At 41.6% G+C, this 72,089-nt stretch overlaps 1 protein-coding gene and 2 pseudogenes across 1 annotated transcript; 1 reads left to right on the top strand and 2 right to left on the bottom strand.

Moving 5' to 3' along the window:
- Positions 1–185: 185 nt before the first annotated feature.
- Positions 186–11,472, bottom strand: LOC117702795 (uncharacterized; annotated as a pseudogene).
- Positions 11,473–18,637: 7,165 nt separating this feature from the next.
- On the bottom strand, positions 18,638–51,600 carry LOC117702796 (uncharacterized). Its single transcript, XM_076928209.1, has 8 exons — positions 51,445–51,600; positions 48,299–48,479; positions 47,297–47,459; positions 46,033–46,164; positions 45,161–45,347; positions 21,660–21,832; positions 21,214–21,253; positions 18,638–18,694 (listed from the first exon to the last, which is right to left on the bottom strand). The coding sequence occupies exons 1-8, from the start codon at positions 51,598–51,600 to the stop codon at positions 18,638–18,640; spliced, it is 1,089 nt and encodes a 362-aa protein (XP_076784324.1).
- Positions 51,601–68,762: 17,162 nt separating this feature from the next.
- The window catches only part of LOC117703881 (uncharacterized), a 5,986-nt pseudogene continuing 2,659 nt past the window's right edge, over positions 68,763–72,089 (top strand).

The following is a 72,089-nucleotide window of genomic DNA, read 5'->3' on the forward strand; positions in this document are numbered from 1 at the left end:
CCAGACTAACAGTCTCATGCTGAGCCTGATCCTCACTGCAGAGCATAGCCTGCTCCGCAGACCCCGCCCCTCAACTTCTGCGCGTGTGTGCGGGCGCCCACAGTGCCAACTGCCAGCAACTGCCGGCAGGGGTCCCCAGTAGTGATCCATCTCAAGGCAGGAGAACTCAGAATTAACTGGAGGGATCACTGGAAACCTACTGACTCCTGGGACATGTTCCATTCCGGGATCAGGTCTGGAAGAAATCTGCAGTTGTGCATTTTGCAGGTTGCCGGGTGATACTGTACTAATCCTAGATCACACTTGGAGACCAACTGCTCTGCAGCTAACATGTGCTTGGTGTCCAGACATATAGCATTTTCCCAGAGAACTGTTAGCACAGTCAAAGAATGAATCTGAGTTAGTGAGTGACTTTTACACCAGATTTACTCCTTCCCATCTCACCTTCCAATCTCTTCTATTAAGGACAGCTTCCCAGAGCACTCAAGTATTACGAACCAAAAAAAAAAAAAAAAATGTTTCTGTCAATAAGGTGAAAATTTCAGAAGGAGGAAGTAGAGAAAGTGTCAATGGGGAATCTACTCCTCTGAAATGAAGCCGTCCTCAGAAGTTACTGACTGAGATCTCAATAACAGCATCTCAGGAATTTCATGCACAGCATTCCCAGACTAGGCTGATTAGGAAATGTAAAGAAAATAAACTCCCATCAACGTTTTCCATGATTATCCTTTTTTCTCCACATAGTGCCAAATGCTGGTTTTTTTAACTATTTAATTTTGTATCATTTTATTTATTTTGAGACAGTGTCATCATTAGCTTTGATTAGCTTAGATCTCGCTATTTATTTATTTATTTATTTATTTATTTATTTATTTATTGTAGGTACGTGAAAAAATATTGATACCCAAGTGGAGGTCAGATGATAACTCGGTGTGGCAGTCACAAGAAGCAAGGGTGGAGAGGATTTCAAAATAAAGCATTAGCTCCGAATTCAGGGACCCTTCTACAGAGTTCTGCAGATTCAACTCAGACTGCAAACACTGTAACTCCCAAGGTAGGTCTGGGTCTTGTTTTTAATGTGACCCTGGGCCCAAATGTCCCCTCTTTCTTACATCAGTCTGCTTCTGCCTCCTGAGTGCTGGGATCAAACAGATTTTCTACGCGCCACTGTTCTGCATATTTTAATGCTTCTTATATAATTTTTGAATTCCCTGACTTTCATCAGAGTGTAAAAGGCCTTTGAAGAATAAGTTACCCTTTTCTGACACCTTGTGGTAAGATAGAGTCTTGCAGCTTTTATTTCTAAGGATGGAAAAAAAAAAACAAAAACAAAACAAAACATTAAAAGGAGGGTTAGAGAAACTTCTAGTTAGTGAGCTAAGGCTCACAACCACAGGGAAAAGGTTCCAGTTCCCAGCACCCAGCTTGTCCTTCAGGATCTCCTTTGCTGGCCAGAATCTTCATAATAAAGTTGATACACCAGAAGGTTAAATAAATTAGGTCCTACAAATAAGTCTGTACACCCAAACTGCACTCAAATACTTTTATCACGTTTATTCATTTATTGCAGGCATGTGGGTGAATGTTACTGTATGCATGAGGGGGTCAGATGACAACTCAGTGTGGCAGTCACAAGAAGCAAGTGTTGAGAGGGTCTCAAAATAAACCTATAGCTCCAACTCCAGAGACTTCTCTCCTCTCACCATGCAGTTCTGCAGATTCAACTCAGAGTCCAGAAACTGTAACCCCCAAGGTGGTAGGAAACATCTGTAACTCAGCATCGGAGCTGGGTCTCCAACCAGAGTATTGTATCTCATGTGGTGGTTCTAGGTCAGTGGCTTCCCAACATGATGAATCCATGTGCCTTTGAAGGATAATTTCTGGACCCCTGTAGAGTGTTGGATGCCATTTTAGAGGTGAATGGAGTAATATGGTATAAAAGGAAAAGTAGAGAAGACACTACTGAGACTGATTATGTTGGGAGGGCCCAGATAAAGAGAGACTGAACATGATCGACACATTTTGTTTCATTTGCTGATGGCACATGGAGTTCATTGAGATATATGTTAGTGTGGTTAAAGTATTAAAATTAAAAATAGCTAGTTGGGGTACTGCTTAGCTCCAACACAGGTCTCCTGACCCTGACACAATCTGATTTTGTTTTTAATCACAGAGAAGTAGTTAAATATTTGCCATAACTGAAAAACCAACCTAGCTGTAATAACACATATCTTCCTCCCCCATCTCCCCTTCTTTCATCTCTCTCTCTCCTTCCTTCCCCTCCTTTTTTCTTTCTGTTCTTTTTTCTGGGGATGTGAACCCAAGTCATCATGCTGTACCACTTATCCATAACATGCAGGCACTAAGAAGTCCCATCGGAATCTGCTTTCTGTCATTGCTGATGATGTCCTGGCAATAGTCATGTTTGGCCTTCATTCTACTTTGGGTAGCATCTGTTCATTTCCATGCATTTCTGCTTGCTCAGGGCCTTCACATTCCAAAGAGAGGATTGCTTACACACACCAACACAGACCTCTTTTCAGCAGCTTTTCTGAATTCTCATAGCACCTTAGCTTCCCATTTCATGTTTTAGTTTTAAACACAAAACCACCTAAGTATTAATAATGCATATGTTTAGGGGGGTTGGTCAGGTGCAGCTGAAATTCTAAGTTCTGCCCCAAGACCTGGTTGCTCCAAGATGAGCAGATCATCATGTATACCTGCCTTTGATGTGTAAACCATGCTCACCAATTTAAAACTATTCATTAAATAAAACTTGTCACAGTGAATAACTTCAGGGAATAGAGGGAGGTTGAGTTTGAGTGACTGGGTTGTGGGAGTAGGAAGGGTGTCAGAGGCAGGGACCACAAGGAGAAGAGAGAAGAGAGACAGGAATAGATAGATATAAAGACAGAGATAGAAAAAAGGCAGAGGAGGAAGAGGAGGAGAAGTAAGAGGAAGAAGAGGAGGAGAAAGAAGAATGGGAGGAAGAAGAGGAATAGGAGGAGGAGAAGGAGGAAGAGGAATAGGAAGAAGAGGAGGAATAGGAGGAGGAGAAGGAAGAGAAGGAAGAGGAGGAAGAAGAAGAGGAAGAAGAAGAGGAGGAGGGTGAAAAAGAGGAGGAGGAGGAATATACTAGGCAATATCTAGGGACCCTAATTATTATTGAAGTGAAGGCTCTTATTATATCTGGAGTGCAGGAACCTGCATGGTTCTACTTTTGAGCCCCACCATCTGTGAATCCCCAGAGAAACGATCTCACAGGAAATTCATGCTCACTGAAGAGATACTATAATCAGCAAGTGTGCTACATATAAATCTTCCCAAGGATAAGCCTTGAACTCTAAAATGAATATTCATGAAGGAAGAAGGATACCCATGCTCTGTGTATAGATACTGTAGTATTATCTGTGGGATGACTTAAGGGACAATCGCCTCAGGTCATACCAGAGAGTTCAAAAGTGAAGAAAGTGTACACAATTGACACAAATTCTGTGGATCACAAATGTTTCATAGACAGGAGTTCTTTAAAGATGGATCAGAACAATGTTCTGAGCTGTTCCTAGATGTCTGAGGAGAGAGTCATGTGGAAGGACTGAGACCCAAAAATGCAGTTAGACAGGTAAAGGAAATCTCCTTGGCTCCTGCTATCCTGTCCTAGTTCCTCATCTCAGAGACAGCAAAATGATGCTCCATTGTTTCAGCCAGGCCATGGACACACACACACACACACACACACACACACACACACACACACACCGCAATCACACAGAGAGGAAGAGACAGACACACACATTACTGAACACACACAAGTACATGTTCACACATACAAGTGTAATTCATTGCAGAAACATTTTGATTTCCCAATTCATGATAGCATAAGAGGCCATCCAGGATAGTATAGAGGCATAAGAAATAAACCCTTGAATTGAACAAAAGCCTGGAGAGATGGCTCAGCCTCTAGGTGCACTGACTTGTCTTCTGGAAGTCCTGAGTTCAAATCCCAAGAACCTCATGGTAGCTTATAAATCATCTTTAGTAAAATCAGATGCCCTACTCTGGTGTATCTGAAGAGAGAGCTAGTGTACTCACATACATAACTGCATAAATTTTTCAAAAAAGAAAGAAAAAATCCGTGAATGGGATAGGAAAATAGTAGGCATAGCCTATAGACATGTCAATAAAACAAATGCTTTCCCCTAATAAACAAAGGACGGAAATATGGGGCTAGGGCTTGTTATCCAAGCCTGCTTAGCAAGTTCCCAAGGCTGTGCACAGTAGGCTTGGTTGCTAGCAAAGGCAAATAGGATCATGGGATTGGAGTGGACAAGCAGGATCCTGGCTCTTGTTCACTGCTTCTCAGGGACTCCAAAGTTAGCAGCATCTTCCAATAGGCCCTCCATTTTCCACAGCCTGTGTGGCTTTGTAACCAAAGCTATGAGCCCAGGCAAGTAGTAAATCTCTATAACCAGGATACAAAGTGAGACTTTTCTCCATGTAAGGGGATTCTGTCAAGGATATTTTGTATAAAATAAGTCTGACTAGATCAAGACCAAATGGCGGCATGTATTATCACCCTAGACCATGGAAGGGCTGGACTACACTGTACTTATTCACTGCTTGACTAATGGACATCTGGATAGTTCCTACTTCAGGATAGCTCTGTGGAGTACCACTACAAACATGATTTGCCCTAACTTCTCTGTGGACACCTACTTCTTGTTCTGGAGTCACTGGATCAATGGGGACTACAGTAAATCTTTCTGAAGAGATGTATATGGCTTCTCACAGGGCTGCCCCATTTTATAGCATCAGCAATGTCTGAAATTCTTCATTTCTTCCAACCCTCCTAGAGGATGATTTTAACTTAAAGCAAATCACATTTGAATGACAGCTTTTACAGAGTGCTACTGACAGAACACAGAGTGAGTGCTTTAGACTACCAGGAGCCCAAGGGGCTGTCTGAGGTAGCCCTGTTCTAGCACCTCACCATACTTATGGGCCTTCTGCTAGATGCAGATGCAACACCAAGCAGCTCAGTCTTTCACAGAGTTATACCCAGGACAAACTCTAAGGCCAAAGATAACTGAGTCAAGCTTAGGAAAAGTTGGAAAAAATGTTGGGAGGTAATGAGGAAAACAAACTAGGATGCTGAGAAGATGCAATGAGCCACCTGACCTTCCAGCAGGCAGTCACTATCCACCAAGAGCAGAGAGGGGACACAGACTCTTAAGCAGCCTTGTTGACTCACGGGCCCATGGATTTGACACAGCAGCCTCCTACTCACCTCCATGTACCACAGTCTTGGTTTTCCTACAAATGATTTCAATATGGATAAATAGATTTCCCACTATGACCACTTTCAATAGTGATAAAGAATTTTCCCACTATGAATGGTTCACAATCTGACTTTACACCACTATTTGTCTCCTTTTGTTCTATTGAGCTAGGTGTAGCAGCATGATGACCTGCTGCTCTGTTTCATGTTTCCTTGATGCAAAGTGAACTGACACTGACACTGTGGTGAGCCCCACACTCCCATCTTAGAACAAGAGGCTGGTGTTCAGGTCCATAAGTTTCCTTTGAAAAGGACCACCTTGGGGCCACCTTTTGTCTCATGTGTGCAGCCAGCTGTTGCTGAGCACCCCTTTGTGACCCATATCCTGCTGTGGTTACAAGAGTTACATGTCTGCTTTGCGGTTGTTCCTCACATGGGTGGGCCTCCAAACCCCTGGCTAGGAAATTGTAATGAATGAAGGAAGAACTGGGAAGTAGAAACTGAAGTCACATGGTAAGATTTCAGAAGGGTGGGCTAGGCTAAATGTGAAATTATTGACTTTTAAGTGTTGGCAACATGGGTTCTGTTTGTTTGATAAAGGGTTGAATAACTCAACTGTGGGTTATGTGGAGCCTAGGTGTCTTGGGTAAGACCCATCCTGGCAAACAAACGCCCTCCTCCTTTCCCTGTTGATTTCAACCAAAATGACAAGAAAGTTCACAAGAAGGCACAGGGGGCCAAGTTGTGTATCTGACACCTGGAAAAGACAGCACTGGCTTCTTCCATGTTAAGAAATTGTTTTCTTACAACAACAACAAAAAAACCCAAAACAATGAAATATGTAAAAATGTTCTTCCTCTCTGTGGTAATTAAACCTTGTAGCAAATACTTGATACAAACAATTCCAGGAGCTCTTCCTTGGAGGTGATAGAAAACTTAAAGATGCTGGTCAGACTGCTTAACCAAAATAGTAAGTTTTAGATTCAGTGACAGTCCTGGGCTATGTTGCAGAAAGACTGATCAAAAACACATGTAATTAACTGGCCTCTAAACACACCCAACAATATATATATATATATTGGCACAGACATGCATATGACCTTCTCCCCACACACACACCATAATTGAGCAGGAAACAATAAGGAGACCACAATGCTGGAGGAACCATTGAATGTAGACTGTTAAAAGCTGATATTTCATTTGAGACCCAGGACTCTGTAATCTATCCCTTGGGGACTAAAAAAAAAAAAAATTAGTAACTTATGCAGACTACTTTGAGACAGTTGGAGAAATTTTTCTCTTGAAGCCTCACATCTCTCACCCAAATTCCCAGCCTGAGAGAAGCCTTTCAGACATCCCTGTTCATCCAGTCAACTCCAGAATACAAGCTCCAGGAAAGAACTCTAGCAACAGTGGCAGAATCCAGGACTGACTAGCTGCTTTTCAGGCTCTGTTAGTGTGACCCAAGATCTCGGTTAGGATAAGAGACCATCTTGCAATGCAAGGGTTGAGGGAGAGAGAAAAGATACAAGACCCCAACCCACCTCTTTTTTAAAAAAAAATAATTTTTTTGTAGATACTTTATTACATTTTAAATGTTATCCCTTTTCTTCATTGCTGCCAACCAGAAACCCTCTATCCCATTGCCCCTCCTCCTACTTCAATTAGGATACCCTCCACTGAGCCCCCTAATACATCTAGCTGCCCTTGAATTGTCTCACACTGGGCATGCAGCCTTTTAGAAACAAAGACCTCGTCTCCCACCTATGTCTCACAAGGCCATCCTCCCCTACATATGCAGCTGGAGCCATGGGTACAAAGCTAACAAGCTACAGGCGCTGACTTCATCACTCAATGTTCTGTACCACTACAAAGGAGGCAGCCACATAGAGCCCATCTAGAATAATTGCAAGTTGGTAGGTAATGTGTGTTCACCCTATCTATCTTAACGAATTGTAGCTTGTAGTTGAGTCAGAGGGTTTGCTTGCCAATCTTCCAGCTTCTTGAAAGAGCCTAACTCCACAGAAAGTCTTGTATCTGATCCCTGAAATGAACAACTGGATAAGACATAGGAGAGTGCCTGGACAAGTTGGAGGATGGTTTTCTGAGCTTGACTGTGTTTATGGTGAAACATGAGGGCAACCTGCCCCTGGTCATCCTTAGTGCATCCTACCTGCTGCTGCTTGGTGTATTTGTCATATGTGTTCATGCTGGCCTCCACACATAGCCTCTTTGTTTCCTTAGAACACATCCAGTGTAATCTGCTCCCTAAGCACCTGCCTGTTCTTGTTCCATAGGATTTTTTCTTGAGTCTTCATAAGAAGAGATTCTGTAAGGAGGTGACAGTCCCTGATGCTGAAGCACAGAGAAGAAATGGTGATTCCTAGGCAGCATCCATCTTCCTCCCGCTTCTCCAAGTACCATCTTTTCTCATGATGGGCCCTGATCCCCAGACAGCCCCGGACTACAGACCAGAGTAGCCATGGGACCTCACATATAGGAACGTCAAATTCAGAAGACAGCAACATTCCAGAAGACTCTAGGTACTTCTGAAAATCCTGACACCAACAGGGACTCATGTATCTCCCAGAAGAGGACATGGGCCACACAACTGCATATATGTCATTGGTATTAGAAAACCACCTGTAGGTAGAGACAGTGTAAACCTTCTCTAGGAGAGGAGAACAGACCCAACAGGTAGACATCATTCTATGTGTCTCATGCAAACCAGGTCTATAAATCTATTTTCAGTGCCCCAGAGACTCAAGGTAGATTGATGTCTCCAGCAAGGTGCACACCTTTTCTATCTAGAGGACACTCTGTTGGGAAGGACAATGATTGGAGGGGCTCACTGACTCATCACACTTGATCAAAATGAGTCCAAGAGGTAACAATCCTAGAGCCTTTCTTTGAGGGAGGCAAACTTCCCGTTGAGAGGCAAACAGTATGGAACCAGAGTATTTATTTGGGATTTGTTTCAAAGACAATGATGTCCAGACACATTCTGTGTCTACAGCTGGGGGAAACTACAGTGTTAGTCACACACCAGTTAGTCACTCACCAGTAAAGTTGATTTTCTTTAGTCGGCTATTGGCACTTTTACAAGGCCTCACTGATCTGCTGAGGAATTTTCGTGAGATAGGTCATCACCTCGTGGTGTTGCATCTCCAGCATCATGGTCTCAAAGTTGAACCTGTGGGAGGGCATGGTCCATGAAGCAAATAAGACCTGAACTAAGGATTCAAGGATTATATCAATTCAAGTTGAATTGTGGACAACCCCAGCTCACATATGCCACATCCTGGAGCCTTTGTACTGGGTCCTCTTGGTGCTTATTAAACTTGTCACATTGGTTTGGGCCCAGTAGAGCTAGGGAAATAAAAGAAGAAAGCTGACCTGCTTTACCTCCCTGATGGGGCTTGAAGAAATAGATTAGGTCTCCAAGAACTTTCCAAGAGCCTGTGCCACAGGCCTGGGTCCAACTTAAAGCCGTAATAACTCTTTTTCTGTTTATTGACAAGAATGTTTAAATCCTTGTGTCTATTGCTACATTAATTACCAGAGAACATATTCAGAATTTACAGGGAAAAGGGTTTATTACATGTATCAGGAGTTTCCAATGCCCATCAGAGGTGAGCACAGAAGTCACATGCTCTGCTGCTACAAGTGAGGCTCCAAGGCCTCCTCACTATCATTACCTGAAAAGTGAGTCAGGTAAATCCTCAGGCCCCATCACACTACACAGACTCCTTGGATCTTAAATTGAATACACACTAACAATCTCTCTCTCTCTCTCTCTCTCTCTCTCTCTCTCTCTCTCTCTCTCTCTCTCTCTCTGTCTTACACACGCACACACACACACACACACACACACACACACACACACACATTCAGAATCCCAAATAAATACAGTGATATGGCAGTATCTCACTGTATTATGAACAGATGACTTGCAGCAAATCCAGTCACTGAGGGGCAGCATGTAGAACCAGGTCCTTTAGGCTCTTGACAGGACTTAATGGACCCCAAGCAACTCCAGAATATTACAAAAATGATTGACCATAAACACACAGTAGCTAGTCTCTCCCACAAAGCAACAGCAGTCCAGGCTTCTCAAAATGACTGATGAGAGCTCACCCAGTACTACCTTTAATTGAAGACTGTGATTCATGCCAAGGGCTCTGATTTACATTGGAGGAACTAAAATAGCCTATGACCCCATCTCACTCTTATTTGAATTTCAAGTTCTGTGTCAAATATCCAATCAGCAAAATGAATTTGGATATGAGTACAGCCTGAAGTTGTAGCCTCCTATGATATGTGGAAATCTGGGGTCAACAGAGAAGGCCCAAGATAGTCAGCTGAGAACTGGGCATAATGACTACCTGTTTTTCAAATACTTGTCAGTATAATGTGCCAAGATTCCCGAGAGTTCGTCTCTATAGTTACTAATCTTCTCAAGGTCCCATTTGAGCTTCTCCAACCTCTTCACTCTCTGCTCCTGCTCACTGATGGTGTAGGCTTGGAAGGACTCTTTCCCAAGAGACCCTTCAGGTAGAGAAACAAAAGTAAACTTGTAGGGAAATTAGGAGAGGGAAAGGAGAAACCATGCTGAGTCCCACACAGAAGCCTGAAGAGGGAATTCTAGAGACACAGTGAATCCCTGAAAAAGCAGGAAAGCTATCTTCAACCTGGACTCCAAACCTATGTCCCTGCTCCCAACCACCATCACTAAATATATGGCTCAGTCCCTACTGCAGTCCCACTAACCCTGAAATGCATAAGCTTTCCCAGTCAAGAAGAAATTGAGGACATTGTCAGTTTATATCTGAAGATGTAGTCTGTACTGTTAAGCACAAAAAAGATTGACCATAAACACCAGCACCAAACATCTCCCACAAGCCAACACCTTTCCTTGCTACTTAAATGCATGATGAGAGATCATACACTAGCCACTTACCCCAGACTGTGATCATCATGTGTGTTCAAGACCAGAGTCTCTGAGACCTTGATACTTGACAAGGGGATTATCCCTCTCTGTTCTTGGCATCACATATTCATGTAACCTACAGGAATCTATTGAGGATGAAATGCTTCAGCACTCTACCCTGAGAGCAAGGCTTTGTTATTCTCACAGAACTTCCTCCTGGCATCCTTTGCCACTCAGCAGGAATTTCAGATCTGTCAGCAAAGCAACTGCAGGTTTGTCAATTCCTGGATCTCTGCCAAACTAATCATCAGAAATTCTTGACTTTGGGTCTGCCAGTGAGGAATGTCAAGGCTCCAGATGCTAAGCCCTTCTCCTGTAAGGACCTGCTCAAGGCCCCCTCCTCCAGGAAGCTCCCCCATGAACTGCCTAGGACTCATTAGGTCTTCCCCAGAGCCATCTCCTTCTTCCTGCTTTACAAACAGCCTTCTGCCTAGGTCTGGTCTTTGGTTTTACTGTATTGTCCCTCTGAAATAGCCTGAGCAGCATGGAAAACAAGACTGCTTGTGAACCCAGAGGCTCTGAAGGAATACCCCACAGGCATCTGGTGTCACCACAACACTGGTGATATCACAGACGCTTCTAGGGTTCTCCTGGATACAAGAGATTGTCCAGGGAAGTGACTGCTGATGATGTCACTGAAAACTGCCATGGCATACCTGCTGACCAGCTTGCCCCACATTGACCAGTTTCTGAGGTGCCCTTTCCTGGAGTCTCTCTTTTGACTCAGGGAATACACCTTGACAACTTTTCCTTCAAAGCTAGAGATTTCTCTCTGCTTCATTACAAGTCAAGCACTTTGGACGGGAGAGTTTGTTAGCACCTTGGCATGGGCAGCTCATCTTTGTTAGTACCTAAAGGTCTAGGATCCTTGCTTGAGGAGATTCTTCTCCATGATAAATCTCCTCCTGTGCTCTCTTCATGTACCACAGTCCAGTTCCCCAGGGTGTCCTGGTTCCCAGAGGCAACAATGGTTCTCCTGCTCCTTTAATTTTTTGCAAGTTGGATTATATCTTCTTATTGTGCACATGCCTTGAGGGGAAACATTGCTTCAATATATTCAGACATGTGTTTCCACAATCCCATTTTTGCAATGTAAACTCCCTTGTTCATGGCAATATAGGAAGGAGTTCAGGTCCAAGGGAATATCCAATTGTAAAGTTTCTCTTCTTCAAAAGATAAAACCCCACTTACTCCTTTTCTCCATTACAACCAGACATAGTAGGTATCTTGAGCAAAAGTCAACAGGGACATTGGATTGCTGCTCTGTAGTTCCATTAGACATCACTTCTCCAATATCTACCTTTCTGAGTTCCAGTGAGAGCTCAGAGTTCACTGAGATCCAGTGAAACCTCCATTTAAATGTGTCCAGTAGTTCAGGAAGGACTGTGTTTGTCACTGTCATCTGTGGCTTCTGCCTTCTGAATCTATGGTACAATGTGACCTAACCTCTCAGGTGTTGCGCGCACCTCCCGTGTCCCCCCTCGCCCGTGGGAAAGAAACACGAGAGTCAGAATTCGGGTATCACCACAGCGAGGCTTTACTCTGTATCACAGACGTGAAAAGACGCGGAAGGGCTGAAGACAGGAAGAGGCCCAGCTTAAATACACCCTAGAGTGACATATTCACTTCTGATTGGCTGTTTACTCATTACACAATATTACGCCTCGGGATTAGCCTGTGACTTTGGCGGGCTTTCTGCCTTTGCAGCTGCGCAGTTACTTGTTTACTACTGGGAAGACACGATGCCAACGCCATCTTGGAATGGCAGATTATACCACCACTAACAGTGGCTTACTACGCTCAGGTGTAAGAGTGAAAAAATCATGTGACTCCTTTCCAAATTGTTTGTGCTGTCCTGGACTACTTCCTTCAGCTAGGTAGTATCACTATGACAATGATCAAAGGTGGCAATTATGCAGAGAAACAGCAGTGAATTTATTATGTAAAATAAAAAAATTGGAATAATAGTCAATCCTAGTATAGAAATGAATTTCATTATGTGGTTGTGGTTTTACGAAAACAGCAGGAATAACAGGGTGATTTCAATAAAGGAAAGTATGAATTTCATTGTATAGTCTTGCTCTTTGATTTTATATTTCTAAATGAGATGAATTAATATTCAGAAAAACACAAATAAGATTCAAATAGTGAATAAGCTACACATTTAGATAGCCTTCAACCAGTCAATTATTTGTTCAAGGAATGGCCTGTTATTTATATGAAACATAAAGGATTAGCTGTTCCTCTTTTCTTCAGGAAGACTTTACTCCAAATTCTCAGTTATATAAAAGCCTGCTACCCTTAAAGGTAAATGGAATTAGGAATGCATTTTTCAGTATTGGGTAATGATGGTATCATCAAGGCTTGAGGCAGTTGATAAAGAACTTCAGGAAGATAATGTTTCCTAGGCTTCAAGGGTTAATGATGGAATCTGAAACAAAAGTGAACTAGGTTGTGTGTTGAAACGTTCTTAAAGGTAGAAAGAGAAGAGATACAATTATGAAGCTGAATGCCAATAGTTGCTTCAAGGGCCAAAAGGCTCCACTGCCAGAATATTCTTTGGAGAAGCCCTGTTGGTAAAAGTGGCTGCTCATCTATTTCCAATGGGGTATTGAGTTGTGTTCAGTCACTGACAAGCCCACTTTCTCAGTCAACCCTGTGGAGAGGAGCTTGTTAAAAATTGCCCCAAACAAAGAAAATTATTCCTTAAGAGCTTCATGGAGCCTGATCCAGTCTTGGCTTTGCACATCTTATGCATGACAAACAGAACATCATAGTCTCCATCATTTTTAATGAGTTTTAATTCACTTCTAGAAGGTTATACCTCCAATCTGTGCCTTCTCCGATGAAAGAAAAACTAATTAAATACACAACAGGTAGGTTGCTGGAAAATATTTCAAATACTTTGGGATTTTGGACACCTGTGATGCCTTATTAAGTGGCAAATTATTTTCAGGAGTAGATTATAATACTTTGAATATTTCCAAGTTTTAAAGGTCAGCCTTTCCCTCACAGCAATTGTGATTTTTCTTACTAAGGTGCTCTGGGAATTCCAGAGTTCCCTATCTTGGAACATTCAGGAGGAGACTATAGGTCAAGCATCCCTCATGTGAAAACACACAGTGTTGAAATTCTGGAGTCTCTTCATGGTACCACAACTGTTTGCTTGGATAATTCACACATAGTAAATATATTCTAACTGTACATTTCTGTAGTAGGAAGGAAGCCAAACCAAATAGATTCCCTCAACCCAAAGAGAGAAATGACTTAGAAGTTCAAAGAAAAAAGATAAAATGCATATACCCAAAATTAAAATCCAAAATAAGACCAAAGGATGATGACTATTTGTCTGAGTTAGACTTGGATAAGTTGAACTCAGGTACTGAGTTACCTTCAATGGTGTTCTTATTCTTCCCAACTGCTTTGACTAGCCATGTCTTTTGTGCTTCCACATGAACTTTAAAATTGTTTTTTTAATTTTGTGAAGAATAAAAATTGGCAATTCATTGATATTGCATTTTATTTATAGATTACATTTCGTAGAATGACCATTTTTACAGAATTAATCTTACCAATCTGTGGTTTGGGATATCTTTCTATGTTCCAGTGTCTTCAATTTCTTCAGTGCTTTAGTATTCATTTCAGATGGCTTTTATGTCATTGGTTAGGTTTTCTCCAAAATATTCTCTTTCTTTTGCTGCTGTGAATGTAATTGTTTCCTTAGTTTTTTCTCAGCATATAAATTATTGTTAAATATGCTGGCTAGTTTATGGTCAACTTGATATAAGCTAGAATCAGTTGGGAAGAGAGACCCTCAATTGACAAAATGCCTCCATAAAAGTGGCCAACAGGCAACTTTATTAGACTGTTTCCTAAACAATTATCAGTGTGGAAGATTCCAGCCCACTGTGTGTGTTGCCAACCCAGGCATTGTTCTGAGTTGTAAAAGAAAGTAGGCTTCATGAGGAGTAAGCCAGTAAGCAATGCCTCTCCATAGCATCTGCTTCAGTTTCTCCTACTATGTTTCTGCCTATGTTTAGTGAGTTCCAGGCAAATGAGTGTTGCTGCAGAAGCAGAACATAAACCTAACAAGTGCATCATAACAACCACGTGATACAGAAACATGGTTTGAAGGTGAGCCTCAGAGCAAAGTGGTCACAAATGGTGGTCACAATAATATGTGCTCATAATTATCTTTAGAAGAAACAAAGGTATTTTTGTCATTCTGGAACAGGTAGTAGACAGCCATTTGAGCTAAGGTTATTGATAAGCTATAGGCCAATCCTTGAGAAACTTATTTAATCATAAACAACAATGAACATAATTTTTCTTTACTATAAAATTGTTTTCAAGCCTAAGATGGAGGCAGCCTAATTTATCAATATTATCTAAAAGGTTATTTGTTTACTAGGAGAGATTTTAAAGAGTGTGAATTCAGATAGAAGGAGATGAAGAGAGGGTCTTAGAAGAGTTGATTTAGAGGAAAACAATCAGAATGTGTTTATAAAATAAACAGTTTTAATAAACAAAACCTAGAAAAGAAAGAAAAAACTGGCTGCATTCTTCTTTCAGTTTGAAATTTTGAGTGAAGCTAAATTCAAAAATAAAAGATGAATTAACATGACAGAAGAAAATCCAAGACCTCATGAAATGATCTGTAGTGACCACATTTAATGAGGTTTACAGTGAGAATTAGAAGTAAAATGTAGAGCAAATAGATGTAGAAAAGTGTTTGAGAGAATGTAAGATTAAGACAAAGTGGTAATTATTAACGAAATGAGTGCAGTTAAGAAACCTAACAGCAAAACACTGAAGTTTGGAGTGAGGAGTAACACACTGCAACCCCAACATTAAAATCAGAGGACAATTTGTAGGTGGTCTGCTCTTTCCTTCAACCATGTAGGAATAAGGGAAGGAGCCCTGGTTTGGAGAGTTGGCACAAAGGACTGTACTTGTTGAGACTGCAAACCACCTGATCACCTCAGTCATGGAACTGAAGAAGCTCTGTGTCTATACTGAAGTTCTCTGTGTAGGTCTCCCCATCATTCATAGAGAGGGGATTCTTTTTGCTCTTGGATTTGGCAACACCAGTCTGGAGATGCACAGGATTACTTCCTCCACAATCTCAGAAGTCACACAATTCAGAGGAGATTCACCAGAATCAGTTTCTCATCTGAAGAAACATTTTCTAATATACTGTGTGATCTACTATGGTAACAGCACACCATCTACCTGTAGGGGGCTGTTCTGATGTTAAGGTCCTGTTCTCAATTGTTTCTTGACCTCTCAGTAAACAAACCCATAGGCTAATTGCTGGGCAGAAGGTACAGGTCCCTGGAGCAAAACTGACCCAAAGGTGCATGCTTTGGTGAAAGAAGAACATTGCCGCAATGTGAGGTATCAAAATAAAGTGGCCACTAAGTCTGCTCGTACAGGCAGGTGGTCAGGGAAATTAGCAGGGGACGGATGTGACTGAAAGTTTAAATGGAGGGAAGGTGGGAGAGGTTGAGATAAGAAATTGATGAAGACACTGTTTTCCAATCTGGAGATAGTACAACCCCAAGAGGAGAAGTAGAAAATGAACAAGTGTGTGTGTGTGTGTGTGTGTGTGTGTGTGTGTGTGTGTGTGTGTGTGTGTGTCTGCCTGTCTGCTGTTTGGCTGTCTTTCTGTCTGTGTTTTAGCCTCAGATTTAAGGGAATCTAGGAGGGTCTTCACAGCAAAGTCACTTGCCAGAGTAAAGGTAGAAGTAGAGCAAAGATACAGACAACATCTACCATCCCTTTCTCTTGCTAGCTTTGAGCTGAAATATTCACCCCACAGTCCTGTGTCCTCTGCTGAATGTTCCATTACCCTGGCCTTGTCTGAAGCTTAATCTAAACACTGTTTTGATAGTACTTGATCATGATTTATTTCCCACTTCCACCACTCAGAGAGTTCTCAATTCTGTAATTCATCTGATAAAGCCTAATCTGCACTGTCATGAAGAATGAGACATGAGAAATGTGCTCCATTCCTGACAATAAGAGATCCTGAGGCATGACCCACTTTAATGCCCTACATGGAGGCCTCAAAGTTTAAACACTGAGCATGCTTGTCCCATGTATGTGTCCGTACAGGTCTGAAGAAACATCTCCCTTTTGTTGGGTGTGATCCAGTGCAACTAACACACCACACAAGGAAGGAGAAAAGTCCAAGCAGGGGCTGGATAGATGGCTTATCCATTTGAGAATTTGTTTCTCAGAGGACCTAAAGAACAATGATTAACAATCCCACTCCCTTCAGTTCCAGGTGAAATACACTGACCTCCTCTGGCCTCAGGGGAATTACATGCATGTAGTATACAGACACACAGCAGGAAAAACACCCGTACACATAAAAGAAATAATGGAAAAACAGAAACAACACTCTAACCAAATTTTAAAAAGGCATCAAATATGTTTTCCAGGACAAGAGGACAAAAATCATCATCAGTACAACAATAACACCACCAAAAACAAAACAAAACACACAAACAAACAAAACCCAACATCTCCCAATAGGTCTTAGAACTCATTACCTCTGCTGTCCATTTATAAGTGATGCTACCTTTCAAGGAAACAAGAGGCATACAGCTCTGTGGTTACTAATTTCTTTGATAATCCCTTAGTGAATAATTTTATTTCTTGGCATGTATTAGAGAAACACTCTTGTGTTTCTCCTCTGTATATTCATCATGAGCATCCAAGGAGTAGTACATTTTAACATAGCTGAATTTATGACCACAAAGATACAGCATGGATGTGGTTTTCAGCAGGAATTTGGGATCCAAAAAGTGTGTCACACTATCCACATCATAAGCACAATTCTTTGTGTAGCTCTGACTGGTTGGGAACTAATAACAAAGCCTAAGCCACTTTACATTTGAAGATGTCCATTCCTACCTGATACTTCTACTGTTACAAGACTGTGAACCACACATGAATACAGACGATTATTATGAGATAAAAATTAGAGATTGCCTTTTTATTCATTAAAATATATTAATTTTATTCAATACCAGCTTAAAGTGGAGGAGTCAAAGTATACATTATACAGCCTTAGCAAAACAGCAAATTACAGTAACAAAAAATAATAAATAACAAACTTCAAAGGAGAAGAAAGAAAACCATATACTCAAGGCAATCAAAACTCTAACCAAAATCAAAACACAATAATTAAGCTAAGCAGCATTCCCTTGCTGTAGAATTTGCTGCACTAACCTATAGCCTGTTGCTGGCCTTGGAAATATAGTACAAAGGCAGTCAGCAATGGTAACAATCTCTTCAAGATGAATGTAGGTGTGCCCCATTGGGGTGGGGGTTTGCTGTTGAGCAATTTCTTCCAAGGCAAAGCATGAGTCATGTTACAGACAATACCTCAAAGTCTTTAAAATTTGCTTGACTGATCTCTCTGAAATTATTGTTGATGACTCATGAGGACAAGTGAAAATTTACATTTTGAGGCTCCTCCTGGATGACCAGCAGATCTTCATGTCCCCCAGCACTTCTTTGAAGCCTTCCATACATGCACTCTTGCTGGGCCATAGTCTAGACAAAAATAAAGGCCTTGTAACATATAGGAACCCAAAGAAAGGAAGAAAATGCAGCCTAGGATTGCCATGGTTATAGGGATGAGATGCAATGGTGGTTCACTTGCTTTGCACACTCAGTGCTGCTGGTGAGGAGTTGTGTCTGAGGGAGACCTTGACCTGTTCTGGGCCCTGTTTGAGCTTCTGTTGAAGTATTTCAGACCAATGGGAGGAAGAGACAAAGGCCTGGTGAAGACCTGCCATGTCAGCTATCCAGCAAACACCAGGTATATTCATCAGGACAATCCAGTATGACTTTGAGCTGAGGTCATCCCCTGTATTCCCAAAAATGAAGGGCCAGAGAGCACCTGGGCCTGGAAGTTTTTCTCAATTTTAATAAATGGCTTGAAAGTGAACTGTGAACTACACACTGTGCTAGAGTTAAACTAAAATGACACACTTCTTCAATAGTCCATATATAATGAATTGAAAAATAACTGTGTAGCAATGTGTGAATAGAGCACTGTATAGCGGCCTTCTAGAAAACCTAGCCACCATTCAAGTGAAGGCTGCTATTATATCTGGAGTGCAGGAACCTGCCTGTGTTTCTCTTGTGAAACCCTCAATCTGTGAATTCCCAGAGAATCCATCTCCCAGGAAATCTATGCTCACTGAAGAGATACTATAATCAGCAAAGGTGTGCAGTATATAAATCTGCCCAAGGGAAAGTATTGAAATGTAAAAGAGATATTAATGAAAAAAGAAAGGATACCACTATATTTATAGCTTCTCTAGTATTATTTGTGGGGAGACTGTGGACCCCTACTTCTTGTTCTGTGGCTTGTCCTGCAGGGCAGTAAACAGGGTCCAGGAGATAACCTGAAAGAGAGAATGGGAGAAAACAGCCAAATGCAAAGGAAGATATTCCTCTAGTCTGATCAAATCCTAATTTTTACTTTTTTACACACAGTGGTTATAAACACATAAAGGCAGAATGTGGGAAAGGGGAAGACACAGGACTGTAGTTTTTCAGGGGGAGTACAGGGTATCAGCTGGGTAAAGGTTCAGGGAACAGGCAACTATGACCGTCTATATTCACTTGTCCTTATCTAAGTTGGTACTATATAACAAGTCTACCTATCTGTAGGAAGCCGCTGTTCACGGTGGTATAATCCACCATTCCAAGATGGCGCTGGCCTCATGTCTTCTCCAGAAGTAAACAATTAACTGCGCAGCTGCAAAGGCAGAAAGCACGCCAAAGTCACTGCCAATCCCAAGGCATAATATTGGGTGGTGAGCGAACAGCCAATCAGAAGTGAATACATCACTCTAGGGTGTATCTAAGTGGTGCCCCTTCCTGCTCTTTCCATCTTTCCACTTTACCGTGACAAGAAGTAAAGTCCTCGTTTTGCAGTAACTACCCGAATACTGTCTCTCCTGTTTCTCTTCCATGGGCATGGGGCGACACGGGAGGCACGCGTTATACCTATCCATAATGTATATGACTATCTAGGCTGGTAAATTTCCACCAAGACTACTTGTTTACAAGATCTTATAGCCATCTGTTCAGTGTTTGTCCACAGAAACCAGGACTTTGTGTTAGCAGGCTGACTTAGACCTATGGCTGATTTTAGGCCTTCAGTGTATAAGCAAGGCTGCCCCTGAAATCTCCTCCCTTCTCCAAGTATAGAAAGACCATGGCAATTCCAATGTTGCAAAGGCAGGGATAGAGGCCTGACCTCCACTAATTAATGAGGACCCTGTAATGGCTCTGATCCTCCTGTCAATGTCCAATGAGGCATGAGGGCCAGACCCATCCCGATGTCTTTTTCCTGGAGAAGGGATACTTTTGACATTAAACCTTATGCAATCAGGCTTGTCCCTCAGGGAACCCAAAAATATATTTTAATTTTTATTTATATTCCCTTGCAGTGCTTAGCCTCGAAAGCTATGCAAGAGTTTAGATCACCGGCCAGAGGGGGTTCTGGGTGGCCCCTCTCTGCCTTTTCTAGAGGTGGGAGTCCCCTCTTTTAGGTTGAGTAGAGAATACCCTGGATAGTGCAACAACCTTGTCCTGTGTCTCATGGTCTTCCATAGCTAACTCATGATAATGTACGGGTTTTGCTATCAAATTATCTACCTGTTGTTTCGAAAGGTTAGTCAGCCTATGTAAGGCCCAGAAACCAAAAGGAACAAGTAAAAGTATCCCAACTACTGGTCTTAAAATGAAAAGAAATACAGTTAACAGTCATGGAGGGGTTGAAAACCAATTCTTGTACCAGACCTCATCTTTGTCCCTCATGTTCTCTTTAACCATCCCTGTCTTCATCTATGTAAAAGCAACATTTTTCTTTAAGGGCTGTACACAGTCTAGACCACTTCACAGTCTTTTCTATTATAAAAGAGTAAACTCTAATTCACTAAACTCTAATTCACACAGCCAGCTTCAGAATGCAAGAGCCAGGAATGAACTCTCCAGCAGCACTCACAAAAAACATGACTGACAAGCTGCTATTCAGGCTCTGTCATTGTGTCCCTAGACCTACATAGTGTAGAAGTGACTGACCATCTTGGGATACAAGGAAAAGGAAAAAGAACCAAAGACTCCCAAAGACAATAATTAGAACTATTCATTTGGCATTTTCCCTTGTCTCTCAACCTTGAAAATTGCTTCCTGCCTGAGATTCCCATAAAGCAAGTGAGCAATGGCCCTTTATTTCCTCCTTGTAAGATCCATGCTACTGTAAAGAGAATATACCGCATGGCATTCCTGTAACTTAGTGGCATGTAGGTGCTTGAAGTGTGATCGGTCTATCTCCCTCATGAACTGCAGATTCATGCAGAGCAGTAGCATTTGCTTACCAAACCTCATGAAAGAGGCTACTTGCATAGAATGTAAATGATTAAATGAAGAATTAAATGAGACATAGGTGAGTAGCAGGATAAGTCTGTGGACAGATACATGGGTTTGTCCATGTTTATGGTTAGACATGAGGGCAATCGGACCCTGATGTCACACCCTACCTGCTGCTGCTTGGCAGAAGATCATAGATCTTCTTGTTGGCCTCCGCACAGAGCTGCACTGTTTCCTCACAGCACACTTGCTGTTCAGTCTGCTCCCCCAGTAGCTTTCTGTTCTTATTCCACTACATCTTTACTTTGTGCTTCAGCTGAGTACACTCACTCAGGAGACGGCAGTGCCTGCTGCTGAACAAACAACCGAAAACCACAATTTCCTGCCAACTTCAATTTGCCCAGCACTCCTCCAAGTACTATCCTCCTTGCAAGGACCCTGATCCACAGACAGCTGCAGACTAGGGGCCACAGTTTACTCGTGGACACCAAATAAAAGCCTGTCAAATCCAGAGACCAGCCACATTCCACAAGGCTCAAAGTACTTCAAGGAAGAGACCATCGTCCACATGGGTGCTTATATGTCTGTGGTATTAGAAAACCATCAGCAGTTAGAGGACAAATCCCCTCTGAGAGTGGATAGGAGTTTCAAATATATGCAAACTTTCCATGTGTCTCATGGATCCCAGAACTATACATTTCGTGTCTGAGATCTAGAGGCTGAGGTTTGATTCATATTCCCATCATGGTGCAAATCTTTTCTATCTACAGAATCCTGAGTTGGGAAGAATAATGACTGGATTGTTTGAGACACTGTTCAAACCTAGGACAACTGAGTTCAAAGGGTACAAATCCAAGACCCTTGCCTAGAGGCAGGCCTCCTGTTAAAGGCAGACAGTATAGAATCAGAGCCCTGACATTTGTTTAAAGTCTTAGAAGGGCAGAACATCCTCTGCATAGTGGTGTGGTCTCAACTGTGTCAGTGACTCACCTGTAGGAATTGTTCTCTTCAATCAGCTTCTTGCAATTCTCTATGGCATCACACATCCTGCTGGTCATTTTCTGCATGTTCATCGTTGTCTTCTCATGTTGTAAATGAAGCATCCTGAATTTAATATTCAGCCTGTCATAGGGTTTGGACCAAGGTGAAAATTTCTCTATGAACTAAGGATTCAAGAATTACATGAATTCAGGCTGTATCCTGGACTACCCCAGCCTGGTATATGCCATACCCTTGCTACTTTGAACTGGGTTCTCTTGCTCCATAGTAAACTTATAATGCTGGGCAAGGAACAGCAGAGAATAGATGGGGAACAGATGGAGGTAGCTGACATTCAAGTGATCTCACAGTGGACCTCACAGAACAGAATAGTTCTTTAAGAAGTTTCCATGAGTCTGTGCCACAAGTTTCTGTAACAGACATCAATGATGTCTTCTCTTCTTTTTTTTTTAATTTGATACTTTATTTACATTTCACATGCTATCCTTTTTCCTGGATTCCCCTCTGAATACCCCCTATACCATTTTCCCAACCCTTTGCTTTTAAGTGTGTGTCCACTCCACCCACCCAACCACTCGTTTCTACTTACCATCCTGTGATTCTTCTCCACTGGGGCATTGAGCTTTCACAGGACCAAGGGCCTCTGCTCCCATTGGTGTTCCACAAGGCCATCCTCTGCTACATATGAAGATGGAGTCATTGCTCCCTCCATGTGTACACAGGTTTGTGGTTTAGTGTCTGGGAGCTATGGCTTCTGGTTGGTTCATATTTTTGCCTCTCCAATGGGGCTGCAAACCCCTTCAGCTCCCAGAGTACTTTCCCTAACACCTCCATTTGTGACCCCATTCTCAGTGCAATAGTTGGCTGCAAGTATCCTCCTCTGTATTTATCAGGCTCTGGCAGATCCTCTCAGGAGACAGCTATATCAGACTCCTGTCAGAAAGTGTTCTTGGCATCAACAATAGTGTCTGGGTGGGGAACTGTATGTGGGATGAATCCTCAGGTGGGGCAGTTCCTGGATGGCCTTTTCTTCAGTCTCCGCTCTACAATATTTCTCTGTCTCTCCTTCATGACTATTTTGTTCCCTCTTCTAAGAAGGACCAAAATATCCACATTTTGGTTTTCCTTCTTCTTGAGCTTCATCTGGTATTCGAATTATATCTTGGGTGTTCTGAGCATTGGTGATAATATCCATTGATCAGTGAGTGAATACCACATGTGATATTTGTGATTGGGTTACATCTCTCAGGATGACATTTTCTAGTTCCATCCATTTGCCTAAGAATTTCATGAAGTCATTGTTTTTAATAGCTGAGTAGTACTTCATTCTATCAATGTACCACATTTTCATTATCCATTCCTCTTTGAAGGGCATCTGGGTTCTTTCCAGATTCTGGATTTTATAAATAAGGCTGCTATGAACACAGTGGATCCTGTGTCCTTCTTCTGTGTTGGAGCATCTTTTTGGTATATGCCCAGTAGTGGTAAAGATGGATCCTCAGGTATTACTATGTCCAATTTTCTGAGGAACTGCCACTCTGATTTCCAGGGTTGTTGTAGCAGCTTATAAACTCACCAAAAATGGAGGAGTGTTCCTCTTTCTCTACATCCTTGCCAGCATCTGCTATCACCTTAGTTTTTGATCTTAGCCATTTTGGGTTTGAGGTGGAATCTGAGGGTTGTTTTGATTAGCAATTACCTGAGGACTAAGGACATTTGACATTCTTTTGTGGTTCTCAGTCAGCTGGTATTCTTCAATTGAGAATTCTTTGTTTAACTCTGTACCCCATTTATTAATATGGTTATTTGTTTCTTGATTCTAGCTTCTTGAGTTCTTTGTATTTATTGGATATTAGCCATCTTTTCAAATGTAGAGTTAGCAAAGATATTTTCCCCATCAATTGGTTGCATTTTTTTTTCCTATTAACAGTGTCCTTTGGCTTACAGAAGTTTTGCAGTTTTATGAGGTCTCATTTTTCAATTCTTGATCTTAGTGCATTACCAGTGGTGTTCTGTTCAGGACTTGTGTATTATATTGAATAGGTAGGGAGAGAGGGCAGCTTTGTCAAGTCTCTGATTTTAGTGGTATTGCTTCAAGGTTCTCTTCATGTAGTTTAATGTTGGCTACTGGTTTGCTGTATAGTGCTTTTAGTCGGTTTAGGTATGGGCCTTGATTCCTGATTTTTCCAAGACTTTTATAATGAAGGAGATTTGGCTTTGTCACATGCTTTCTCAGCATCTAATGAAATGATCATGTGATTTTTATTCTTTGAGTTTGTTTAAAGAGGATTATATTGATGGATTTCCATATATTGAACCATCCCTGCATCTCTGGTATGAAGCCTATTGATCTTTATGGATCAAGTTGTTTTGATGAGTTTTTGGATTTGGCTTGCAAGAATTTTATTGAATATGTTTGCATGGATATTCATAAGTGAAATTGGTCTGAAGTTCTCTATCTTGGTTGGATCTTTGTGTGGTTTAGGTCCATCCCATCCATATTTTCCAGTGTTGTTGATTACAGGATTTTGTAGTAGAATTTGATCACTGTTTTTGGACTTCCTAGCCACCTACTGACTGACCTGGGTGCTCTTTTCATATTTTTTTACAATGCAATCCATTCAAAGTTTCTCGATAATGACTGTGGGTCACATTTCTTTCCTTCTGTTCAAATCAAACTCATCTGTGGCAGGTTTTGTGAGCAGACTATGATGGATCAACTTGAAGTTAGCTAGAGGTTTTGTTAGGAGATGTTCATGAATGATTGCTGTTGCATGGTCCAGCTTTGCTGTACAGAGATTGTAACTTCCATTTAGAATTACATATCTCAGGATCAAAAAGTTTTGAAGGGGGAAATAATTTGTAAGCCAGGGCAGGAGAGCCTGGCTGAATCTAAGAACCTTGTAGACAGCATGGAAAACCCAGTAACTCTTCCTGAAGCTGAAAGATTGCTGAAAGAAACCAGTCTTCTCTTTTGCCTCTCTGGGTAATGAAGGGATGTGTGTGTGTGCATTTGTGTGTGTGTGTGTGTTTGCCTGTGTTTCTGCCTTTCTGTGTGTGCGTGCAACTTTTTTTTGTATGTGTGTGTGTTGTTTGTGCTTCTATTTGTGGTGTGATTTTATGTATTCATGTGGGTGTATGAGTATGGATGTGAGCCTCTCAGTATGTGTGTCTGTATGTTTGTAAATGTATGTGTATATCTGCATGTGCACATATGGCCATGTGTGTAGATCTTTGTACAATATTGTCTGTGTTTATGAGCACACATACATTCATATATATGTGCTTACCCAGGTATGATTGAACATCTGTGTACTCATGCTGAGCATATGTGAAGGGTAGTTTCCTGTATGGGCTTTTGTGGGTGTGGTTGCTTGTATGTATGAATGTGTGTGTATGTGTGTCTGGCTGGCTGCCTGGTTGTCTATTTGTCTGTGTTTGTATCTGAGTTCTCATAAACATGTTTGTGTTTTCCTGCATATGTGTGTATGGTCACTTGGTCATGGAAGGAACATCTTTAGCAAAGATTGCACCCAACTTAGATGAGAAAGTGCTATGGTCGCTCAGGTTCTTACCACTCTGTATCCATCGAACATTGCATGAAGCCTCCCAACTTTTTGCATGTCCACCTTGGAACAAAGGAGCAAAAAGTCTGTAGTTGTAAATATAAAAGTTCTCAGGAGTTTATAGAGGCAAAAAACTATTCATCCACAATAAAATCATTTGGTGGAAACCAAAGGAATGGGGTACATGAAAGTTAGTAGGCTGCTGTGGCAAATCAAGGTGCCAGGGAGACAGAAAGGCTGGCTGGGCAGTTGTGTCCCTTCTCTGTCCAGGGTGAATGATAACAGCTCACTGGAAGGTCAGGGGTTTACTGTTTCTCCCCTACAGCCTGTTTTCTTCTCATCCTCAATGCTAGCTAGCATTTTCTTTCCACCTTTGCCTAACACTGGCTCAGTTATCCTTGGTTGTGGAACTTGGCCTGAATTTTGTTCTTTGAGACATTCTGAAAAGCAGTGTGCTTGCAGCTGCTTCCAACAGAAGCAGAATTCCCACAGCCATGGTGAGGTGTGAGAACAGGTCTGTCTCAGTGCAGTGCAGCCCACTTATGCTCATGATACACTACAGCTCTGTTTCTGCAGCAATCAGTAGCTCCTTTTATCCCAACCTTGTTCACACTGTGTTAAAATTGACTTCATGGAAATTTGGGGGAGATGAGGACCCTTCAGATATTGCTGTTGGCAGTGCATGATAGAGCCCTGCCAGAAGTCATGTACCATTCTTCAGAAAGTTGAACTGCAGTCTCTGGGTTACCCAGTGATTCCAGAATGAGAATTGGCTGTCCACAGAAAAACTAGGGGACATTTGTGTTTTAGCAGTATTCCTTAGAGCAGCCCCAAACTGAGTCTATCTAAATGTTCATCAGTCAAAGAATGAAAATGTACAGTGTGGTCCAGCCCTTCCATGGAATATATTGTAGTATGAAATCATACATCATTTGGCCATGAGATCATCAGCCTTCTGTTAGCCAATCAAATCCCTGATACAATCACCTCATAGGAATTAAAGATTTTGTATGAAGATTTTCTAGTTTCCTGACATCATTGCTTTGTGCATTAAGTAAAGCATTCTATGGTTAAGAGAGCTCGTTTTGGAGAAAAAAAATGTTTATCTTGAAGCAACAGGGAAGCAGTGGGTGAGAGCAAGGGGCTGGGTCTTTCTGGGGAACCAAGCCTTTTCTATACAGCCTGGAGAACTTACTAAGTGGGCTTTGCTACAAGGACAAGGACTTCCAAGCGTCACCTTGTCTGTGCACTTTGCCAGAGTTCTTTATCTCCTCTACACACTATGTTCTTTCTCCATGCAACAGAAGTTAACTTTCTTTTCTACAGTAGTACAGGTTATTGCCACTTGCATTTGCATTAATTGGGAAACTAAACAGGTGACAGTGTGCTTGCATGTGTTCACACATGTACTTGTGTATGTTCACGAGTGTGTATGTATCTGTGCACATGTATGTGTGTGCACACAAAAACACACAAATGCTTATAACCCTCCACCAAATCACAATTATCTATTGAACAAGAGCAGGAAAGACTTAAGGAATGCCTGTAGTTCTTGCTGAAGCTGAAGGAGTTAGTCACCTACTCAAAAGACTTGGCAGTAGAACTGCAGCATCCCTTCAATGTCTTCCAAATGAACTTAAGAGCTCAGGCTGGGAGGAGGGGTAAAACCAATTAGGTCCCCTGTATTTTTGAACTTTTGGGGTTTCTTATCATTTGCATGGTTCTCAGCTGTGCATATGTTGTGGATAATCCAGCATGGTATACTGTGATGCTATCATGATGCTACCCTGACAGAGTAAACACCACTAGCATCATATTATCTCTTCTGATCTGTGTTGAAGTGGTTCCCATATTATTATATTATTATTATTATATTATTCACAAGTGTTGCTGAAGATAATGTAGGTTAGAGGTGAGGACAGTTCCTCTCTCGTTGTATTAGTCATTTGCTCTTCCAAAGGCAAACAACTGGAGATTCTCCAGTTTCACAGCTTGTGTGAAGTGACTTGCCAAGAACCATGCAGGAGGAAGGACAAAAGACTTAAAATTTATGGAATGCAGCCCATGGGTTACCACAGCCACAGGGGTAGGATTGGTGTGGCATGGCCATGAAGACTCTGTATCCTGAGGAGAGTATGCTGTTATGAAGTACTGCTCTGATTCCTGCCCTTACATTCCCTCTTAATCTATGAGTTATTTGTAAACATTAGGGGTATTTCCTGTACCCCACCTGATAGTATCTCTGGCATTCACAATATTAATGCTTGATTTCTATCAGACATTGCTGGTGGAGCACATCATGATTCAGTCCCCACCCTAAAGAAAATGTAGATTGTCAACAATGATCACCACACTTAAAAAATATTTGGAACAGTAAAGTCTTTACTGAAGGTCTGTAGCCATGTTTTTTACTACTGGCTCTAATGTAAAAAACCTTAGGGAACACTATGAAGATCACAAAGCCATACTTTTATTAGTTAAAGCTCTGGACCTTTCTGTGTTCAGAGAACAAAACCATGGTAGCACTGGCTTACAGGACCCTCACTGAGGGTGGAAAGTGGTTAATTGATTACTTATACCCTTATTTTGACTTCAGCTTCCTGATATGGTTTACTAAGAATTGCTAATGAGTAGATATGCATTTTGAGGATTTAAGGTAGATATGACTGATTATTATATAAATGTTTATATTTGTGATTCTTTTAAGAATTTTACAAGATTACTTTAAAGATAAATAATAAAACAATTACGTCTTTTTTTATAAATGCCAATTCCTACCTTCCAGCAAGGGAAATGAGCTGAGAAACTTACTGTTCTTACTTACATTTTGTGAATCTATAATAAGATGCTTGGTTATGGATGTACGTGGGTTTATAAGAATAGCTTTGTTTTTTTAACCTTAATACATAATGTTATTCCCTTTAATGCTAATGATGTATTAACACATTGTTTTTTATCATAATCATTTATTGCAAGGAAACTGAAACATATTCACATTTAATTGTATACTGCTTGAAAGAGTTTGCTGGGATATATAAATGATGGATGAAAGAATAAAGCATGGTGTGGTGTGGCTGGAGAACTGTGTCTTCCATCCATAGACTATGTGTGTCCATGTAAAGGTTGTGTTAAAGGGGATTAGATCATTGTTCCTACTCTCCACCAGTTGTGGTTACTGATATATGTATATATGTGTGGAATATTTGGAACCTGCTTTTGGAGCTTTGCTCTAATGTTTCAGTGTGTGAATATAGACATGTCTATCTGTAGGTCTGTATACATGTGTGTGTGTGTGTGTGTGTGTGTGTGTGCATGTGTATCCATGCATGTATAATTGCATGTATAAACTTATTAGATTCTGCCCTTTGCTTCATTCATTCATTCACTCATTCATTCAGTGTGTGTGTGCGTGTGCATGCGTGTGTATTTGTGTGTATATGTGAATTTTCTCTATTTCCTTTTTTCACTTGCCCCAAGGAGTTAAAAAACATCATAGATTATGCACTGGTCACAGGGTGTTATTACCAGTAAATTAGATTTTCTGACCTCAGGAAAAAAGTCTGTTGAGTAACATGTTTAATCACTGGTTGCCTTTGGCAGCAGACCCCATTAGTATCTGAAGCTACCCCAGTCAACAGCTCTATCATTTACAGCTAATGGCTGCCTGTTTCTATTTACCCGTTACTAGGATGCTAAAACTAGAGTCATTGGCATTGACTGGTCCTGGAAAGTATTTAGAGAGTACATCAGACTCACATTTGACCTCTTTGGACAGAAGGTAATCCCATGGAAATTTTGGATCTTGAATTAGCACACAGGCATGAAAGTATTGGCTGAAAAATCACACAATGGTCAACATATTTACAGGAATACCCTGCTGAAGATATAATCTTTCCTCACAGAGCAGCTAGCAAATGTTTTATATATTATGCCAGAAGAAATATATTATCAATAAATTATCAATAAATTATCAAAAAGCATCCCTTAGGTCAATAAAGTGTATTCAATGATAAACCCTGTAGGAACAAACAATTATTTGGCTGGGAAATTTCAGGTAACTCCCTGACACTCATGGGCTATATTGAGTATTGTGAGATAATGTGAAATCAGCTTAAAGGCATGTGCACAGCTGGCACCATTCCAAAAGTATCCAGAACCAGCATGATGAACTACATTCAGGGCAAAGATGGTGCCTCCCAGACCCAGAAATTCTGATGAGATCCAGCTAAGAATAAAGGAATCATATATGGGATTCACTTGTGAATCTCGTGACAGTACAACTGGACAACAACAACAAACATGACCTTCAGGGAGAACGACCTGAGCTTTCAACCAGTGTTGTACCTGCAGCTGATGAGATTCATACATGAGCCTCAGATGGCCAAAATATCAATGTGAAAGACAAATTCAACTTCTCAGATTAATCAATATTGCTGAATCTTGTTGGAAAAACAGAACCTAAGGACACTACAAATTATTGACCATGCAGTCATGAATCCCACTGGAGAGAATAATGATCAGTAGTATGTGGTTAATCTGAACCACAAGGATGTGTGCAAATGGTCTAAGTTGGGGGTGATGTGGTGTGCTAATAAAGTGTATAACAGAGGAGGTTATGCTCTCTTTCAAGATGGGTGCTCCTAAACTTATGGAGCATGACATACTGTGGACTCTTCTACATACTTGCTGTCCATTGTGTGTGGCATGAAGGATGTGTCCAGGATATGAAGTGCATCATCCACAATTAAGTTAAACCCAGTGTCACAGACAGAACTTGGAATTTCTGTTCCACTCTTAAAACGCCTTTGATAAATGATGACATATTAGAGTTTCAGAGGGATCATCTGAAAAGTGTAACTGTAAAACTTTCTGTGAAATAGCATTTCAGAGAATTCTACTGCTGCAACTGTTTAACTGCCATTATTCATTTCTCAATGTTATAGGTCAGGACCAAGACATTATTAGACATACCTGTGTGGGGACAGTAAGAGCTGCTATCATACTTCAAGCCGAGAACCTAAGAAACTTCACGATTTGCAACTAATGTAAAAAGTGCCTACTTGGGAATGAACAAAGCTGTAATTCATTAGGTTCAGCAGCCATTTCACAGCCAAGGAAGAAATATCATATCCAAGTCAGTGCTGCTGTGTGCAGTATGTGTCAGAAAAACAGGAGGGGAGCTATGGGTAAGCAGGACAAAGCATGAAGAATACTTAGGATGCTAGAAATTATAGTCTATGTTATATGGTGTATATTATATTATACAATGTGTTACAAAATTATTGCTGTACATCAAGAAGATGTTCATCTTCTTAGGAGTAGAAATATTTGAGCAGAGGTTCCAGATTGGCAGGGCAAGTGTGTTTCTACACAGAGGTGTGCAGGATACCCTTCTTGCTGTGCTTGCAGCAGGCAGGGCTTTAGACAGAGCAGAAGCACATCCATAGCTGCTCAGCATTCAGGAGAAAACGTTGAAGAGTAAAAATTAATACTAGTTTTGATCTGTCTGCGATAATCTTTACAGGAGATGAGGTAACTAAGGTTAAAAGTCTTTGAGCAAAAGCCTATAATACATTCCATCCTTAGCCTTGGGAAGGCTTCACCTTAAAAGCCCCTAAAGAGACATAGCAATGAATATCTCCATAGCCTATTACCTCTGAAACTGCTTTTATACCCTGCCTTCAAGGCTGGCCACATGGTTTAGTTCACCACTGCTAAAATGCAGCAAGGGAACACTGCTCATAGTGATTTGTGTTTATTTGCTTGTTTGTTTGATTTTGGTTTGGGTTTTGTTTGGTTTGAGGTTTAGGCTTTTTGTTCCACTGGTTTGGGGTTTTGAAGTTTCTTTTTCTTTTTCTTTTTCTTTTTTTTCTTTTTTGTTCTGGTCATTATTTTGGTATTTTGCTGTGGTTATATGCATTGGCTATACTGATCTAGCTGATTAGAGAAATGGCTGCATTTTTGTGAATTAGAAAAAATCATTTTCAAAGCCTTCACACTTTGACAGCTCTTGTCACCATGTGTGTTGTCACACTGCTGTATCCCCAGAATTCAGACAGAGATGGATCTCTATGAGCTTCAGGCTACATTGTAAATTCCCAGCCAGCTAGCCAGTTCTACACAGTAGTTTATAGGGGGCATGGAAACTATGTAAATACCCACTTAATGATGAAAAATGTATCCATACCGTACCCTTTAGGTCATATGTTTAGATACCCCTAAAATATGGTGCAGGTATTCACATTGTCCTGAAATAGTCATGAAAACAAAATTAATGAGAGCCACCACTGTATTGTTCTAAAGCCTCTTAGTAAAGGAGTATTCATTCAGAGTTTTTTTTTTTTTTAAGAAAACCAGAGCTATTTGCCTCTCATTTCCTTGAAATACATCCTCGGGGATAACTATAAAGTTGAAATAATGACTTCCCAGATAAAGACTTCCCAAATTTCCATGTTGAGAATTCCCACACATGTTGAGATGTGGCTTTATTTTTAGGTAATATTAGTGTGGCGACACATTTGGAGCTTTTGTGGTGTTGCTTGGTTTTGGAGGGTTGTTGTTTGTTTTCTTTTATTTATATGTATCTTTCCCTGCTGGATGTCTGTGCACCACATGCATGCAATTCCTCCCGAGACCTGTAGGGGCTGAAGGGGCGATCAGAGCTGGGCTGCCTTGAGTACCTCTGCATGCTTGCCCACTCCTGAGACCAGCCTCACCCCTCCTAGGCCCGAAGCAGATTCCCAAGGCCTATAAAGGCAGGTTGCATGGGGCCTGCGAAAGAGACTTGGGACTCACCCACTTCTCCGTGGGATCCCAAGGCAAGGCACTTGGTGTCCTGACTAACAGTCCCATGTGGAGCCTGATTCTCACTGCAGAGCATAGCCTGCTCCGCAGACCACAGCCCTCAGCCTCTGTGTACACAATGCCAACTGCCAGCAGGGGTCCCCAGTAGTGATCCATCTCAAGGCAGGAGAACTCAGAATTAACTGAAGGGATCACTGGAAACCTACTGACTCCTGGGACATGTTCCATTCCAGGATCAGTTCTGGAAGAAATCTGCAGTTGTGCATTTCACCGGTTGCCAGGTGATACTGTACTAATCCTAGGTCACACTTGGAGACCAACTGCTCTGCAGCTAACATGTGCTTGGTGTCCAGACATGTAGCATTTTCCCAGAGAACGGTTACCACAGTCAAAGAATGAATCTGAGTTAGTGAGTGACTTTTACACCAGATTTATTCCTTCCCACCTCACCTTCCAATCTCTTCTATTAAGGACAGCTTCCCAGAGCACTCAAGTATTACGAACCAAAAAAAAAAAAAAAAAAAAAAAAAAAATGTTGCTGTCAATAAGGTGAAAATTTCAGAAGGAGGAAGTAGAGAAAATGTCAGTGGGTAATCTACTCCTCTGAAATGAAGCCGTCCTCGGAAATTACTGACTGAGATCTCAATAACAGCATCTCAGGAATTTCATGCACAGCATTCCCAGACTAGGCTGATTAGGAAATGTAAAGAAAAATAAATGCCTGTCAACATTTTCCATGATTACACTTGATTTGCCACACAGTGCCAAATGGTGTTTTTTTAACTATTTAATTTTATATCTTTTTTTTTTTTTTTTTTGAGACAGGGTCATCATGAGCTTTGATTAGCTCAGATCTCGCTATTTATTTATTTATTTATTTATTTATTTATTTATTTATTTATTGTAGGTACACGAAAGAATATTATGATACCCATGTGGGGGTCAGATGATAACTCAGTGTGGTGGTCACATGAAGCAAGGTGGAGAGGATTTCAAAATAAACCTGTAGCTCTGACTTCAAGGACCCTTTTACAGAGTTCTGAAGACTCAACTCAGATTCAACACTGTAACTCCCAAGGTAGGTCTGGGTCTTGTTTTTAATGTGACCCTTGTTCCCAAACTGCCCCTCTTTCTGATATCAGTCTGCTTCTGCCTCCTGAGTGCTGGGATCAAACAGATTTTCTGCACTCCACTGTTCTGCATGTTTTAATGCTTCTTATATAATTTTTGAATTCCCTGACTTTCATCAGAGTGTAAAAGACCTTTGAAGCTTATGTTACCCTGGGCTGACACCTTGCGGTAAAATCGACTCTTGCAGCTTCTATTTCTAAGGATGGAAGAAAAATCATTAAAAGGAGGGTTAGAGAAACTGCTAGTGAGTGGGATAAGCCCCAAAACCACAGGGAAAAGGGTCCAGTTCTGAGCACCCAGCTTGTCCTTCAGTGTCCCCGTCGCTGGCTAGAATCTTTATAATAAAGTTGATACACCAGAAGACTAAATAAATTAGCTCCTACAAATAAGTCTGTACACCTAAACTGCACTCAAATACTTTTATCACATTTTTTATTTATTTATTGTAGGCATGTGGATGAATGTCACTGTACTCATGTGGAGGTCTGATGATCACTCGGTGTGGTGGTCACAAGAAGCAAGGGTTGAGAGGACCTCAAAATAAACCTGTAGCTCCAACTTCAGAGACTTCTTTCCTCTCACCATACAGTTCTGCAGATTCAACTCAGACTCCAGAAACTGTAACTCCCACCCAAGGTGATAGGAAACATTTGCAATTCAGCATCTGAGTTGTGTCTCCAACCCGAGTATTGTTTTCTATGTGGTTCTAGGTCAAGGGCTTCCCAACTTGATGAATCTATGTGCATTTGAAGAATAATTTCTAGACTCCTATAGAGTGTGGGATGCCATTTTAGAGGTGAATGGAGAAAAGTGGTATGAAAGCAAAAGGAGAGAAGACACTACTGAGACTGATTATAATGGGAGGGCCCAGAAAAAGAGAGGCTGAACGTGATTGTTACATTTTGTATCACGGGCTGAATATCACATGGAGCCCATTGAGATATGTTAGTGTGGCTAAAGAGTTAAAATTAAAAATAGCTAGTTGGGGTACTGCTTAGCTCCAACACAGGTCTCCAAACCCTGACACAATCTGATTTTGTTTTTAATCACAGAGAAGTAGTTAAACACTTTACCATAACTGAAAAACCACCCTAGCTGTAATAACACATCTCTTCCTCCCCAATCTCCCCTTCTTTCATCTCTACCCCTCCTTCTTTCCCCTCCTTTCCTTTCTTTCTGTTCTTTTTTCTGGGGATGTGAGCCCAAGACTTCATGCAGAACTACTGATCCAGAACATGCAGGCACTAAGGAGTCTGATCAAGATCTGCTTTCTGTCATTGCTGATGATGTCCTGGCAATAGTCATGTTTGTCCTTCATTCTACTTCGGGTAGCATCTGTTCATTTCCATGCATTTCTGCTTGCTCAGGGCCTTCACATTCCTAAGAGAGGATAGATCGCTTACACACAGCAACACAGACCTCTTCTCAGCAGCTTTTCTGAGTTCTCATAGCACCTTAGCTCCCTATTTCTTGTTTTATTTTAAACACAAAACTACCTAAGTGCTAATATGCATATTTTAAGGGTTTGCTCAGGTGCAATTTAAATGCTAAGTTCTGAACCCCAAGACCTGGTTGCTCCAAGATAAAAGGATCTTCATGTACACCAGCCTTTCTTGTGTAAACCTTGCTCCCCAATTTAAAACTATTGGTTAAATGAAACTGGCAAAAGCCAATTACTGGGGGGAAAAGAGTGAGGTAAAGTGTGAGTTTCCAGGCTGTGGGGGTGGGGTGTGTGTCACAGGTAGGGACCACAAGGAGAAGAGAGGATTGAGATAGGAGGAGACAGTATAAAGATGCAGATAGAAAAATGGCAGGGGAGGAAGAGGAGGAGAAGGAGAAGATGACAAAGAAAACAGGAGGTCTCCTTTAGTCCTGATGGACCAGCAGCAGGTGTCAGATTGTGATGCCTCTCCAGGATGCGAGACTGCTGCAGCATCAAGAACCCAGAAAATTTTCAACAACAAGTATTTGGGAAATACAGTGGGGTAGTAGCCAGATCTTGGGGGTCAGTATTTATCATTTTAATACATAGCAGTACCGGATCAACCCCCTATATATTCCTTCAGTCTATTAATAAGTACTTACTAAGAACACTATGTTACAAGAAAACCTACAGAATCAACTAATGTGGGGTCATAGAAGCTCACAGAGACTGAACTGACAACCAGGGAGCCAGCATGGATCTGCCCTAGGCAATTCTGCATTTGATATGGTTGTGTTTACTTTGATCACCTCGTGGTAATCCTAAGAGCAGGAGAGGAGGATGTCTCTATCTCTTTCTTTTGCCTTTTTAAAGGATAATTTGACTCCTACTGGGTTGTGTAGTTCCAGCCTTGATGTGAGGGGAGGTGCCTAATCTTGGTGCAACTTGATGTGCCATATTTGTTTGACATGCCTGAGAGGCTTCCCTTATTCTAAAGGGCAAAGAAGGAGGAGTAGATGCGCCAGGGCAGAGATAAGGGGAGGATCAGGAAGGAGAGGACGGAGGGGCAACTGTGGTCAGGATCTAAATATCTATGAGAGAACAAATAGTTAAAGAACACTGTGTTACATGCAGTGTTGTGTTAAAACCCATAAATTCAACCCCGTTACTTAGCGTCCTGCAAAGACATTGTACTTGGAAGATAAATATCTGTAATCAAAGTGCAAGAAAACAGAAAACAGGAAATGGGGAAGCTATGTTTAATTTCACTCCAAGTTTGAACTTTCTATCAGCTTCATTTTGCTGCTTTGAAAGCGTTTGAAATGTGGGTATATATTCAGCATACTGATGCAAAGCCTTCTTCATCCCTTAGAGACAGTACCCAATGACTGTCTGTGTGTAAGTGTCTATAAACATATGGGGAAATAAATGCATGACTTGGAGCTATGGTTAAACACAGGACAGACTTTTGTTAGAGAGAAGAGGAAATGGAGACAAATCTGCTTCTCCATCTTTTCTTCCCTTACCTTGATGGAAAGCCCTGCTGAGGCTGTACACTGAGGAAGAACTGGGGAAAAGGCAGAGGGAGTCTTCACCATGTTCTTCCAGTAATCTAAAATGGTTTGGGAAAGAGAAAGGAGGTAGTTGGGGCAGCAGTGGACTAACAGACTCAAGGATGGGAACACAATGAGAGAGGCATTCAAGATGGAAGGAAGGAAAAGTGAACAAGCAAGGCAGGTAGTGAAGAAAGGTATGGTAAAGCCTTGCACAACACAAGGATATGTAAGAATGTAATTTCAGATCTCAGCTTGAAATTAAAATTAAAAGATTCTTAAGTTTGAGTCAAATATTAGCTGCCCCAGAGGCACATCCCAGGAAGAGAACATTCCAAAGACTCAAACAAACATTCCAGGAAAAAAGACCCAAGATAGGAGTCTATGAGCCATTAACAAGTAAACCTTGGTAAACAGAAGCTACTTAAGCTGACCTTCTTTGTTGTAAAAAGATAAGGTGTAAACTTGAGTTACTTAGAAACCAGGCCTGGGAACAGAAACCAGGCCTGGGAATGGCTGTTGGAGTTTGGCCTTTATGGTTATTGTTAAGAAGTAACTGTATTAGTGCTCTCATAAATTTTGTAAAACTAGTATATAAGCTGCCCTTAGCTTTAATTTGGGGTTCTTCTTGCCTGCATGCAACAGAACCCTAGTATCCTGGTTGTCATCTGGTCATCTTATCATTAATAAACCTCATATTATTGCAAGGAATCCTGTCCTTGAGTTTCTCTGGGGGAGCATATTCCCTGGTTTTGTTATCTTTAGAGTCCAACAGATGGTCTTTGAACAGAAGCCCAAAATTCTATGATTTTGTTGAATATGTTTTCTGTGCCATTAAACTGGTATTCTTCACCCTCTTTTATTTCTGTTACTCTAATATTTTTGATCTTTTCATTGTGTCCTGAATTTCCTGAATCTTTTGGGTTACAGGTATTTTACACTTTGTATTTTCTTTGACTGAATTGTCAATATCATCTGTGGTATCTCCTTTGCCTGAGATTCTCTTTTCTATCTCTTGTATTCTGTTGGTGATGCTTGCATCTTTAGCTCCTGATCTCTGCTGTAGGTTGTCCTTCTCCAGGGTTGCCTACATCTGTGATTTGTCTAAGGTTCTTTTGCTCTTGTGTTTTCTTGTTTTTTTATTTATTTATTTACATTTCAAATGTTATCTCCCTGCATATTTTCTCCTTCACAACACACTTTTATACCACCTCCCCTGCCTTTATGCAGGTGCTGCCTCACCCACCCACCAATTCCTGACTCAGCCCCTAGCATTTCCCTACCCTGCACATGGAGCTTCCACTGGACCAACCTCAGCTGCTCCTTTCCTAAAAAGGGTCTCTCAGGGCCTGGAGACCCTGTGGTTTACAACCAAGGGTATAGATCACAACACCCAAAGAATGATCCCATTATATAATTGCCATGATGGCAAACACTTAATGAAAATACACATATGGTCACAACTTATCTTTGATGACCCTTATTGTACTTCATCTTACCTTAGCTTCTGTATGTACTTTTTATTAACGCATTAAAGAGAGAAATTATCCTCTCATTAGTCGTGATACATTTGTCCTACTCTGACATTTGATACTGGGTCTGAAGAACACAGTGAATAACTTTTACCAGTTTTGAAAAAACACAAGATTTCTGGGAGCATTTTAAAAAATTATTATTTAGATTGCACCTCAAGGGAAAAGAACTCCAATGCCTGAAGCAATCATGCTAATTCCCCACACTACACAGCAATCTATTCTTCCCAGATCAATCCAGTTCTTCCTCTTCCTTCATCATCCCAGGGTCAAACCTATATAAATACCCTTAGAAAACACTATGGCCCCCTTATAGATTGATTTGATTGATTCAAAAATTGAAGCCTCGGTCTCCTAAATCTGTGACCTTGTTTAGTAATAGACTGTATGGTGGTTTGAATAAGAATGGACACCATAGGCTCATATGCTTGAATGATTAGTCACTGGAGAGTGGCAGTGTTTGAAAAGGATTAGGAGGTGTGGCCTTCTAGAAGATGGACTTTGAGGTTTCAAAAGCTCATGCTAGGCCCAGTTCTATACCTGCCTCTATGCCTACAGGTCACAATGTAGCTCTCTACCAGTGCTCCAGTGTCTGACAGCATATTGACATACTATCCACCATGATGATAATGTGCTAAACTCCTGAAACTGTAATCGAGCCCTCGATGAAATGCTTTCTTTCACAAGAGTTGCCTTGTCTATGCATAGCACTCGAATATTATCTAGGACAGACAAATTAGAGGCATAACAATGTAAGATGGGGTCTTACAAGGTTCAGATGGATCTGTGCCTTAGTTACTATTTTAGTTTTTGAAACCAAGTTCCTGACAAAAAGCAAGTTAGGAAAAGTCTTATTTTGGTTCACTATTGGGTCATCATGGTGTGGAAGATGTGATGACAGGCATGTAAAGCAGCCTGCTCATTTCTTAGCCAATTAGGAGAAGGGGTAAATGGAATTCCAGCACACAGCTAACTTTCTAGCTTTCTCCTTGTCTCCTTCTTAATTGGGTTTTTAATTAAAATATATCTATAACATTCTCTGGTCAATATTATCTAAATGGCTGGTCAATATTATCTAAATGGCTATTTGTTGTCTAGGAGAGATTCGAAGCTGTGTGAATTCCAATAGAACTAGTGGGAGAGAGGATCTTAAAAGAGTTGCAGGAGAGGAAGCCATAATCTGAATGTATCGTATTAAAAATCGTTTTCAGTAAAAAACATAGAAAAAGAAAGAAGAATATGTCTGCATTCTACTTTCAATTTTTAATTATAAATAAAGCTAAATTCAAAACTGAAAGATGGTAGATGAATTTTCCAGACCACATGAAAAATATCCTGGCAACATCTACCATCCCTCTCCCTTGCTAGTCTTGAACTGAAATACTCACCACCACAGTCCTGTGTCCTCTGCTGCAGGCTCCATCCTCTGGGTTTGTATGAAGCTTACTCTAAACACTGTTTTGATGGTACTTCAACATTATTTATTTACCACCTTTAGGAGAGTTCTCAATTCTGCAGTTCATCTGATAAACCCAATCTGCATTGTCATGCAGGAAGAGACATGAGAGATCAACTCCAACCCTAACAATAAGATATCCAGAGGCAAGATCAGGAAGCCACTCTAATGCCCTACATGGAGGCCTCAAAGTTTAAACACTGAGCATGCCTACCCCAGGAGTGTGACCCTACAGGTCTCAAGAATCTTTTCTCTTTGGTTGGGTGTGAATTGGTTTCTCAGAGAACCTAAAGAGCAATGATTAACAATCCTCTGTCACTTCAGTTCCAGGTGGAATCCACTGACCTCTTCTGGCCTGGCCTCTGGGGACTTGCAAGCATGTAGTGCAAAAACCTACAGCAGGAAAAACACCCATACATATAAAAGAAATAACTCAAAAACAGAAACAATGCCCCCAAAACTTTTTATAAAAAACAAATTTTTATAAAAGCATCCAATATATTGTCCAGACCAAGAGCAAAAAGAAAAAGAAACCATCATTATTATTAGAACAACAATTAAAAAAAGGATAAAAAATCAATACTAAAAAAATAACCAACATCTCCAAAACGGTCTTGAAATTCATTATCTCTGTTGGGAATTCATAAGTGATGCTATATTTCAAGAAAACAAGAGGCATACAGCTCCATGTTTACTGATTTCTTTTATACTCATTTATTGAATATTTTTATTTCTTGTGATGTATTAGAGAAATACACTTGTGTTTCTACTTTATCAACTTAATCATCTACATAGTGGTACATTTTTAAATAGCGAAATTTATAACAACAAAGTTACAGCATGGATACATTTTTCATCATGAAGTTGGGATCCACAGATTTTGACACACTATCCATATCAAAAGCACAATTTTCTGTGTAGCTGTGACTGGGTGGGAACTAATAATGAGGCCTAAGCCACATGCTACTTGAAGAGGTCCACTCCTGCCTGATACTTGCAGTGTTAGAAGACAGAGAACCACACATGAATACAGAAGGTCTCATGAGGGAAAAATTAGTGATTACATTTTTATCCATGAAAATACATTAAATTTATTCAATACCAACTTAAAGTGGGGGAGTCAATATATATAGTATATAAAATTAGTAAAACAACAAATTAATAACATAACAAAAAATAAACAGCAAAACTTCAAATGAAACAAAGAAACCATATCCTCAAAGCAATCAAAATTCTAACCAAATCCAAAACATTATAATTAAACTAAGAAGCATTCTTTAGCTGCAGATTTTACAGCACAGACCTACAGCCTGTTACTGGCCTTGAAAATATTGTCCAAAGGCTGCCAACGATGGTAATAATCTCTTCAACATGTGTTCTCCTTGTGAAGAGTTGTGTCTGAGGGAAATCTTGACCTGGTCTGCCTGTTTGAGCTTTAGGAGGAGTATTTCAGACCTAGGGGAAGAAGAGACAAAGGCCTGTTGGGGACCTGCCATGTCAGCTATCCAGCAAACACCAGTTTATTGAACAGGAAAATCCAGTATGACCTTTCAGCCTAAGATCATTCCCAGTATCCCCAAAGGAGAAGAGCCACAGAGCACCTGGGCCTGGGACTTTTTCTCAGATTTAAAAAATGGCTTAAAAGTGAACAGTGAACTACACACTGTGCTGGACTTAAAATAAAACACCACATTTCTCCAATGGTCCATATATATTATACTGAAAAATAACTGTGTAGCAATTCTGAATCAAACACTATACAGAGGCCTTTGAGGGAACCTAGCTACCATTGAAGTGAAGGCTCTTATTATATCTGGAGTGCAGGAACCTGCCTGGTTCAGGTTCCTGAACCCCTGCATCTGTGACTCCCCAGAGAAACCATCTCACAGGAAATCCATGCTCACTGAAGAGATACTATACTCAGCAAGAGTGTGCTGCATGCAAATCTTCCCAAGGGAAAGCCTTGAACTTTAAAACAAATATTCATGAAGGAAAAAGGATACCCCTATGTTTATAGTTACTGTAGTATTATTTGTGGGGTGACTTAAGGGACAACAGGCTCAGGTCATACCAGAGAGCTCAGAAGGGAAGAAAGAGTACACAATAGACACAAACTCTGTGGATCACAAGAATGATCATGGACAGGATTTCTTTTAAACTAGATCAGAACAATATTCTGAGCTGCTCCTAGGTGACTGAGGCAGAGAATCATGTGGAAGGCCTGAGACCCAAAAATACAGTTATACAGGAATAGGAAATCTTCTTGGCTCCTGCTATCCCATCCTAGTACCTCATATCTCAGAGAGAGCAAAATGATACTGCATTGTTTGAGCCCAGCAATGGACACACACACACACACACACTAACACATACATAGACACACACACAATCACACCCAAAGACAGACATACACATTCCAGAACACACACAAGCACATGTTCATACATACAGTTGCAGGAACATTTTGACTTTCACTGTTCATGTTAATATAAGACATCATCCAGGACACTATAAAGCCATAAGAAATAAACACTTGAATTGAAAAATCCTGGAGAGATATCTCCGCAATTAGGAGCACTGATTTGTCTTTTGGAAGTCCTCAGGTCAATTCCCCCAAACCGCAAGGTAGCCTACAAACCATCTTAGTAAAATCAGATGCCCTCTTCTGGTGTCTGATGAGAGAGACAGTGTACTCACAAACATAATCTGATTAATTAAAAAAAAAAGAAAAAAGAAAATAAAAAACCTTGAATGGGACACGAACATAGTAGGCATAGCCTATAGACAGCTCAATAAAATAAATGCTTTTCCCTAATAAACAAAGGATGGAAATATGGAGATTTGGCCTGGTATGCAAGCCTGCTTAGGAAGTTCCCAAGGCTGTGTACAGTCGGCTTGGTTCCCAGCAAAGACACATGGAATCAGGGTGGACAAGCCAGTCCCTGCATCTTGCTCACTGTTTTCCAGCGACTCTAAAGTTAGCAGCATCTTCCAATAGGCCCTCCATTTTCCACAGCCTGTGTGGCTTTGTAACCAAAGCTATGAGCCCAGACAACTAGGAAATCTCTGTAACTAGGATGCAAAGTGAGACTTTTCTTCACATAAGGAGATCCTGTCCGGGATAATTTGTGGAAAATATGTCTAACTAGTTCAAGAACAAATGATGGTTTGTATGATCACCCTAGGCAATAGTCCATAGAAGGGCTGCACTACAGTATACTTGTTCACTCCTTGACTGAAGAACTTCTGGATAGTTTCTACTTCAGGGCAACTCTGTGAAGTACCACTACAACCATGATTTGCAATAATTTCCTCTGTGGACACCTACTTCTTGTTCTAGAGTCGCTGGGTCACTGGGGACTACAGAAACTATACAGTTTCTGAAGAGTTGGACATGGCTTCTCACAGGGCTGCCCCATTTTATATCATCAGCCATGTCTGAAGTTCCTCTTTTCTTCCAGCCCTCCTTGAGGATGATTTTAACTCAAACCAAATCACTTTTGAATGACAGCCTTTACACAGTGCTACAGACAGAACACAGGGTGAGTGCTTGAGACTACCAGGAGCCTAAGGGGCTGTCTGAGGCAGCCCTGTTCTAGCACCTCATCATAGGTATGGGCCTTCTGCTTGATGCAGATGCAACACCAAGCAACTCAGTGTTTCACAGAGTGATACTCAGGACAAACTCCAAGGCCAAAGATAACTGAGTCAAGCTTAGGCAAAGTTGGAAAAAATGGTAGGAGGTAATGAGGAAAACAAACCAGGATGCTGAGAAAATGCAATGAGCCACCTGACCTTCCAGCAGGCAGTCACTATACACCAAAAGCATAGAGGTGGACACAGACCCTTAGCCAGCCTTGTTGACTGTCAGTCCCATGGATTTGACACAGCAGCCTCCTACTCACCTCCATGTACTAAAGTGTTTGGTTTTCTTACAAGTGATTTCAATATGGGTAAATAGATTTCCCTCTATAACCAGTTTCAATAGTGATAAATAGATTTCCCACTACCAATGGTTGACAATCTGACTTTACACCACTATTTGTCTCCTTTTGTTCTATTGAGCTAGGTGTAGCAGCATGGTGACCTGCTGCTCTGTTTCATGTTTCCCTGATGCAAAGTGAACTGACACTGACACTGTGGTGAGCCCCACACTCTCATCTTAGAACAAGAGGCTGGTGTTCAGGTCCATAAGTTTCCTTTGAATAGGACCACCTTGGGGCCACCTTTTGTCTCATGTGTGCAGCCAGCTGTTGCTGGGCACCCCTTTGTGCCTCATATCCTGCTGTGGTTACAAGAGTTATATGTCTGCTTTGTGGTTGTTTCTCACATGGGTAGGCCTCCAAACCCCGGGCTAGGAAATTGTAATGAGTGAAGGAAGGACTGGGAAGGGGAAACTGAAATCATATGTTAAGATTTCAGAAGGGTGGGCTGGGCTAAATGTGAAATTATTGACGTTTAAGTGTTGGCAACATGGGTTCTGTTTGTTTGATAAAGGGTTGAATAACTGACCTGTGGGTTATGTGGAGCCTAGGTGTCTTGGGTAAGACCCATCCTGGCAAACAAACGCCCTCCTCCTTTCCCTGCTGATTTAATCTAAATGACAAGAAAGCTCATAAGAAAGCACAGTGGGCCAAGTTGTATATCTGACACAGGGAGCAGACAGCATTAGCTTCTTCTAAGTTAAGAAATTGTTTTCTTACAACAGCAACAAGAAAACGCAAAACAATGAAACATATAAACATGTTCTTCCTCTCTGTGAGTTATGAAAGCTTGTAGCAGTTTCTTGAGACAAAGCAATTCCAGGAGCTCTGCCTGGGAGGTGACAGAAGATTCAAAGATGCTGGTCAGACAGCTTAACCAAAACAGAAAGCCTGATCAAAACCACATGGAATTAACTGGCCTCTCAACACACACATCTATATACATATTGTCACAGATATGCATATGACTCCCCCCTCCCCACACACACATTCCAGAAATCATAAATGAGGGGGAAACAGTAAGGAGACCAAAATGCAGGAGGAACCACTGAATGTAGACTGTGAATATCTGATGTTTCATGTGAGACCCAGGACTCTGTAATTCATCTCGTGGGGACTAAATAAAACTTAGTAACTTCTGCAGACTAGGTTGAGAGAGTTTGAGAAATCTTTTTCTTGAAGCCTCACATCTCTCACCCAACCCTCAGCCTGAGAGAAGTCTTTCAAACATCCCTGTTCATCCAGTCAGCTCCTGAATACAAGCTACAGGAAAGAACTCTAGCAACAATGACAGAAACCACGACTGATGGGTGAACTATCTGTCAGGCTCTGTCAGTATGAACCAAGGTCTAGGCTCAGGTAGGAGACCATGTTGCAATGCAGGGTTGAGGAAGAGAAAAGACACAAGACCTCTACCCCCACCTTTTTTTTCTTAAATAATTTTTGTTAGAAAATTTATTACATTTCAGACGTTATCCCCTTTCTTCATCTTCCCCACCCAGAAACCCCCTATCCCATCCCCCTCCTCCTCCTTCAATGAGGATGTGCCACCACTGACCCCCCCCCATACACCTACATGCCCTTGAATTCTCCCACACTGGGGTATATAGCCTTCATGGGACCAAGGACCTCCTCTCCCACCTATGTCTGAAAAGGCCATCCTCCCCTACATATGCAGCTGGAGCCATGGGTCCAAAGCAAACGAGCTACAGGCCCTGACTTCATCACTCAATGTTCTGTGCTACTGCAAAGGAGGCAGCCACATAGAACCCCTCTAGTACAATGGCATGTAGGTGTGTAATGTGTGTTCACCCCATCTATCTTAATGAACTTCAGCTTGTAGTTGATCAGGAGGGTGTGCTTGCCAATCATCCAGTTTTTGAGAGAGCCTAACTCCACAGAAAGTCTTGTAAATGATCACAGAACAACTGGATAAGAATTAAGAGAGTGCCTGGACAAGGTGGAGGATGGTTATCTGGGCTTGACATTGTTTATGGTTAGACATGAGGGCAACCTGCTCCTAAGCATCCTCCATGCATCTTACCTGTTGGATATGCTTGGAAAATTTGTCATAGATCTTCATGCTGGCCTCCACACATAGCCTCCTTGTTTCCTTAGAACACACGTCCAGTGTAATCTGCTCCTTAAGCAGCTGCCTGTTTTCATTCCAGAGCATTTTTACTTCACTCTTCATATGAAGAGATTCTGTCAGGAGGTGACAGTTCCTGATGCTGAACCACAAAGAAGAAATGGTGATTATTCCCAGGCACCATTCATCTTTCTCCCACTTCTCCAAGTACCATCCCTTCTCATCATGGGCCCTGATCCCCAGATAGCCCCAGACTACAGACCAGAGTAGCCATGGGACCTCACATATAGGAAAGTCAAATCCAGAGGAAAGCAACATTCCAGAAGACTCAAGGTACTTCTGAAAACCCTGACACCAACAGGGACTCATGTATCTCCCAGAAGAGGACATGGGACCCATGATTGCATATATGTCTTTGGAATTAGAGAACCACCTCTAGGTAGAGACAAGGCAAAGCTTCTCTAGGAGAAGAGAGAAGACCCAACAGATACACATCATTCTATGTGTCTCATGCAAACCAGATCTGTAAATGTGCTTTCAGTGCCCCAGAGACTCAAGGTTGATTGATGTCTCCATCAAGGTGCACACCTTTTCTATTTAGAGGATACTGACTTTAGAAGGACAATGATTGGAGGGGCTCACAGCCTCATCACACTTGATCAAAATGATTTCAAGAGATCACAATCCTAGAGTCTTTCTTTGAGGGAGGAAGCTTCCTGTTGAGAGGCAAAAGTATAGAACCAGAGTCCTCACTTTGTTTTAAAGAAAATGATGGGCAGACACATTCTGTGCCTAGTGCTGGGGAAACAACAGTGTGAGTCACTCACCTGTAAAGTTGATTATTTTTAGTCAACTCCTGGCACATATACAAGGCCTCACTGATCTGCTGCGGAATGTTTTTGAGCTCGCTCATCACCTGGTCGTGTTGCATCTCCAGCATAGTAGTCTCAAAGTTGAACCTGTGGAAGGAGCAAATAATCCCTGAACTAAGGATTCAAAGATTACATTAATTCAAGTTGAATCGTGAACTACCCCAGCCCATATATGCCACAACCTAATGCCTTGTATTGGGTCCTCTTAGTGCTTATTAAACTTGTTACAATTGATCTGGGCACAGTAGAGCTAGGGAACTAAAAAATGGGAGCTGACCTACTTTGGCTTCATGAGGGGTCTTGAAGGAATAGATTAGGTCTTCAAGAACTTTCCAGGAGCCTGTGCCACAGTCCTAGGTCCAACTTAAACCTGTGATGACACTTTTTCACCTTGTAGACAAGGTTTTCTCAATCCTTGGTTCTATCACTACATAATTTCCCAAATTTCAGTATTTACAAGGAAAAGGGCTTACTGCCTATATCAGGATTTTCTAATGCCCATCAGTGGTGCACACAGAGATCATGTGCTGTGATGCTACAAGTGACCCTCCATGGCCACATCACTATCATTACCTAAAAAGTCAGTCAGGTAAATTCTCCAGCCCCATCACACTACACAGACTCCCTGGATCTTAAGTGGAATACACACACAGAGACAAACATACACACACATACACACACACACACACACACACACACACACCATCACAATCCCAAATGCATACAGTGATGTGACATTATCTCAGTGTAAACTGAACAGAATTTGAAAAAAGCAGTGATGACTTACCAGAAATCCACTCACACTGAGGGGCAGCAAATAGAATCAGGTCCTCCCAGTTGTTGACAGGACTAAATGTACCCAAAGCAGCTCCAGAAAATTACAAAAATGATTCACCATAGACACACAGCAGCTAGCATCTCCCACAAAGCAATACCAGTCCAGGCATCTTAAAATGCATGATAAGAGCTCACACACTAATACTGCTATTTCCTGAATGATTCATGCCACAGGCTATAGTTTTCTTTTAGAGGAATCAAAAGAGCTTGTGACCCCATCTCACTCCTATCTGAACTTCAAGTTCTGTGTCGAATATCCAATCAGCAAAATGCATTTGGACATGAGGATAGCCTGGAGTTGTAGCCTCCTGTGATATGTGGAAATCTAGGGTCAACAGAGAGGGCCCAAGATAGTCAGCTGAGAACTGGGCATAATGATTACCTCTTGTTCAAATCCTTGTTAATATAATGTGCCAGGATTCCCCGGAGTTCATCTCTCTCGTTCTTCATTCTTTCAAGGTCCCTTTTGAGCTTCTCCAACCTCTTCACTCTCTGCTCCTGCTCACTGATGGTGTAGGTTTGGGAGGACTCTTTCCCAACAGACCCTTCAGGTAGAGAAACACAAGGAAATTTGTAGGGAAAATACAACAGAAAAAGGAGAAACCATACTTACTCCCACAGAGAAGCCTGAGGAAGAGGGAATTCTAGAGACACAGTGAATTCCTGAAAGAGCAGGAAAGCTATCTTCAAGCTGGACTCCTCACCTATGTCCCTGCTCCCAACCACCATCACTAAACATATGGCTCAGTCCCTACTGCAGTCCCACTAACCCTGATGTGCTTAAGCTTTCCCAGTCAAGAAGAAATTGAGGGCATTGTCAGTTTATATCTGAAGATGTAGTCTGTACTGCTTAGCACAAAATAGATTGACCATAAACACCAGCACCAAAAATCTCTCACAAGCCAACACCTATCCTTGCTTCTTAAATGCATGATGAAAAACCACACACTACTACACTTATCCCAGACTGTAATTCAGCCCACATCATGTGTGTTCCAGACACATGTATACTTGTCAAGTATCCCTTGAAACTTGACAAGGGGATTATCCCTCTCTGTTCTTGGCATCACATATTCATGTAACCTACAGGAATCTATTGAGGATGAAATGCTTCAGCACTCTATCCTGAGAGCAAGGCTTTGTTATTCTCACAGAACTCTCTCCTGGCATCCTTTGCCTCTCAGCAGGAAATTCAGATCTCTCAGCAAAGCAACTGAAGGCTTGTCAATTCCTGGATCTCTGCGAAAGTAATCATCAGAAATTCTGGACTCTGGGTCTGCCATTAAGAAATTTTGAGGCTCCAGATGCTAAGCCCTTCTCCTGTAAGGACCTGCTCAAGCGCCCTTCCTCCAGGAAGCTTCCCCATGCACTGCCCAGGACTCACTGTGTCTTCCCCAGAGCCATCTCCTTCTTCCTGCTTTACAGAATGCCTTCTGCCTAGGTCTGGTCTCTGGTTGTATTGTATTGTCCCTACGAAACAGCCTGAGCAGCATGGACAACATGACTGCTTGTGAACCCAGAGGCTCTGACAGAATACCCCACAGGCAGTTGGTGTCACCACAACACTGGTGACATCACAGAAGATTCTAGGGTTCTCCTGGATACAAGAGATTGTCCAGGGAAGTGACTAATGATGATGTCACTGGAAACTGCCATGGCCTACCTGCTGACCAGCTTGCCCCACATTGACCAGTTTCTGAGGTGCCCTATCCTGGAGTCTCTCTTTGGACTCAGGGGATACCCCTTGGAAACTTTTCCTTTTAAAGCTAGAGATTTCTCTCTGCTTCATTACAAGTCAAGCACTTTGGATGGGAGAGTTGGTTCAGGCCTTGGCATGGGCAGCTCATCTTTGTTAGTACCTTAAGGTCTAGGGTTCTTGCTTGAGGGAGATTCTTCTCCATGATAAATCTACCCTTAGGTTCAGTTCATGTACTACAGTCCAGTTCCCCAGGGTGTCCTGTTTCCCAGAGGCAACAATGGTTCTCCTGCACCTTTAATCTTATGCAAGTTGGATTATATCTTCTTATTGTGCACATGCCTTCAGGGGAGACATTGCTTTAATATATTCAGACATGTGTTTGCACAATCCCATTTTTGCAATGTAAACTCCCTTGTTCATGGCAATATAGGAAGGAGTTTGCATCCAGGGGAATATCCAATTGTAAAGTTTATGTCTCTTCTTCAAAAGAGAAAACCCCACTTTCTCCCTTTCTCCATTACAACCAGACATAGTAGGCATCTTGAGCAAAGGTCAACAGGGACATTGGATTGCTGCTCTGTAGTTCCATTAGCCATCACTTCTCCAATATCTACCTTTCTGAGTTCCAGTGAGAACTCAATAGTTCACTGAGATCCAGCGAAACCTCCATTTAAATGTGTCCAGTAGTTCAGGAAGGACTGTGTTTGGCACTGTCATCTGTGGCTTCTGCCTTCTGAATCTATGGTACAATGTGACCTAACCTCTCAGGTGTAAGAGTGAAAAAATCATGTAAGTCCTTTCCAAATTGTTTGTGTTGTCCTGGGCTACTTCCTTCAGCCAGGTAGTATCACTATGACAATGATCAAAGGTGGCAATTCTGCAGAGAAACAGCAGGAGATTTATTAGGTAAAATGAAAAGGATTTGGAATATTAGTCAATCCTATTATAGAAATGAATTTCATTATGTGCTTGTGGTTTTATGAGAACAGCAGGAATAGAACGGTGATTTCAATCAATGAAAGTATGAATTTCATTTTATAGTCTTAATTTTACAAAGATAAGTTTATTAAGACCAAAAATAAAACAATGAAACGGGGAAAAACATCCAGGACAGAAATAAACATGAATTCTCCTGCTGGGTGTGGCTGCTCCTCTCTAACCTCAGCCTTCATTCCATACTGAATCCAGACCAGCACTTGCTAAACTCAAGCCAATTAAACAAAAGCCATCAGTTACAAACCAAATGACAACCATTTTCTGGAGTTAATTACCATTACAAGGTTAATTACCATTACTTAGTGTGATTCCAATATATCACTTAAAGCAATTCACTGGCCAAATGCACAACCTGAACCAACATAAAAAAAGCACTATACATTTAATATTAATAGTTAGTGGCTAAGTTTTCCTAATACAAGGGGTCTTTTTATTTTTTATTTATTTATTATTTATTTATTTATTTATTTATTTGGTTTTTTCTGAGAAAGGGTTTCTCTGTGTAGCCCTGTCTGTCCTGGAATTCACTCTGTAGTCCAGGCTGGCCTCGAACTCAGAAATCAGCCTGCCTCTGCCTCCCAGTGCTGGGATTAAAGGCATGGGCTACCACCGCCCAGGGAGGGGTCTTTTCTAATGGTACCATTGTAACTACTTTGTTTTTCTCAAGCACACTCAGTACTGGTACCCAGGTTACTGACTTCACATACAACCCCTACCAACAGTAAAAGTTAAAAGCAACATCAGGTTAAAGCATACCTTTACAATACTTGTAAATCACAGGTGGACATAATTTTCCCCCATCCTCCTTTACTTTGATAAATATATAAGCTTTGTTACAAAAATAATGCAAAAATGTCGAAACCAATCTACTATAACTCAGATATCTGATCAACTCTTACCCAGTATCCAAAGTCAAGATAAAAAAGGCAGGCCTTAACTTACTCCTGGTTCTGACCATATCATTTCTATAATTCTCATGTTCCAAAATACACTAACTTCCAGTCAGCGTCTCCATTAGTTCATAGTCCAGCACTGACTCTCTTGGGGAGGCAAACCTGTCACTTCAATGTCAATCTCACTGAGGACAGCAGCCACCTCCTGAACCAGCCTGCAGCATGCACAACTTAAACTTTAGTACAGTCCTAGCTTGTCAGAACAGGTCCAGAGGGGAGAACACTACTTCCTCCTCTTCCCACCTTGGCGCGGCACTCCTGTCTTCTTGCCCCCTGACTCAGGTGGCCTGGAATGCTTCTTGCCTCCCAGGCCTCCTTTCCTTTTCTCTCCCTGACCCAGCAGGCAGGCTGCCCTTTCTCTTGCAGGAAGATCCTGGCAGGCCCTCTTTTCTCTTGCCTTTCTGGCTCATCTTCCTCCTCTTGGCAGGTTCCTCTTGGACCTCTTCCCTCATCTGCTTGTTGGTGGCCCTTGTCACATCCAGCTGAGGTTTATTACTGTTCATGATTTGAAGTAGCTCCCACTGGTTCTTTTTCTTGGCTGGGAAGTACCCAAAGGGGGGCTGAAACTTCCTCTTCTTGCCAGAGCTTTGGGGCACTTTCTCCTTGGGGAGGCGTTCCTGGAAGCTTCCCACCGAAGCTCCTCCTTACTCTGGTGTTCCTTAGGGTGCAGCCCAGCTGAGCTGGGCATCTGCATCTTGTGCTCGCAGGCCAGGTTCTACAGAAGGTTCATCTCTTTCTTGGCCACGCGTTCTTTGTTGGCCTGAATCCTCTTGGTGAACTGGTCTTCCATGGGGTTGGCACTCTTGGGCACCTTGATGAGCCATTCCTTAGTGTCATCCTGTGCGCGCTTGTAGCCCCAAGACACCCCCACTGTCCACTCACCTCATCCCACATGAGGTTGGTCTTCTTTTTGAGACTGATGGGATGCCCTTTAGGCCAGCGGGTGAGGGGCAGGGGCCAGGGCAGCAGCTTCTCGCAGGGCAGGCATATGGCAGGCTCTAGCAAGCACACTACCACCGCCTCCTCCATGCACTCCATGGTCTGCAGCTGCCAGTAGCTGGTTGATGAGAAGCTGCATGTTGTCCCACGCCAGGGCCCGCAGCTCAGCCTCCAGCGAGGGCCTGGCCTGGCGCAGCACTGTCAGGGGATTGTGGTCCTAAGCCAGCAAGTTGCCCAGGTCGAATTCCAGCTCTAGCTCCTTGTGCACCTTGATGAGCTGCAGCTTCTCTGCCTCCTCTTGCTCTGCCTTGGCCAGCAGCTCCTCCACTCTCTTGCCATCCATGGCTCTTGATGCACACCTCTGTTCCCTCACTTTGGGGCAACAGCAGAATGTGTCCCTACTACAGCAATACTCTGTTTTATATTTCTGAAAGAGATGAATTAATGATCAGAAAGTTTAGAAAAATCTATTTAACTATCTAGTGAACTCCTGCAGACATGATCTGCTTTCCAACAAATTATACTTCTCTGTCCACCATGTTTTGTGCCAATCAGCAATTCAAAAAAAAATTGTGTTGAACAATTTGTTGTTTCCACAGGGAATAACAAGAAATAAAAATTTTAAAGACTCAAATGAAGACCACAGAGTGTTTCCTATCATGTTCTTTTTGAACTGCTTGCTTATTTAAGTCTTTTTTTTTCACAGCTCCAAGTGTGCTGGAGGAGAAGCTTCCACTGCTGTCAGATGTTCGGGTTATCCTTCTCATTGCACACAGAATCATCCCCACAGTACCCACAGTTGCCATTGTCTAATGATTAGTTCTCTTTTCACTTGACATAAATCATTCTTCTATTCCATATCTTTCTAAGCACTCCACCCAGAAAGGAAATGGCTCTGTAATTTCTGCATTTTAAAACAGCCTGAGTGAACCAGCAAGAACAGTTTTCTGGCTAAACATTACGTTACAGCAAGTAAGAGAGCTAAATGGAAAAATGAAAATAATTTTGTTTTATGTCATATGCTTGTGACTTTTATAATCGCACATTGAATATTTTCAAACGGTAACTGTTTGGCACCAAAAATTCCTGCCACCTTTTAAATGATGTAGCAAGAAACATTGCTATTGATCTAAAGTGAGACAACTGATTCTTTACACAAAACAGTTTATTTGGTTTAAGCAGTCAGTCACTGATTACATGGTGAACTCTCTAGTAATCTACCTATAAAAATGCTTACAAAACTACTATTATACAGGCCATCATGACTTTTGCTTTGAAACTCAGAAGCACAGGTGTTAGAAAGGACCCAAAGGCTCTGGGGATGATCTGGTCCAGTTGATTCATAGAAATGCAAGACCCAGGGTTTTCAGGGAACAATGGAGGTTATACAGCTAAGCACTGATAATTGGTCAAGTCACTTCAATTGTACTATACAGCTTCAGTTACAGGCACCTGAGCACAGAGATCAGCAGATTAGAAAGGAGTGCCCTTCCCAACACTAGGAGATTCAGAATACACTTGAAGTATATAGATTTCATTTATTACTTTTATAGGCATTATTTTACCAAGTAACTGTCATCTTCCAGGTTCTGCTGAGGCTTCATTTTCCACAGTTGTTCTGGGTTTGTAATATCTTTTCTGATCCCCTTGAATGCTGTAAAATAGTGTGGCCTTAGCCACCTAAAGAAAGAAAATGGAAGTCTATTCCATTTATGATACTATTGTTTTGTTGTTGGTTTGTATTTGAGACAGGGCTTCCCTTCTCTGTGTATCCCTGGCTGTCCTGGACCTTGCTCTGTAGACCAGGCTGGCTTCAGCTTCAGAGATATGTCTGTGTCTCTCTCTCAAGTGCTGGGACTAAAGGCATACACCACCATTGTCCAAAAACAATACTTTTTTTTTGATGGAACAATGTAAAGTACTTATTCAGTTGAGAACTAGAATAGAAAAACACAATTAAAATTCAAATAGTGAATAAGCTACACATTTAACTAGCCTTCAACCAGTTCACTAATGTCAATTTTTCATTCAATGAGTGACCTGTTACTTATAGAAAACATATAGGATTGCCTGTTTCTCTTTTCTACAGGAAGATTTTACTCCAAGTTCTCACTTAGACAAAAGCCTGTTCCCCTTAAAGATAAATGGAATTAGGAATGCATTTTTCAGTTTTGGCATTGATTCTATCATCAAGGCTTGAGGCAGTTGATAGAGAACTTCAGGAAGATAATGTTTCCTAGGCTTCCACGTTAATGATGGAATCCGTAACAAAAATGATCTGCTTTGTATGCTGAAACATTCCTGAAGGTAGGAAAGAGAAAAGATACAGTCATGAAGCTGAATCCCAATAGTTACTTCAAGGCACAAAAGGCTGCACTGCCAGAGTATCCTTTGGACAAGCCCTGTTGGTCAAAGTGGCTACTCACCTATTTCTGATGGGTATTAAGTTGTGTTCAGTCACTGACAAGTCCACTTTCTCAGCCAAACCTGTGGAGAGGAACTTGTTAAAAATTTTCCTAAACCAAGAATATTATTCCTTAAGAACTTCATGGAGCCTGATCCAGTCTTGGCTTTGCACATCTTATGCATGACAAACAGGACATAATAGTCTCCATCATTTTTAATGAGTTTTAATTCACTTCTAGAAGGTTATACCTCCAATCTGTACCTTGTCCAACGAAAGAAAAACAAGTTAGGCACAAAACAGGTAGGTTGTTGGAAAATATTCCAAATAATTTGGGATTTTGGACAACCTGTGATGCCTTATTGAGTGGAAAGTTATTTTCAGGAGTAGATTATAATACTTAGAATGTATCCAAGTTCTAAAGGTCAGCTTTTTCCCTGAGAGCAGTATTGTGTATTTTCTTACTAAGGTGCTCTGGGAATTCCAGAGTTCCCTATCTTGGAACATTCTGGAGGAGACTATAGGTTAAGCATCTTTCACGTGAAAACTCACAGTGTTGAAATGCTCCAAAGTGCAAAACTGGAGTCTCTTCATGGAAACACAAGTGGACCTCACATGAGGGTTTGCACAGAAATTTCAGGCATAGTAAATATATTCTAATTGTACATTTCTATAGTAGCTTCTCAGTATATAGTCCTTGCTGACTTGGAACTTGCTATGGATAGCAAACCCCCAACTCAGAGATCCACTTGTCTCTGCCTCCCACGTGCTGGGATTAAAAGCGTGTACCACCACATCTGACAGCAAGTCATAATATGTATATTAAATTATCTTCAGCTAAGCATATTTATATAAAGTGTAAGCAAAGCCTGTATGAGCTTCCTGTTTAAACTTTTATCTTATCTGCAAGGTCTCTTATTTTGATTATATAAATTATTACATTTGTATGTTACATATTAAAATCCACAGATTTTAAAAAGCCCTACCACACAAAATATTTGTGGTTCTAAGTGCTGATTTGGAATGTTAGATACATAAATCTGTTTTGATTGTCCCATGTAACAGCCATCCTCTGGTTATAGAAACAAGCAAATGACACAGGCCTGGCCATCAAGAGTTAACTCCTGTGATCACACTGAGTTGCTTAAGGATGGAAGCCAAATCTAGTTGATAAGTTACAGTCCTCTTCTGATATCATCCCCAGTGGAAGAGAATAAAGTTATACCCTTAACATGTTTGCTAAGTTAAAATGCTACCCATGTAAGACAAAAGATGTCTTCCTGTGAACACAAGAAAGCAAAAACAGAAAAGCCAAACAAGAAACAAAGAAGGGCAGTGAGAAATCCTGCTTACAATAGCTTAAGCACTGGAAGCCAGGTCACTTCTCACTCAGTTACATAGTTAATACCTTCCTCTTTTTTGTTTGACTGATTCCTTGTGTTGAGTTGTGTATTGACCATTGCCATTGAAAGACTTCTGGGTAAAATCTCTGCCATTCAACAAGTTCTTAGAAGGCTGATTATTACATAGGCATTAAAGAGGAGAAAGAGAATGAGAGTTCAAGCCTGCCTGTGAGATGCTTACAGTCTGTCTTCAGGATATATTACTCCATGCATTTGCTGACTTTAACCAATATTATAAAGTGAGTGGTTTGGCATGAGGTACCTAGGAATAGAGTAGCATGCATTGTACTAAAGTATAAGAAACAGTTTACTCTAAGTTTAGAGTGTATTTTAAATCTGGTGGTTCAAGCTGGCAGACAGTGATGCATAAATATATAGGTGTTCACTGTTAATTTCTTAACCAAACTGAACAATGATGGGAGACACAGCAAATACAAAGTCAAATGAAATGTCTGGTCTCAAAAAGCTTTTGGTGCAGGACAGGCAAACAGTCCAGCAAGAACTGTGTGGTAATGCCATGCAGTTATCTTAAAGGATAACACTTTATAGAGAGGTGGTGACCTGCAGAGAGTTGTTGGTGCTTGCTGACAGACAGCCACTCCCTAGAGATTGTGGGTGGAAGGCCAGAGTGGCCCAGAAGAGATGCCCAGCCATATGTCTGCATGGTACCATGCTGAGGGACATCACTAAGGAAAAGAACCCATGTCAGTAAGGGTGATTGTTGACTGTGTGCCCCCAACTGAGAAACCAAAGTACCAGTTAAATGAAACATGCCTTCTTTCACCAGACATTAGCTAAACCTATAATTGAACTTCTACAGGAGAGAAGGTTTCATCGTTCTGCACAGCAAACCCAGCAGGAAACATCACAGTGCAGAGATGTCAAGAATTCCCAGAGTTGAACCAACACGCACCAGCCTCCTTCCAAGTTAAACAGTGAATTCTGTTTTGCTGGCATAGGATGGCTGGCTTGCTGCTGCTACTAAATGTTGACACAGCCCCACAGACTTGTGTGTATGGCCAGGAGTTTAGATTCTAAGAAACCCAATGACTGGAATACATAGTGGTTTGCAGCACATGCCTCATGAGTGTTTCAAATGTATTTTTGCTTTGTCACAATTAAGTATTAGAAGATGGGAAGCTGTTCACAGAAGTGCTGTTTCTTAAAGCGTTACTTCCCCATGTGCTTAATGTTAATATTAAATATATTGCCTTGATTTAATATAGAGATGTGGATGCATGTCCCACCCCAAGGGAACAGCATAACCAAATTTGAAGTGGACTTAAATTCCACCACTACAAATGCCTGTTAGTTGCTTTCACCAGAGTGCCTTCTTTAAAAGTATTGACCATTTTGGAGAAACCCTGAATCCTACCCAGATCCTGAAAGAGTAGGACTGGTGTTCCAAGGACTTAAAATGAAAGAAAATCCACAATTTAGGAAACCAGCCCAAATGGCACAATGAGGTACCAGTCATTCATCCATCTAGGCAAACGTTTGGAAACTGCCAAGTTGGCAAACTTTAGTGGTGGAACCCAGTTTGACTGCAAAATTGACCAGCACCCTATGCTGTAGCACCAGGACCAAGAGACCTGCTCCCTGAGGGGCTTGCCTAGAGCCAGGAGGGGTTGAAGGGGTGATCAGACCTGGGCTGCCTGGAGTACCAATGCCAGATTGCCTACTCCTGAGACCTGCCTCACCCCTCCTGGGCCCGGAGCAGATTCCCAAGGCCTGCGGATGAGACGAGCAAGTTGCCTGCAAAGGAGACCCGGGACTCACACCCTTGACCATGGGATCTGATGGCGAGGTGCTCGCTGACCATACTACCAGTGATGTCAGCTTCCACTGACAGAGGATCTGTTTTTTTTCCTCTAAAATACACCAGACTTGTGTCTTTGCTCTTTGTATAAGGGCTTTTAAATTTTTGAAAAGATGAAAACCCCTGAAGAGGGCCAGATGCAAAATTGCTAATCCTGCCCTTTCCTCCATAGACCAACTGTCTCAAAGTCCTGATGACCTCTTATTAGTTTGCACCAAAACTCTATTTCTTGGTATTAGAGAATTCTGCTCTAATGAGGGACAAGGTAATATTGTGGCTTACAGCAATGCCTGAGCATTAGAATGACCATTAGAGTTTTGTTGAAGACACCTATGCCTCAGTCACATTCTTGGAGTTTTGATTCAATGATTGTAGAATATAGGGGTGAGCCTTTAGTATAAAGACACCTGCAGAGGTCAGCATGCATAACCAGGGTTGGCAATAAGTGAAGATCAAGGGCAAGACACTTTGTCTTTTGCTAGCTGGCATAAAAGAGATCTAACTGGACATGACCCCATTGCAGGTTTTATTCTAGACTACCTTCCTTTGATAATTGACACAAAATAAGAGGAAACCTTCAACAAATCTCAGTAGCACTTCCGACTTTAAGGAGATGACAGGACAATTGCTGTGCAGCATTGGAGAAAATCATGATGACACTGAGCAGCAGATGTGGCTGCTGGGAAAGAAAATAGCATGGCAAGCAGATCAGGAATGCTTTGTACAGCCTTGGGGTTCAGCCAGGACCAAAGCCTGTCACTAATCACTGAATGCCTTATACATTTCTAACTTCTGGTTGTACTTACACATCAATATACTCTCAAGAATAGAAGGTCATGGTGGGTATGTGATGCCCTAATCTTTTTGAGATAAAGTATTTTTATAAAATTGTGTGGGTTTGTGTTTGTGTTTGTGTTAGCCTCAGATTTGAGGGAAGCAAGGAGGCGCCTGGTAGCACAGTCACTACCCAGAGTAAAGGCAGTAGGTAGAGCAAAGATACAGGCAACATCTACCATCCCTCTCCCTGCTAGCCTTGAACTGAAATATTTACCATCACAGACTTGTATTCTCTGCTGCAGGTTCCATCCTCCTGGGCTTGTCTGAAGCTTAATCTAAACACTGTTTTGATTGTACTTCAACATGATTTATTTACCACCTCCACCTTTAGGAGAGTTTTCAATTCTGCAATTCATCTAATAAAGCCTAATCTGCATTGTCATGCAGGATGAGACAGGAGAGATCTGCTCCAACCCTGACAAAAAGAGATCCTGAGGCATGATCAGGAATCCACTCTAATGCCCTACATGCAGGCCTCAGAGTTTAAACACTGAGCATGCCTACCCCAAGTATGTGACCCTAGAGGTCTCACAAATCTTCTGTCTTTGGTTGGGTGTGATCCAGTGCAGCTGATACACCACACAAGGAAAGACAAAAGTCCAGGCAGGTGCTGGATAGATGGCTTATCCATTTGAGACTTTGTTTCTTAGAAGATCTAAAGAGTCACATTAAGAACCCTCCATCTCGGGTGCTGGAGAGATAGCTCAGCAGGTAAGAGCACTGACTGTTCTTCCAGAGGACCCAGGTTCAATTCCCAGCATCCACATGCCAACTTACAACCATCTATAACTACATGATCTGGCACTTTCACAGACATACATGCAGGCAAAACACCAATGCACATAAGATAAAAATTTAAAAATATCCTCCATCACTTCTGTTCCAGGTGTAATCCATTGACCTCTTCTGGCCTCGGGAGAATTGTATGCATGTAGTGTACAGACATACAGCAGGAAAAACACCCATACACATAAATGAAATAATGCAAAAACAGAAACAACGCCCTAACCAAATTTAAAAAATATCATCAAATACATTTTCCAGGCCAAGAGAACAAAATTCATCATCAGTAGAACAACACCACCACCAAAACAAAACAAACAAACAAACAAAAATCCTAACATCTGCCAAGTGCCAATCATGCAGTTTCTTGAAAGAGGCTAATTCCACAAAAGTCTTGTAAATGATCGCAGAACAACTGGATAAGACATAGGAGAGTGCCTAGATAAAGTGGAGGATGGTTCCATGGGCTTCACTTTATTTATTAGTAATGAGGGCAACCTGCCCCTGATGCTTCATGAATCGTACCTATTGCTGCTTGGTACATAGGTCATAGATCTTCACACAGCACCCTTCCATGTTACCTCTGGCCCTGAAGGAGTCATTAAGTCTATGTCCTCAGCATTGAAAGCAAGAAACTCATAAAGGAAGGCAAATAGTTTGGAGGAGAGCCAAGAATCCCTCTTTGTTATTAATGTACTTCCCACCAGCTGTGATAAGCCCTCTTTCCTATAGATCATAACATTCACATATGCAGTAACTAAAGCATAGTGGCGTCCTGATACTTGATAACAGGTCTTCTTTTTCACCATATATTTGGTCTATAAGTCTTAGGTCCAAATCGTTTCTGTTGTAATAAATGCTGAAGCCCCTGTGTACCTGGTTCCATGTTTAATGAAGCTTTCCCACCCATCCTGAGTGATGCATCAGACTCTTACATGAAATCTGGGGGTTGCCATGAGTTCTAAACTGATCTCTTTCATCATGTTTGTTTCCTCTTACAGTTACTGATGAGCATCTGTGGGTCATCATCTGGCAAGATTGATACCAGAGGGGTTTTCAAACCAGATTCTAGAATGGTTCGGGAATAGGACCTGCTGCTGTTTCACACGTGCATTAAACAGCCAGGGTTTTGGTGTTCCTTTGAGAAGAGTCTCAACTGCATGGGGTGAATGTAAGTATAAGATGCTAACCCAGAGTTAACTTCTCTGCTTCTTTCACTAGAATCCTGGTAGCCACCACAGCTCTTAAACAAGTAGACCAGCCTGACTATACAGGGTCCAATAGCTTGGACAAGTCTAGTACACTGTGATTCCATGGGCCTACAATGTGTGGTTCCACACCCTTTGCAGTAACTTTTGTTTCATGGGCCTATAGATGAAAAGGTTTGGAAGTATCCTAAAGTGCTATGGTTAGAACCAAAATCACCTGTCTTCAAAGTCTCAAAGATGATTTTTGCAGACTCATTCCAGATTAGAGAACCAATGGCCTCATTTGTCCTGAGAATTTTTCATTGGGAGGATTTTAATTATTCTTTCTACTCCTATAGGGGACATGGGATTGTTTAGATAATTTACCTTAGCTTGATTTGATTTGGGTATGTGGTATCTGTGTATAAAATCATCCATTTCATCTAGGTTTTCCAGATTTGTTGAGTATAAGCTTTTCTACTAAGACATAATGAATTTTAAATTTCCTGTTTTTGTTGTTATGTCTTCATTTTCATTTCAGATTTTGTTAATTTGGGTACTGTCTCAGTGCCCTTCACTTAGTTTGGCTAAAGGTTAATCTATCCTGTTGATTTTCTCAAAGAACCAGCTCTTGCTCTTGTTGACACTTTGTATCTAGCTCTTTGTTTCTATTTGGTTGTTTTCAGCCCAGAGTTTGAGTATTCCCTGCTGTCTACTCCTCTTAGATAGGTTTGCCTCTTTTTGTCCTAGAGACCTCAGGTGTGTTGTTAAGTTGCTGGGCTAAGATAACCTCAGATTTCTTATTAATGCACTCTGCACTGTGATTTTTACACTTAACACTGCTTTTCTTGTGTCCCAAAAGTTTGGGTATGCTGCATCTTTGTTTTCATTGAATTATAGAAAGTCTTTCTTTATTTCTTGCCTGTGACTCTGGTTATAACAATCCTGTGGGTGTATGGGTATGATAAGACCCTAGGAAGTACTCTACAAAAGGAGCAGGATGCTCTTATGACCCCTGTGTGACCTCAACTTTGTCATGTTTGTGGGCTTCTGTAGTGGTGCTATGAGCCCAGCTGGTAAGTCCTGGAATAGATCCCTAGTGTCCCATTCTCTTTTTCTCTTTCAGGATACTAATGAGGGTAGATTTGATGAAAATATAGTCTTAATCCAAATAAGCATCCCATTAATCCTTGTGGACCATCTGGATGAAGCACCAAGTTCCCGGATTGTTCTGCATGAACTTCCCATAGCCAGCAAACTGGAGCCAGAAGAAATCCAAGCAGAAGGCATCCATAACCAGCACTGCCAGCACTTCCCCAAGCACAGGGTAATGTGGCTTGAGTGGAAGAAGAGATGTGTTCAAGACAGCTGGCACTCCAGTACCATAGCCAGCACCTACCATGTCTAGACCAGCACAAAAAAAGAGCATGAAGGAGGAGGCTTCACATAAATGATTGCCTGGGTCAGGCAGCAGTTCCTGTAGACTTTGGGTTTGCTGCTAGGCAGCCTGCACCTCTGGACTGACTGACACTTGCCCAGCATCTTGTTTACTGCCATGCCACACAGTCATACTTAGAACACAAATATGAGTGATTCAGGGGTGAAGGACCATAAGACCAAGACCCTTAGTGCACCTGCAGCACCAGCAAGATCACATTGACCATCAGCCACGCAGAAAAGAGCACACTGCCCATAATCAGAAAGGACCTAAGTTCCACTTAAGTGGATGGTCAGAAACAATAGGACTCATTCAAGGTCCCTGCTCCATTAAACTGGAGGGGAAGCTACAGTCCAGCCAGATGTGGTGGAGACCTAAGACCTTCCTTTTGTAGCTAGGCATAGAGTTAGTTCAGCAGAGAAAGTCTGCAGGAGGCAGTGTGTTGTTCACAGTTATATCCCCTATCTTAGCATCAATAATAGTGTCTAGGTTGGGTAACTGTATGTGGGATGAATCTCCAGGTGAGGCAGTCTCTGGATGGCCTTTTCTTCAGTCTCTGTTCCACAGTTTTTCTCTGTATCTCCTCCCATGGGTGTTTTGTCCCCTTTTCTAAGAAGGACCAAAGTATCCACATTTTGGTCTTCCTTCTTCTTGAACTTCATCTTGTATACAAATTAAATCTTGGGTATTTCCAGCTTTGGGGATAATATCCATTGATCAGTGAGTGAATACCACATGTGATTCTTTGTGATTGGGTTATATCTCTCAGGATGACATTTTCTAGTTCCATCCATTTGCCTAAGAATTTCATGAAGTCATTGTTTTTAATAGCTGAGTAGTACTCCATTGTGTAAATGTACCACATTTTCTGTATCCATTCATCTATTGAAAGGAATCTGGGTTCTTTCCAGATTCTGGCTTTTATAAATAAGGCTACTATGAACATAGTAGAGCCTGTGTCTTTCTTATATGTTGGAGCATCTTTTGTGTATATGCCCAGTAGTGGATGTTGAACATTTCTTTATTCATCATCTGGTATTCCTCATTTGAGAATTCTTTCTTTAATTCTGTATCCCATTTATTAATGTGCTTACTTGATTCTCAATTCCATCTTCTTGTGTTCTTTGTATATATTGTATTATTAGCCCTCTTTCAAATGCAGAGTTAGTAAAGATGTTTTCCCAATCTGTTGGTTGCAATTTTTTTCCTATTAACAGTCTCCTTTGGCTTACAGAAGTTTTGCAATTTTATGAGGTCTCATTTTTCAATTCTTCATCTTAGTGCATTGCCAGTGGTGTTCATGTGGGTATATGAGTACAGATGGGACCCCCTCTATGTGTTTTTGTGAATGTGTGTATCTGTGTGTCCACATATGGCCATGTGTGAAGGTCTTCGTACAATATTGTATGTGTGTATGAGCACACATGCATTCACATATATGTTCTGCCACTATTCATTTCTCAATGTTATAGGTCTGGACCAGGTCATTATTAGACATACCTGTGTGGGAACAGTAAGAACTTGTATCATAGTTCAAGCTAAGAACTTAAGAAACTCACTATTTGCAACTAATGTAAAAAGTGCCTACTTGGGAATGAACAAAGCTTTAAGAGAATTAGGCTCAACTGCCATTCCACAGCCAAGGAAGCAATAGCACATCCAGGTCAGTGCTGCTGTGTGTTGGATGTGTCAGAAAAAGCAGGAGGATAGCTTTGAGTATCCACAACAAAGCATCAAGAACCCTTAGGATGGTAGAAATTATAGTCTATATTATATTGTGTACATTATATTATATATTACATTACAAAATTATTGGTGTACATCAAGAAGTGCGTCTTCCTAGGAGTAGAATTACTTGAGCAGAGGTAACATGAGGGTCCAGATAGGCAAGAGAATTCTGTTTGTACACAGAGGTGTGTGGGATACCCCTCTTGTTGAGCTTGCACCAGGCAGGACTTCAGAGAAGGCAGAAGCACATCCATAGTGGCTCAGAATTCAGGAGAAAAAGTTCAAGAGTTAAAATTAATACTTGTTTTGATCTGCCATCTGATAGTCTTTAGAGGAGATGAGTTAACTAAAGTTAAAAGTCTTTGCTCAAAAGCCTATAATACCTTTAATCCTTAGCTTTGGGAAGGTTGCACCTAAAAAGCCCCCCAAAAAGCCTAAGAAGCATTGTCCTGATAGGCTATTACCTCTAAAACTGCCTTTACACCCTGTCTTCAGGGCTGTCCACATGGTTTAGTTCAGTGCTATGCAACTGCAGCAAGAGAATTCTGCTCATCATGATTGTTTGTTTGTTTGATTGATTGATTGATTTTGGTTTCGGTTTGTTTGGTTTGGTTTGGGGTTTAGGCTTTTTGTTCCATTGGTTTGTGGTTTTGATATTTATTTTTCTTTCTTTTGTTCTGGTCATTATTTTGGTATTTTGCTGTGGCAATATACACTGACTATACTGATCTAGCTGATTAGAGATTCCTTTAAGCCCCTATTAAGTGAAATGGCTGCATTTTTGTGAATTAAAAAATCAGTTTCCAAGTCTTCACTTTTTGACCGCTGTGTGTTGTCACACTCCTGTAGGCCCAGAATTCACAGACAGAGATGGATCTCTATGAGCTCCAGGCACCATGGGCTACATGGTGAATTCCCAGCCAGCCAGTTCTACACAGTACTTTTTAGGGGCCATGGATGTCATGACCTACTCTGTGGATACCCACTTAATAATGAAAAATGTATCCATACTGTATCCTTTAGGTCATATACTTAGAAACCCCTAAAATATGGTGCACACATTCACATGTTTCTGAACTAGTCATGCAGACCAAATTAATGAGAGTCACAACTGTATTGTTCTAAAGCCTCATAGGAAAGGAGTATTCATTCTGGGTGTATACAAGAAACCAGGAAATCCAGAGCCATCTGCCTCTCATTTCCTTGAAATACAGCCTCTGTAATAACTGTAAACTTGAAATGATTTCCCAGATTGAGACTTCCCAGATTTCCATGTTGAGAAAACCCAGACATGTGGAGACTTGGCTTTATTCTTATCTAATATTAGTGTGGCTACACATTCAGAGCTTTTAGGGTTTTGCTTGGTTTTGGAGGGTTGTTGTTTATTTTCTTTTATTTATATGTAGCTTTCTCTGCTGGATGTCTGTGCACCACACACATGCAATTCCTCCCAAGGCCAGAAGAGGGCATTTCCTTCCACCTAGAGCCAGAGTAATGGGATTGTTAACTGCCCTCTGGGTACTATTGTGGATGGACAAATGCTCTTAATGAAGAGACTTCTCTCCAGTCCCTACATTCGATCTTTGTCCTTCCAGACTTGTGTGGTTTCTCATTGAAAGAGATTACCCCAAACCAGAGATAGAAGTTACTGGAGACCTTTATTTAGGTACAGGTGCCTGAAGATGGCATGCTAGTTTTCTTAGGTCACCAGGCACCCATGCAGTACTCTTGTGGGTTCAAGATTATGCCCTATAATCACAGATTGTCAGGTTTGGAGGAGATCTGTCACCTCTCATGCCAGATAACCATGCAGATTAGGCATGGAGTGCCTAATAATGAAATGCCCAATTGAGTAGATCCTCTTTGGGGCAGAGGCTGAGGAAGGAAACACCATTTAAAAGTCAGCTGAACAGTGTTGGGATGAAGCTTCAAACTATTGTGCCAGGATGGAGCCTGAAGCAGAGGTCACATGCCTCTAGTGGAGGGCATGCCTGTGCAAAGCTCGGAAGGGGGATCGAGCGATGGTTGATGTTGATCTTTAACCACAGTAGACTTCAGAGTGTATTGAGGAAGTATTTCTTCCAGTGGATGCTTCAGTCTTGAGAAGTTCCGCTGGAACAGATCTGATTTCCGAGACTAACAGTGAGTCAGAAACTTCATGTGTAAAGAAAACAATCCCCTGCCTCCCCAACCTGATGCTGTCAAACCATGGCTTTTAATCAGCAACTTGAGAAGTATTGAGGGAAGGGGTTCAATTACTCACTGTTGGTCAACTCTTTCTAAGCTCATGCTGACACAGAGGGGACACCTGTAAACACACAGAAAAACAGTCACCATCACATGATATAAGTCTTTTGTCCATCTGTCCATTCTGTGCAAGGAGCCTGGGGCTTACTTACTTGTAGGTCCTCAGCACAGTGCTTGACTCTTGATGAATGCTACCAGCCAGGCAGATTAACCTGGCTCTCACTACTGCCATTTGTGTAGGCGAAAAACAGCTGGACATCTTCTTTCATCTACTAAACTTTCCTGAGTATGCAGTGTAGACTAAGGCCTTTTTTCTTTCTCTTTCAGATAGACATCCCTAGTCTTGAAAGCATTCTGTAAGCCATTCTCAAGGACCAACCTTGTAGCAGCCAAACTGACTACTGAGTCTCATTTGCCCTTTGTCTTGTAGCTGTTGTCGCAGATGAATGAAGTTACAGGCCTGGAATGTAACTCAGGCGGGTGTTCAGTGTCCAGTGTAGGGGTATACCATGGCTGGGGGGAAGACGGGAGGAGTGGATGGTTCATGGAGCACCCTCATAGAGGCAGGGAGAGTGGGATGGGATAGGGGGTTTCTAAGGGGAGGCCTAGAAATAGAAAACATTTGAAATGCAAACAAAATATCCAATTTTTAGAAAGAATTAAAAAAATAAACCAGATTCACTTCATACTGACCTTCAAAGTTGGAAATTCCTGCAATAGAGGTCCAGCATCCCATTACCTTTGTCATTGTCAGGATACTAGTGGGAGTAGGTTTGATGGAAATATTCTCTCAAGAATATTCACAGAGTCAATGCTTCTTGTGGAGCATCTGAATGAAGTACCAAGTTCAAGATTAGTTCTGCATGAACTTCCCAAAGACAGTGGAGTGGATCAAGAAGAAAGTCAAGTAGAAGGCATCCATTTCCATCTCCTTCAGCACCTTTCCTCAGGACAGGGTAACTTGGTTAGGTAGAAGAAGGGAGGTCCTGAGAGATCTGGCCCTCATCTGCTCAGAGAAGGTGCCAGGTGTATTGGGAAAATGTGGGTGACAGGGGTGTATTGAGCAGCATGTAAAGTGAATAAGTAAAAAATACATATTAATACAAAAATTATATTACATTCTTTAACAGAATGGGAAAATGTTTTGCTCTACTAACTCTAGGGTGGATACACTGGCAAACACTTTAACATCTAGAGTGACTAGATGTTGTACAGCAGGATACCTTTGTCATTTACATATACTGTGTACACAGCAAAGATAAATAAAATGGAGGACTTGCAGCCCAATGGACTCTGCTCACCTTTTCCAGAACTCTTGAGGCCTCTGTTCACCCAGGTCTCAGGGCTCATCCAAAATGCAGTCCAGAACAAACCCTGGCCAAGTGTTCCTGGGTTCCTGGCAGATGTCTGCCTCAGGCTGCAGAGGCACTAAAGGGCCAGACATGGCCTTCAGAGAGCAGACATTCTTTCAGCCATTCCAGGCGTTCTGCCATCCAAATGCAGACTTATGCAGAGGCCTGTCATCTCATAAACAATCTCTTAGGTAATCCAAAAATGGGATGTCATCCTATAGTCGTGATGTGTTGGGTAGACCATACAAGTTTACTAACATCTCTATGACTGTTTTCCTGACTTGAAATTGAATTTTGGGATGGATCATCTGTGGAGTGGTTGCTAAGAATAAAATCATTGACTAACATAAATAATACAGCTTTACATACATGGGTTTAACATTCTAGGTGCGGTGCAATTAGCTGCGGGAATTAAAAACAAAAACCAAACCAAACAACAGGAATACTAACCACAACAATTTTAAATAAAACTGTTGAGTGCTGGGATGAAAGGCGTGTATTAACAATGAACAGCTTTGTAGGTATTCATAATATAAAACAAACAGACATACACTCCTATTGCAGTTGTAGCAGTTGCAGCAGAGATTGCTGTGTGATATTGTGTGCTGCTTCCTTTCCCCAGATAGCTCAGGCCTCCAGTCCTATACCAGGTGTGCTGGACATAAGAGTAGCCTAGTTGACCTGCCTGCTGCCATGGCATGATTCTGCAGCAACCCTTCTTTTGGTAAAAAGAAGTCTGAATCCAGTTGGCCCATTGTTGGGGCATCCAGGAACCTTCAGGGCAGGAAACTACCAAGACACCATCAGTGAAATTTCAAAAGAGAAATCACATTGGGAAAACATGTGCCCTAATGGGAAGAAAAGGCCCTCAAACTTCTAATGCATCAACAATCTTCCCCTCTTCTGATGAGCTTTGCATGGTGATATTATGTGGCTCAAGGTAGTAGTCAAAGGCACATGTCACCCTGCAAAAGCCATACATGACTACACTGTTACATCTGTGAAGTTATGTGGCATTATAGCACAGATTCAGCACATCCAGGATAAGAATGCAGAAGCCACAATGCCAAAGGAACTACCTCCTGAACTTATGGGCCCATTACAATTGAGGTTCAACCTGACCTCAGGCCATCCCACTCCCTGCCTAGCATCCTGATTCTTATGTGTGATATGAGTACAGTGTCATGGTACAACCCCCAACATCCTCATGCCTGGACTTGGGAATTGAGGAAGACAGTTATTGGAGAAGTGACAGCTATGAGGCTACAATGTAGTAGTGCACTATCCAGGTTGACCTTTGCTCACTGATGGCCACTTATACAATTGTCTGGTTGTATTTGAGAAAGGAAGGATGTGCACCTTAATACCTTGAAGAAGGAAAAGGTTACAATTTTACATTTGCCTTGTAGTTGAGCCCCTATGTTCCAAAGAAATGGGAGCTTTCCTTGCAAAAGATAGGATTGTAAACCAGAGATTTTGTGAAACACGTGCATGTGTATATGGAAACAATGCCCACTATGAAGGAATGGACATTAAGAAAATACTATCCATGTTTTATACAGTTAAAGGTATAGGAGAAAGATATTGGCCTCTGGGAAACAGGGAAAACCTGGGGAAGTGGCCTGTATTTCACATGAATTGGCTCAGGTGGTATATTTATTATTGAGAACAATTTCCCACATTCATGGTCTCTAGAGATTTGGGTGCTAAAGAATTTTTTTGTACCCATGTCAGGGTCCTAACCAACTCTTTCCATCTGAAGCACTTCACTTGTCATGAAGCAGAGAGAAAACTCTAACTTTGGATGGAGAAGTTGCCAAAGGGTATTCCCTGGGTCATACGGGAGGCTCCAGGAAAGAGCACCCCAGAAACTGCACAATTTGGGGACAGCTATTTAGCAGGTAGGTCATGGCAGTATCCAGTGACATCATCAGGAATGCCTTCCTTGGACATTCTCTTGTATCCAGGAAAGAAGTAGAATAATCTGTGATGTCAACTGTGTTGTGGTGACAACAACTGCCTGTGGGATATTTCTTCAGTGCCTTTTGGGTTCACAAACAGGCATGTTTTCCAGGCTGCTTAGGCTTTTTCGGAAAGAGAATGGTGATCAAGGAGAGACCACTCCCAGTAAGAAAGAAGCTGGCCTCCTGTCTTGTAAGAAAGGAAGACTGAAATCATTCTGGGGAAGGCACAGTGAGTCCTGGGTAGAGTTGGGGAACTTTCTGGAAGAAATAGGCTTGAGCTGGGCCTTCCAGGAGTATGCCTTACAAGCTGGAGCCTTGGGATTTCTCAATGGTAGAACAATAGTCAAGAATTTCTGATTATTAGTTTGACAGAGAGCCAGGTACTGACAAGCCTGCAGCTACTTTTCTGGGAGCTATTTAATTTCGTTTTGAGTGGCAAAGAATGCCATCAGTAGGAACTATGAGATTAACAGTGTGTCTGTTCATGGTAGGAGTTGAAGCCCTTCATCGTCTAGATTACTACAGGTTAAAGGAGTCTCTGAGGACAAGAACAGAGAAGGATGCTACACTGGTCATGGGTGGAGTCTCAGACACTTTGGGTTTCAACACACATGATTAGACCTTGATGGTGCTAAGCAATATGAACTCCAGAATTTACCTGCATCACATCTGATATGAGCTGACAATGATCCCTAAGTCTTTATGTCTGAGGCATATTATGGATTTCAGTGCATCATACTCTCTGTAATAGGGAGTGTGGCATATGTATGATGATGGTGGTTGGGAAGAGGGTTATAGCTGAGCAGAACAGCTCAAAGATAGCTTTTCTGCTCCTTCTGGGATTCATCTTGTCTCTAGCTTTTCCTCTTCCTCACCCTTCTTTTGTTGGTAACAGAATGGTCTCTGCTGCCCCTGGTCCATCCACTCTGCAAATTCATTTGTGTTTATTCATCTCCAGACTCTGCTAGGCAAACATCATCCCAGAATTCCACCATAAGTAACTGGAATGAGATGACAAGATTGGAAGAACTGAAATTGAAGATCAAGAAGATGAGCTTTGAGGAGGAAGAAATTAGTCAAATGCTGAACCTGTACAATTATAATGATTTGAACTACAGGTAGTAATTATGCTCAGTCCCCTGTTGACTGTATTGTACCATCTCTATTAACCCAAGATTTCCTCTCATCAAAGGAGTGTGTCATCTCTAATCATGCATGTTAGAAAGCCCTGACAGGTGTTGTGAAGTAGGATACTTGACCTTGAGGTACTTGGAGTTTGATTGGTTCTGTCCACAGCTCGAAGGACTTGGTCAGATTTGCTGCCTCTCAGTGTGTAAATGAAATGCCTGCAGGTCATCACTGCTTTCCTCTGAGTTTGGTCCTTATACTCTGAGACTATGGCACCTCCCTGGATTTAGCTGGCATTCTAATTGTGTTTGTGGGTGGGTTGGTGTGTATGTGTGTGAATGTAGTTGTGTTTGTGCTGTTCAGGATCTGAGGCTCTGCGACCTTTGATGGGGTTTAAGGATTTGTCAGATGCACAGTTTGCAGGTCAGGATAGTGTTGAGTCAGTAGACAACCAAATTGTTCAACTGGGTACTTTGCTCTTTGTGTTTGCACTGGTGACACATAGGAATCTCCTGGGGAGGAAGTGTTATTAAGCCTCTCCCTTGAAATACTCTTCTTGTCCTCTGAGAATTCATGTAACAATAGAAACCAAGGATTGAGAGGCCTGCCTTAAAAATAAAAGAAAAGTCATCAGAAAAATCTATTGGGCCCAAGATTGTGGCGGAGACTAGGAGAAACTTCTCACAGAACTAGTGTATTCCTTCAGGCTCACACGAGATGCTCTTGGAGGTCTGCTCCCTCCATTTGCTCCCCTGGCTCTGCTGTCTTGTGCCAAGGATTATAAGTTTAATCAGCAGCAATAGGCCCCATGTCCAAAGAGCAAGGATGTGGCATATATTATTGGCTGGGGTAGTCCAGGATACAGCCCTTCTGCACATGACCCTTACAGAAATATTTGCTCTGTGTGCCATGCCCTAACACAGGATGAACATTGAGTTCAACATCATTAAAAGAAACCACGAAAAGACCATTATGAATATCCAGAAAATGACAGAGTCAGTAATTGATGCCATGGAGAAATACAAGGACCTCATTGAAGAAAACTATTCCTACAGGTGAGTGACTGACAAAGCTGAGACCCCAGCACTAGACAGGGAATGCTTCTGTCCTTCTAGGACTTTGAACAAAAGTAAGGGCTCTGGTTCTATACTAACTGTTTCTTAAAAGAAACTCTGCCTTGAGGCAAGGGTCATGGATTTGTACCTCTTGCACTCAGGTGTCCTAAGTCTGAAGAGTGTAGAAGTGGATAAGTTTGTAAGACCTTTCAGTCTTTATTCTTCCAAATTCAGGATCCTCTACATAGAAAATATTTTCACCTCGATGGGAATATCAAGCAACACTGAACTTCTATGGCTCTGACAATAGATTTAAAGATCTGGGATCCATGACAAAAATGGAAAGAGTGTATTCCTGTTGGGTCTTCTCTCCTCTCTCAGAGGGGAATTGCCCTCTACCTGCTGATGGTTTTCTAGTACCAGGGACAGATAAGCACCCATGAGGAACATTTCATCTTCCTTGATGGACATAAACCCACTTGCTGTCAGGCCTTACAGAAATAATTTCAGTCTGGGGGAATGTGGCTGGTCTCTGGATGAGACCTGCCTCTACTTGGTGCTGATATGTATACTGGTGACTCTAGTCTGAGGCTGTCTAGGGACTAGGACACTTGCAGGGATAATGGTACTGGGAGGAGTGACAGGCAAATGGAAGCTGGCTGGGAATCACCATTTTGTTTGTTTGTGGTTCAGCACCAGGCACTGCCAACTCCTTAGAGAATGTTCTCAACTGAAAGACAATGTCAGGGTATTGCTGCAGAGCGGGAACAGAAATCTGCTGGTGGAGCAGAGTGAACCACAAGTGTCCTATGGAGAAGATAAGAGTTTCTGTGAGGAGTCCAACAAGAACATCTATGTCCCGGGTGCCAAACATCAGCAGGTAGGATGAGGCATCAGAGGCAGAGCCCTCATGAGTAACCACAAACATAGACCAACCAGAGTCACTCACTTGAATCATCTGCTTCGCCTAAATTACCTTTCCTTCAAACATGACAGATTACTCATGGTTTTATGCTTACTTATAAGTTTTGGTGTCTCTCTCTCTCTCTCTCTCTCTCTCTCTCTCTCTCTCTCTCTTTGTGTGTGTGTTTGTGTGTGGTGTGTTTGTGGTGTGTAGTGTGAATGCTTGTGCATCCAAGTTTTATTTGGCCAGGTATGGATGATTGTGTTTATACTAATATTTTGTGTTTGTTTAATGCAAGGTGATTTTGCAAGTGTTTTTTTTTTTTTTTGGTATGGGTGT

Source organism: Arvicanthis niloticus, chromosome 2 (genome assembly GCF_011762505.2).
Source record: "Arvicanthis niloticus isolate mArvNil1 chromosome 2, mArvNil1.pat.X, whole genome shotgun sequence".
Taxonomy (NCBI): Eukaryota; Metazoa; Chordata; class Mammalia; order Rodentia; family Muridae; genus Arvicanthis; species Arvicanthis niloticus.

Coding starts and splice junctions, on each gene's coding strand:
- LOC117702796 (XM_076928209.1), bottom strand. CDS start 51,600: ATGGAGTGCATGGAGGAGGCGGTGGTAGTGTGCTTGCTAGAGCCTGCC. Junction 46,165..47,296: donor AACAAGGATTTGAACAAGAG/GTAATCATTATG, acceptor CTCCTTCCACAG/GTTCAACTTTGAGACTACTA. Junction 21,254..21,659: donor GAAGAGAACAATTCCTACAG/GTGAGTCACTGA, acceptor CTAATACCACAG/ACATATAAGCACCCATGTGG.